This window comes from Chlorocebus sabaeus, chromosome 11 (assembly GCF_047675955.1).
Source record: "Chlorocebus sabaeus isolate Y175 chromosome 11, mChlSab1.0.hap1, whole genome shotgun sequence".
NCBI classification, from domain to species: domain Eukaryota; kingdom Metazoa; phylum Chordata; class Mammalia; order Primates; family Cercopithecidae; genus Chlorocebus; species Chlorocebus sabaeus.
This window is the reverse complement of record NC_132914.1, coordinates 49,892,813-49,962,500: the sequence shown is the minus strand read 5'-3', so window position 1 is coordinate 49,962,500 and position 69,688 is coordinate 49,892,813. Positions and strand designations below refer to the sequence as shown.

General features: G+C 49.8%; 3 protein-coding genes and 1 pseudogene across 3 annotated transcripts; 2 read left to right on the top strand and 2 right to left on the bottom strand.

Moving 5' to 3' along the window:
• The first annotated feature begins 10,277 nt into the window (after positions 1 to 10,277).
• Positions 10,278 to 15,877, top strand: KRT81 (keratin 81). The gene is made up of 9 exons (XM_073020764.1): positions 10,278 to 10,716; positions 11,523 to 11,731; positions 12,525 to 12,585; positions 13,345 to 13,440; positions 13,653 to 13,817; positions 14,080 to 14,205; positions 14,479 to 14,699; positions 14,981 to 15,012; positions 15,312 to 15,877. The coding sequence occupies exons 1-9, from the start codon at positions 10,348 to 10,350 to the stop codon at positions 15,548 to 15,550; spliced, it is 1,518 nt and encodes a 505-aa protein (XP_072876865.1). The 5' UTR covers positions 10,278 to 10,347; the 3' UTR covers positions 15,551 to 15,877.
• A 17,908-nt stretch (positions 15,878 to 33,785) lies between these two features.
• On the bottom strand, positions 33,786 to 35,874 carry LOC140712817 (keratin, type II cuticular Hb1-like; annotated as a pseudogene).
• An 8,362-nt stretch (positions 35,875 to 44,236) lies between these two features.
• Positions 44,237 to 53,959, top strand: LOC103238342 (keratin, type II cuticular Hb1-like). The gene is made up of 9 exons (XM_008003326.3): positions 44,237 to 45,018; positions 46,941 to 47,149; positions 47,791 to 47,851; positions 48,824 to 48,919; positions 49,422 to 49,586; positions 49,814 to 49,939; positions 50,684 to 50,904; positions 51,107 to 51,138; positions 52,547 to 53,959. The coding sequence occupies exons 1-9, from the start codon at positions 44,635 to 44,637 to the stop codon at positions 52,720 to 52,722; spliced, it is 1,470 nt and encodes a 489-aa protein (XP_008001517.2). The 5' UTR covers positions 44,237 to 44,634; the 3' UTR covers positions 52,723 to 53,959.
• A 281-nt stretch (positions 53,960 to 54,240) lies between these two features.
• On the bottom strand, positions 54,241 to 69,389 carry KRT7 (keratin 7). Its single transcript, XM_008003325.3, has 9 exons — positions 68,601 to 69,389; positions 66,877 to 67,088; positions 64,675 to 64,735; positions 63,463 to 63,558; positions 61,458 to 61,622; positions 59,940 to 60,065; positions 57,544 to 57,764; positions 54,937 to 54,971; positions 54,241 to 54,556 (listed from the first exon to the last, which is right to left on the bottom strand). The coding sequence occupies exons 1-9, from the start codon at positions 68,922 to 68,924 to the stop codon at positions 54,387 to 54,389; spliced, it is 1,410 nt and encodes a 469-aa protein (XP_008001516.3). The 5' UTR covers positions 68,925 to 69,389; the 3' UTR covers positions 54,241 to 54,386.
• Positions 69,390 to 69,688: the final 299 nt, after the last annotated feature.

Genomic DNA, 69,688 nt, shown 5'->3' with positions numbered 1-69,688 from the left:
CAGGCGTTCACTCCTTGCACCTCTGTAGGCCTTTTATATAAGTGGGGAAACTGTGACCACGTGGGTCGGAGCAATTAGAAGGCTTTATGGGCTTGGGTTGTGTAGCTGCTGTCGCTCCCCACTTAATGTGCTTAATTGGTGCCCAGAAGCAGCCAGATGTTTATGATACTTTGCCCTAAACTGCAGTTTTCCTCTTCAAAGGACCAACTCACGTCCCCCACACCCACCTCAACCTCCCAATACACAGTTGAGGAAACTGACGTTGGACGAAGGAGTGAGCAGTGACTCAGGTTGGAATGGAAGGGAAGGGGTGGGGCTGCTGCTCTTTCTGTCCTGCCGGGTTTGATATTATCGATGCGCTGTCCGTGGTGCTGATAGGACTAGCCAGGAAAGTTGGGAGGGGGAATCCCATGATGTGGAACTTGGGGGGCGTTTGGTGGTTTCTCCGAACCAGATGGCCTGCTTCTGCACCCCAAAAGCCCCACGTTTACAAAATCTCTAACTTAGTCACCTTCTTAGGAACCCAATTCCTCCACACGTACTCCCAAATCCCTTATCTATACCTATCAACATGTTTTTCTCTCTCTCTCCCACTCTCTGGTGCACACACACACACACACACACACACACTCACACACAATGCACTCACATGTTGGCCTTCCTACTCACAACTCCCTTCTCTCTTTCACACACACACTCACACACACAATGCTTTCACATGCTGGCCTTTCTACCCACCATCTCACACACACACACTCACAGGTTCTCACCTGCACATTCAACTAGCATGTATACTAGTCCTCAGACCACCTTATTAGGCCATATTGGCCAGCTTGGCTGAGCGGAGCCATTCCCTCCCTCAGAGTGTCCCATGTGGCCTCAGGGGCACACACTAGCTCACTGGTCCCAGGAAAGCGCAATTACTTCCCACAAGGCCCTAGACAAGGATTGAATGTCTGGATGTCCTCTCAGGCCTCTGTGTAACCTCCAGGGCCTAGAAGGTCTAGGGTGAGCACCACTGTTATGAATCTGTATAGTGTCTGGCTCAGATTATGAGATCATGTAGAGCCACATGAGGAGAGCGTCCAGCCCCTGCCATCATCCCCTGAGTCTCTGCTGCTTTCCACACTATACTCCTTGAAACTCCTGCATGGAAGTTTGTCAGTACCCTTGGCAGGTGCCAGAGAACAGATCTATATTTGCGTGTGCCATCCATCCAGTATAAGTAGTGTGGGTCTTGAACTCACGAGGGCTGGGTAGGAACCAAGGCTCTGCCCTGAGTATCCCAGTGTAATCTGGGGGAAGGCACTTGACTCTTCTGGGAAATAGGTTAAGGCTTTCCCTCCTACTACTGCCTTAGAGTTACAGAGATGTGTACAAGCTCAGCAGACTCCAGAGCACAGAGCAGAAGGGCTTCATTACAATCATTAGGAGGCGGTGGGCTCAGGGGCAGTGTTTATTCAGAATTCATGTTCTGACCCGCTAATTGAACCAACCAGAATTTTATTTTAATGAAATGGATTATGAGAAAATCAAATAGAGCAGAGTAGACCAGAAAATAGTAAATTGCACCATATGTCACGAGAATAACTTGTTACATGTCCTTTTTATTTCAGTTGTATGGCATATATATATGTATGTGCATACCCAGTCACTATGTAAAATTGTTTCTTACTATAGTTGCAGCTGAAAAGTTGAAATATCCATTTCTCATTGTATACAAAAACCAAATTAAAATGGATTAAAGACTTAAATGTAAGACCTGAGACTATGAAACTACTAGAAGAAAACATTGAGGAAATGCTTAAGACATTGACCTGGACAAAGATTTCTCGATTGAGACCTCAAAAGCAAAGGCAACCAAAGCAAAAAATGAACAAATGGTATCACATAGAGCTAAAAGAACTTCTGCATACCAAAGGAAACAATCGACAAGGTGAAGAAATGACCTACAGAATGGAAGAAATACTTGCAAACTATTCAACTGACAAGGAATTAGTAGCTGCAACATATAAGGAACTCAAACAACTCAATAGCAAGTAAACCAAATAATCTGATTTTAAAATGGGCAAAAGATCTGAATAGACATTTCTCAAAAGAAGACATATACATGGCCAACAGGTATATTAAAAATGCTCAAAATATCATCGAAGAAATACAAATCAATACCACAATAAGATTATCATCTTAACCCAGTTAAAATGGCTTTTATCAAAAAAAAAAAATGGATGCTGGCAAGGATGTGGAGAAAGGGGAACACTTGTACGCTGCTGGTGGGATGAAATTACCACAGTCACTATGGAAAACAGTATGGATGGTCCTCCAAAAGCTAAAAATAGAACCACCAGATGCTCCAGCAATCCCACTACTAGGTATACTTCCAAAAGAAAGAAAATTCATATATCAAAGAGATATCTGCACTCCCATGTTTATTGCAGTGCTATTCATTAAGGCCAAGATTTGGAATCAAGCTCAGTGTCCATCAATGGATGAATAAAGAAAATATGTTACAGATACACTATGGAATATTATTCAACCATAAAAAGGAATGAAATCCTGCCATGTGCAACAACATGGATGGAACTGGAGGAAATTATGTTAGGGAAAATAATTCAGGCACAGAAAGACAAATATCAGATGTTCTTACACATATGTGAGAGCTAAAAAAATTGATCTCATGAGAGAGAGAGTAGAATGATGGTTACCAGAGGCCAGGGGGGGTAATTGGGAGGGGAAGATAAAGAGGTGTTAGTAAATGAATACAAAAATAAGTTAGATAACAGAAATGAGATTTAGTGTTCAGTAGCACAATAGAATGACTATAATCATTTATTGTGTATTTCAAAATAACTAAAGGAGTAGGTTTGGAACGTTCCCAACACAAAGAAATAATAAATGTTTGAGGTGATGGATATTCCAAGTACTCTGATTTGATCAGTACACATTTTATGCTTATCTCAAAATATCTTATGTTGCCCATATATATGTATAACTATTATGTACCCATAAAAAGAAAACATAAAAATAAATAAATAAAAAGTTTGGATACATGGCATATTAGTTAAGCACACAGACTCAGATTCTAAACTGCCTCGTTTCGAATTCTAGCTCTGCCACTCTCTAGCTGTGTAAACTCAGGCAATTACTAAACCTCCATGTACCTCATTTCACGGTTTCTAAAATGAAGAAAATAATAGTGCCCACCTCATAAAGTTGTTGTAAAGATTAAAAGAGTTAATCCATGTAAATCACTTAGAACTAAGCCTGGCACACTCTAAGTGTGTAATCATATTAGTTGTTGTTGTTGCTGCTGCTGCTGACATATCCACAGCATTGATGGGATATACTCACCCACATGCCTAAGCCATCTGTGTCCAGTTTCCATTAACTCTGCCTATCTTAAAGAACTTGTAGAAGGAGTAAGTGAAATAATGCATGGACAATGTTTAACAGCACATAGAAAATGCTCAATAAATGTTATCTACTGTATTCTACAATGGGAGCCAGTCCAAGGGGCAGAGGATCTTAGACCTTTGGCCATGGTTACTCCATTTGTCCTCGAAAAGAACACCAAAACAAATGCCCCTCCTTCCGTCTCTGCTCCAGCCTGATTGCCTCAGAAAAGGTCCAATGAGAATCTCTTCTCTTTGCAAAGGAACACATCACCAATCCTTGGGCAACCATACTACTGGATGAGAAGAGCTTGGATAATCTGAAAATTCTGAATCTGTGAATAATTCATAAGTGTGTATTTATTATTTGGACTTAACAGACCATCAGAAATCCTCAGTCATAAATCAAATGATGGCACACTCACTCATCTTTATTTTTGCCTGATCCTAAAACCTCCTGATTGGTCAGTAGCCAGAGGATTTCATGGGGTTGAGGATGGGAGATATGGCCTTGATAATTCATCCAAGTACAATGGTGCTCCAATGAGAACCAGAGAAGGCAAGCTTTCTTTGCAGATGGACAAATGGAAGTTGGAGTTGAGGAAGAACTTCCCAGAAGGAGACAAGTAATCATTATTTTCTAAAGGAGCTTGCATTATCTCTTCCATTTAGGGAGGCTTTATGTAAAAGAAAGACACTTCTTATTCTGCAGTGGCCACCATTTTTGTGGAGATAAGGTGAACAAAAGACCTTCAGATCTGGAGATCAGAGTCTCTTCTTTTAGCCCAAGTGGACCTTTATTTCAAGGGGCACCTGTAAAGAATGGGCAAATTAGGTGGTTTTAACATTAGGAAGTACTTGTTCAGTGTTCCCTTCAGTTCATTCTGCTCCCTGGAGGGTATTATAAGGCAGACTCCTCAAGATAGTTGATCGCTTAGAGTAGATAAAATTTTCCAGCTGGGGGACTCAGGGATTTTGTGACTGATATTTCCTAGCTCTATGCTCAATCCTGTCTTAATTTTGGAGTGAAGGAGGCACTAAGAGGAGGAAGGAGACATGGGTTCTGGAGCTCCCAGTCTGGTAGAGCATATTCAAATTCATGAGAAAGGCCAGAAGTCTAAAGAGGGTTATTTTTCAGACATACCATCAGATACTGAGGAATGCAATGACTGCTGACAGTGTCCTTTCTAGGACAATGTGCAATTGCAGCTAATCTTATGGGAAAGGCAAGAAAGGCTCCCTGGAAAGGGTGAGGACAAGCTTTAGGCAAAGGCGGGCAGGACAGTGTTGATGAGAAGATGTGCATGGAGGCATTTCAGACAGTGAGAGACAATGAGACAGGGCTAGTGGGTGGACAACAGGTGATCCTGTGGGCCCTTGCAGGAGTGGAGAGGATCTTGAGATGCTGTGACAGTGGAGACAGAGGGAGAAAGCAAGTTGAGGCACAGCCCTCATAAGCAGGGACAGTGTCATCCCTGAGACTCTGCTACACAGCTGTGGGCTGGAAGGCAGCCTTTGAACTCTACATCTAGAGCATCTGCATGCCGGGTTTACAGGTGTCCAGAGGGCCATGCCCTTACTAACATTGTAGCTGGCTCATGCTTTCTACTCATAGAAAGCAGATGCAGGCCAGGGTCCAGTGAAAGAAGTTGAGGGGTAGTGGGGAGACTGCTTACACAACACCTGGGCTGTTGAGATGTTGATAATGGAGTTGACCCAGGTCAGTTGGGTGGGTGATTGGGGAGAGGCCCAAGTCAGAGCCCTGCCTTCTCAGCCAAGAGAGCCCAGGACACTGGCCAATTATACATCAGAACTCACCAGAGAGGAGCCCCACTGGAAAAGGGCCAGAAGGCCCCTGTGGGATGCCTGGGTGGGGCTGGAGCCTGACTCAAAAGCTCCATCCTGGTGACGTTCATCCCACTAACCAGCTGAGTACCTGCACCTCCCTCGCCCCATGTCCCTGCCCTGTGAGGGTTCATTACTATAAATCTGGAGCTATGGTGCCCACCTCTTCCAGTGGGTCTACACACACTTCCCCTTGGTGCTGTGCTGCTTCCCCCATCCACCTCCTCCTCTGCTCTTTCATCCCTGGAGTGACCCCTCCACCATACTCCCCAGATCTTCTCCCACTTTTCCTCCACTGTCCTCCAGTTTCCTCCTCTTCCTGACTATCTCCCAAGATCTCGCCCTCATTTTCTTCTCCACCCATGCAGCACTCTCCTTCTCTTCTTCTAAGTTGCCCTTGAGAATAATAGTCTAAGACCAAGTATTTATTTCTGCCTCTTTTCCTAGAAATCTCCTCTCATTCGCTTTTCTCTTTCCTTCTCCAATCTGGCCCCTGGTCTCTAGTCTGCCCCAAGGCCTTCAAGATCCTTGCTCTCATTGACTGACTTTCCCTACCACCCCCTTATAACCCAAGCCAAGGACTTTGCTTGGGTTAAGGACACATCTCACTCACTTCATTCTTCCTTCAGGCCCCAGGAAGGAAGGTCACCTCTCTCCACCCCCACCCCCCAGGAATGACCACATCATCTGCTTCTTGTGTCCCCATCCTATCCTACCACATAGCTTTACACAATAAACCACCAAGCTTTGATGGCTCCATTACTTAGCACTTAATATGCAGCTGGTATTCTTTTCATTCATTCAACAAATATTTATTGAGCACCTACTATGTGCCAAGCCCTTGGAATATATCCACAAAGAAAACTTTTGTACATATTGATGTGTTGCAGGGTTTGCATTTTTGTTCATGATCTGGGTGTGTGTCCAGCTTTTCTCTTAATACTGGAAGCTCGCCAAGAACAAGGGTGAGCTCTCCTATACCCTCTGGCCCTGAACCCTGAGAGCAACCTCCATGGCCCTGCAGAGGGCATGGGGCAAGATGAGTATTTGTGTTTGTATGTTATGTACAAACACCAGCTACTGTGTGATACTTATTACTGATGGTTGATGGAGTACAGAAGGGAGCGCAATGGGACAAACGCATCCCTTCCTTTGGGATCAGACACACAGGCTCTGGGTGCAAGCTCTTCTACTAATACACAACCTGAGCCTTAACCTCCCTAGACCTCAGTGTCCTCATCTATAAAATGAGAATAATAACAGCAACCTCAAAGGGTAACTGTAAAAATTAAATGAGTTAATGCATGTTGGACTCTTAAAATAGTATCTAGCATGGTGTAAGATGAACATCAAAAGATGTTATTATTAAGTTTGGAAGAATAGTCATAAAATAGTTTTCTACATGAAACACCCACTACTTACATAACTTTAAAAAAAAATAGCCACATACCCCAGAAAAACTCTTGCACAAATATACCAGAAGACATGGGAAAGGATGTTCATAGCAGCTCTGCTCGATCTACAGAACTCTGAAAACAACCGTGCGGTTATTGAGGTAGAAAGGCAAATAAACTGCGGTATAGCCATGCAATGAGTGAAATCCACAGTGAAAATGATCGCAGGACAGCTACAGGAAGCAGCATTTAATGAAAGAAACCAGGTGCACAAGGATCCATGCAACATGAGTCCATTTATGTGAAGTTCAAAAGCTGGAAGAAGAAACAATATGTCATTGCAAGATGGGTACATTGGTTCTAAAACTGTAAGAAAAGCAAGGGAATAATTAAACACAGAATGCAGGAGAAGAGTCACCCTAGGCCAGGAAGAAGTAGGGTACAATCAGAACGAGGTACATAGGAAGCTCCTGAAATACACACATGTTCTATTTTTTCCTGTAAGTGGTAGGTATTGGTACAGATCTAACCACCTATACATTCTTTTGTGTTGAAATATTTCACAATAAAAATAATTGTTACCTCCATAAAGTTAAAATCTTTCCTCTTTACCTTGCCAGAGCCAAGACCATAGAGTGGAGATTCTGCCATCTTCCCTCCCCTCCTCTCTGCCATCTTCCCTCCCCTCCTCCCTTCCCCATGACAAGGTTTTTTTTCTCTGAAGAAAACAAGTTGAATGTCTTTTTAGGTCTTCAAAAATTAGCAGCAATTAATTCCTGAAGTTCAATGAAATGGTGTCAACGTTTGAATTTTTCATACCTTGTTTTAAATTGCTTCTTACATCTTTAAAATTGCTTAGTAAGGACCAGCCATTAGTAATTAGCTTGTGTTTATACATGCTGTTTTTATAAGGAGTTATACTGGTAGAAAAGGTGAAGTGTGGATGAGATGTACTTTGACTCATAGTGCTCCTCAGGACATCCAACCGCTGGTTTGCTGGGGACATCACTGCGCAATTGTGGGCAGTGCCCAGAATTGCAGATGAGGGTACAAAGAGCTTCAGAAGTGCTGGCCCAGCTGTCCTGAACTCACAAAGGGATAGCAGTGCCATACTCTTCTCTAGGGTGGCCAGATAGCTCAACACCGTCTGTGACCTCCCACATTTGTCCTGTCACAAGGCCACACTCTGAATGTTTTGCACAAATACCCTGAGCCCTACTCTTTTCTATTTTTTTCTTCTCCTCTCTTTTTTCATCAATACTACCTGTTCTCATTCCCTAAGGCTACTCTTTCTGCCTTTGCCCTTGAAGCACAGCAGCTCCAGGGGGCTACAAGCCAGGTCATTTCACTTCCCTTTTCTTCTCTTCAATTTAATGCAAACCTCTGTACTTTATGAGCTAATTTTTCTAGGACCTGTTCTATTGGAGTGGGGGTGGTTCATTGGGTAAGTAGAACATAGTACAATCTATCAAAGTATTGTCATATACCAGAGGTATGCAAATAACTAAAACTGATGTTTTCCATCCCGTCCTTCAATTCTTAGCCACGGAGTGCTGCACATCTAACTCATACTCCTTCCCAGCCCCCAAATAGCCTCACATTGCCATGTGCCACATGTCCCTAAAGGGCCCCTCATGGTTCTAACCATCCCAACCCACTCTGACTCTGCCTGTCTTCCTTAGATAGACTCTCCCACACCCTAAATTCACAGATATTCCCCTGTAAACAACTTTCACTACCCTCTTGAACTTATCCAAGGATCAGGAAGTCAAGGGGTTGTCACAGCTTATAGGTAAGAAGGCATTGCAACTCCTGGCTCCATCACTTACCAGCTGGGAGACTTTGGGCAAGTTATTTAACCGCCCTGACCCTTGGTTTCCTCATCTGTAAAATGGGGATAATGGTACATACTTCATATGATTGATGTGAGAATTAGAGATCATTTACGATATATAATGATGATCACATAGTAGGTGATCAATTGAAAAGAAACATATTCTTATCAAACCAGGATCTATGTTTCTCTACACAGTTCTTTCTAATTCTAATTCTCTACGCAGTTTTTCCAAATATAGGGGGAAATGTACTCAAGTGATCCAACCTCCATCTCCCGGGTTCAAGAGATTCTCCTGCCTCAGCCTCCCGAGTAGCTGGGAATACAAGCACATGCCACCATACTGGGTTAATTTTTGTATTTGTAGTAGAGACGGGGTTTCACCATCTCTGGTCTTAAACTCCTCCACTGTGGCTGGTCTTGAACTCCTGACCTCAGGTGATCCAACCGCCTTGCCTCCCAAAGTGCTGGGATTACAGGTGTGAGCCACCGCGTCCAGCTGTGATTCAATTTAGCATCACCAATCTGATATTTCGTGCTTCCTAGGGTGACATAATAAGAGTTATACAGCATCTTTTATGAGATATTCTACCCAATAATGTTTAATTTAAACCTAATCGAGCCTCTAGCCCAGTGCTGTCCAACAGAATTTTATGTGAAAATAAACAATAAATCAAATAAAAATAAATAATAAAGAAGTGTTCTTTATTTGCACTGTCTAATAAGGTAGGCACCACTTACAGGTAGCTGCTGAGGTCTCAAAATGTGGATTGTGCAACTGAATAGCTAGATTTTTAACTTATTTAATTTTTACTAACAAAGTAGCCACATCTGCCTGTTGTCTACCAAATTGGACATCCCAGCTCAAGATTTAATTTCCAGTTTATAGAAAATACAAGGGCAAGAGCCACAAATTAAATTATGTAAAATCTAGTTTTAAAATTCTTAGGACAGTTAGGAAAATTAAATCTGAGATGAATAGTAAGTGGTGCTTTGGAATTATTGTTAGTTTTCCTGCATAAGAAAATAGTACTCACCTTATTCTTAAGAAATTCCTACTAATGCATTTAAGGGTTACATGCCATGCTTTCTGCCACTCAGATAATTGGGCAACTGCGAAAGCAAATATGGTATAATGTTAACTGTTGAATCGGGGTAACCAGGTGGAGCATCAATACATGCATGTTGTATTATTCCAATTTTTCTCAATGTTTCAAAGTTCTCATCATAAGAAAGATAAAAGACAAATATTTCATAATCTGCTGATTGTTCCCATGGTAGGAAAGTGAGATGGTTTTCAGCAGCCAACTGAAAAATCTGGAGACGGGGAAATCCAGATTTGTGTTTCAGGAGCACTTGAGCCACAGCTGGGATGGAAATGAGGGAAGGTATTTATGAATGCCTCAGCCTTTCCTGAAACCCCTCTCCCCACATCACACTTAACACACAGGTCTCCTCCTCCCAGTTTCTCCCAGCACCTGGCCTCCCTTCTCCTCCCCTCCCCAGGCCCTGCTCCTCCTTCTCATCCTCTCCTCTGCCTTCCCCTTCCCTCCACAATACCTACAGATGAAGGAGTGCCCTGCTGGCAAGACACTTTGAAGATGAAACATGCTGACTCCCCCTAGAGCCCAAGGCTGACATCCTTTACAAAGAGGAGGGTGCAGGCCACTACACCATTAAAGCACAGTCTAGAGAGGCGTTGGACCTGGCTAACCACCCAAGCCCATAAAGCACAAATTGCCCCAACACCATCTTCACAGCCAAGCCCCTTCAGAATCTGCGCATAAATAGGGCTGCGGTGCCCTGAGGAGCACATTGGAGTTTCCATCAGGACTCCAGGTACCCTATCCTGTCCTCTGCAACCCAAACGTCCAGGAGCACCATGACCTGCGGATCAGGATTTGGTGGCCGCGCCTTCAGCTGCATCTCGGCCTGCGGGCCCCGGCCTGGCCGCTGCTGCATCACCGCCGCCCCCTACCGTGGCATCTCCTGCTACCGCGGCCTCACTGGGGGCTTTGGCAGCCACAGCGTGTGCGGAGGCTATAGAGCCGGCTCCTGTGGACGCAGTTTCGGCTACCGCTCTGGGGGCGTGTGCGGGCCCAGCCCCCCATGCATCACCACCGTGTCGGTCAACGAGAGCCTCCTCACGCCCCTCAACCTGGAGATCGACCCCAACGCGCAGTGTGTGAAGCAGGAGGAGAAGGAGCAGATTAAGTGCCTCAACAGTAGGTTCGCGGCCTTCATCGATAAGGTGAGTGTCCCGGATCACACCTTTCTTGAACTCCCACCACCTACACAGTCAGGGATGGGCACTGAGGATGGAGTCAGAGACAGAAAGACCTCTGCCTGCCTGAGATCCCAGTCTGATGGGAGAGGCACACAGACACACAGACAGACACACACACACAGAGAGACACACACAGGCACTCAAGATGTAGACTCAGCTGACAGTTCAGATAGGGGGAGCTTGTGGAGGAAAAGTGTGGCCAGGCTGCTCTGGGGCACAAGCTAGACATCAGGGATTTGGGGATGGGGGACATGTGACTGCTGCTGCTGACCTCAGAGGGATTTGGGGGGCCCCAGGGTGAGAAAGTAGGGTGCACTGACTTCCAGATGACATAGGGGAAGAGCTGGGACAACTGAGCTCCCTTCCAGATGGTGATTCAATTTAGACACCCTCTTCTTGGCACCATCCCCAGAAATCCCATCTGTGATCCGAACCTGGGTACTCTGCCTGTGAGGGATGCTGCCTCACCTGGCTTCAGAGTGAGGAGCTGAGCCTCCACTGTGTTCATCTGCTTGGGGTCACTCAGCTCCCCAGAGAGCAGGCACTGACACCACCCAGCCCTTGCTCCATTCCTGAGTGGGAAATCTAGGCACAGATCATGACCAGGAAATCCAGAAATTGTCTGTCTCCCACTGCCCACCTCTACTCAATCTCAGATAAGCTCCAGATTTGGGGATTTCCTTTAAAGTATCCCTCCTCCACCAGGTCCCCAGAGCTGTCTTTGGGGGCACCAGAAACCATCTGCCCCTCCTTCCCACCCTGAATGGCAGGTGCGCTTCCTGGAGCAGCAGAACAAGCTGCTGGAGACAAAGCTGCAGTTCTTCCAGAACCGCGAGTGTTGCCAGAGCAACCTGGAGCCCCTGTTCGAGGGCTACATCGAGACTCTGCGGCGGGAGGCCGAGTGCGTGGAGGCCGACAGTGGGAGGCTGGCCTCAGAGCTCAACCACGTGCAGGAGGTGCTGGAGGGATACAAGAAGAAGTGAGTGACGGCAGGAGGGATGCTGGGCACAGGAATGGGTTTTAGGTTAAATACACTGGATTAGACAATAAGAACTCCCAGGAAGGGTGAGTGGCCATGACCACTAGGTTGACCGAGGGTGGCGGGGTCTTTTCATTTGTGGAATCTTTGCCCAGACACCTGTGTAAGAGGAGGGCTATGACTCCCACTACCTGTCTCTATCCCACTTCAGCCTTCTCTTCCCTGAGCCACATCCCCCAGCAGCTCTCCCCTGCGCTCGGTGGGGAGGAAGCCTCTGCAGGGTTCTGCTTCTCTCCTGACCCTCAGCCCCGATATCTGTAGCACCTGTCAGATGTGAGCCCAGGGTCCCTCACGAGTGACAAGTCTGGAGCTCTGGCTGTTCCCACTGCCTTGGGTTCTAAGCTCCGAGGGTCTGCAGGTCCAGCACCTGAGCTGGGATTCACACCAGTGAAGGGAAGTTGGGGCTACAGGCCCCGGGAGGATATGCTGTTTACTCCCAGGATGGGGTTGGGGGCTGAGTCCTATTTGCCTCCTGGGGGACCTCAGAGACCCTTTGGGAACAGGACTGGGAGGTACCAGGTGAGCCCTCTTCCTCTCCAGTTCAAAGTGGAGAGAGAATCCCAGACACATCCCACATCCAACTGGAAAGCACTCAGCTAGTCTGCCAGGCCCGGGCTGTGTGGGGGTGTTTCTAGTACTGTCCCCATGGCTGTGATGAAGTGTGATGTGATGGGGGCTCTGCAGAGACCTGCCTTGCTCTGACCTCCCCTCTCTGCCCTCTGCTCTGCCTCAGGTATGAGGAGGAGGTTTCTCTGAGAGCAACAGCTGAGAACGAGTTTGTGGCTCTGAAGAAGGCAAGTGACACAGGATTGAGAAGCACAGATCTGTGGGATCTCAGAATGACAGGCTCTTCCTGGGGACACACAGGGGGTCTCAACCTCAGTGTGGAGCACAGTGACCTTTCCACAGCAGGATAGGACTGCCCAGGTGCAGGTCATCGGATGGAGCATCCAGGGTCTTGAAAAAGGGCAATGACCTGGGAACATCTACCAGCACCTGCCTTGGGCGAGGGGATGGCTGCACTGTCCTCTGTGTGTCCTGCTCTGCTCCAGAGGTTGTGGTCTGTTGCTGAGTCCCCTGGAGCCATAGCAGATACAGTGTCTCTGCTGAGAGACAGTGCAGTCTGTCTAGCATTTTGGGGAGTCTGACCTTGAGGCACAGACACAATCCCAGGGTCTAAGGGAGGACGGAGAAGAATCAGGAGCAGGAACTGGGCTCTTGGAGCACTACTGAAGGACAGGAAAGGGTCAAGGTGTGAGAGCAGGGGGGTCAGTCTGGGCAGGCTTCCTGGAGCAGGAGAGGGGAGAAGGGAGAGACAGGAGGGCAAGGAGGGGTGAAAGGCTGGTGAGTCGTGCCCAAAGCAAACAGGATTTGTCCTCAGAGGGGCAGAGGATGCCAGCTCATCCCAGGAAGGGCAGAAGGGAAGGAGAGGCATGGGAACGGGACACCGGGGACTGCTTTCCCTTGGCTGCATGGAATGGAGGGGCAGAGAGACAAGTCTGGGGGCTAGATTACCAGCGTCCTCTGAGCTCCAACACTCCCCACCTTTCCAGGATGTGGACTGCGCCTACCTCCGCAAGTCAGACCTAGAAGCCAACGTAGAGGCCCTGATCCAGGAGATCGACTTCCTGAGGCGGCTGTATGAGGAGGTGCGGGCCCAGGGGCCAGGCAGAGACCTGGCAGCCAGCAGAGAGGAGAGTTGGGGGTGGGAGTATTGGACAGGATGTGGGTAGAGGTTGCAGTCCCTGAGGCTGTGTGAGGGGGCAGGGCTGGGGACCAGAGAAAGCCTGAGAAGGTGGAGTCAGGACATGGTGGGTGGGGCTGTGTTCTCAACTAAAGTCACTGCCCCCACCTCCTGCAGGAGATCCGAGTTCTCCAGTCCCACATCTCAGACACCTCTGTGGTTGTCAAGCTGGACAACAGCCGGGACCTGAACATGGACTGCATCGTCGCCGAGATCAAGGCACAGTACGACGACATTGTCACCCGCAGCCGGGCCGAGGCCGAGTCCTGGTACCGCAGCAAGGTGAGTGGCACAGGACACCTGCCTGCTAGACATGGCAGTGGGAGGGATGTGAGGTATCTACTAAATAGGCTTCCTTTTCTGGGGATGCTGGTCCCTGGGGATGAGAAGAGATGGCTGCCACTCTGAGGTTAGGGTGGCAGGGCAGGACTGCCATGTGTGGTTGCACAGGCTGAGCACTGTACAACCTGCATAATCATCCGTGGTGCCCTGAATGGATGGGAAGTCCCACCCTGAGCCTCATGAGCATCTCTACTTCCCCCAGTGTGAGGAGATGAAGGCCACGGTAATTAGGCATGGGGAGACCCTGCGCCGCACCAAGGAGGAGATCAACGAGCTGAACCGCATGATCCAGAGGCTGACGGCCGAGGTGGAGAACGCCAAGTGCCAGGTATGGGTCATCTGTGCCCAAGGTCCGAGAGACCGAGGGCCTAACCATTGTCACACAGCCTATGTGTGCCCCATCTGGATCTCAGCATTCATTCTCCAGCCCCTTTGTCCATGTAGAGTCCCTGGTTGTGGTCTCTCAGTGAGTCCCAGGTGATGAAGGTGAGAGGCTCTGCTCTGGGGTGCTCCCAGGTTGGTGGGGAGCATGGTCTCATCCAGGTAAGCATCAGAGAGACCCAGAGATTCTGATCTACCTTGTTCTCTCTGTTGTCTTCAGAACTCCAAGCTGGAGGCCGCGGTGGCCCAGTCTGAGCAGCAGGGTGAGGCGGCCCTCAGTGACGCCCGCTGCAAGCTGGCCGAGTTGGAGGGCGCCCTGCAGAAGGCCAAGCAGGACATGGCCTGCCTGATCAGGGAGTACCAGGAGGTGATGAACTCCAAGCTGGGCCTGGACATTGAGATCGCCACCTACAGGCGCCTGCTGGAGGGCGAGGAGCAGAGGTGGGTCCAACCAAGCCTGGCCCAGAGCCCCGCTTCCTCATCCCTGGCACAAGCCTACCCTTGGCCTTGGCTGAACAAGGGCCAGGGCTCTGGGGAAAAAAAAAAAATTATTATTATTCACTTCCGGTGTGGGGAGGGCTGGTGTGTGTTTGTCTGAGACAAGGTTTTCCCTCAGACTCTGTTCTTAATCGACCAATTATGGACACTACCCTATGACTTGGGGAGCTTTTTCAGCCACTCTGGGGCAGTTACTAATGTTGCTTTTTCTCTTTTGCCCTCAGGCTATGTGAAGGCGTTGGGGCTGTGAATGTCTGTGAGTATTTGGGGTCCGGTGTGGACAGATTTACTACCTCCCTGTGATGGAGGGCAGAGTTTGGAAAAAAGGAGTGTCACTGAGATTAAATGTAAAAGAGTGGGCTGGCATCACAACAGGAGGGATTTGGGGTCAGACACCCGAAAGACCTAATCTCTTGGACTAGATGGACCTACAATTGTGCACTAAAGATGCTTCTGACTTTTCATACCAGAGCTCAGGTCTTAGGCAGGGGCGGTGGTCAGGGAGGCAGGATGGCTCGCCCTCCAGAATTTTGATTCAGCCTTCGGGGTTCACAGGTGTCAGCAGCTCCCGGGGTGGGGTCGTGTGCGGGGACCTCTGCGTGTCAGGCTCCCGGCCAGTGACTGGCAGTGTCTGCAGCGCTCCATGCAACGGGAACGTGGCGGTGAGCACCGGCTTGTGTGCGCCCTGTGGCCAGTTGAACACCACCTGCGGAGTGGGTTCCTGCGGCGTGGGCTCCTGTGGTATCAGTTCCTTGGGTGTGGGGTCTTGCGGCAGCAGCTACCGGAAATGTTAGGCACCCCAACTCAAGTCCCAGGCCCCAGGCATCTTTCCTGCCCTGCCTTGCTCGGCCCATCCAGTCCAGGCACCTGGAGCAAGTGCTCAGCTACTTCTCCTGCACTTTGAAAGACCCCTCCCACTCCTGGCTTCACATTTCTCTGTGTGATCCCCTACTTCTGGGCTCTGCCACCCCACAATGGGAAAGGCTACCCTGGCAGCCACAGGAAGGGGCCTCAGGAGCAGGAAGGGCCAGGACCAGAACCTTGCCCATGGCCACTGCCTTCCTGCCTCTCCCCTTCTTCCTCTGCCCTTGATCTGTGTTTCAATAAATTAATGTAGCTAACCTGGGTCTTGTCTGCATCTCTATTACCCTCCTCAGGGGTCGGGGTTAGGGAGGATCCCCAAAGTCACATGGAGCAGCAAAAGGCCCAGGCCAAGGGTCTCCAGTACAGTTCTCTATCACTCGCCTCACAGAAGGTTCAGATTTAGCCAGGAGTTGTGTTAGGCCCCTATTTGATGTAACTTTATCCACACAACCCTAATGATACACCTTGCAGATGAAGAAGCCAGAGTTCAGAGGCACTCAGTGTTTGGGGCAGGGTCCCCCACTTAGTTGAGTGGTTCATCTGGGGTTTAAGTCCTGTGTGTGTCGCTAGGGCTCATTTCACTAAACTGCAGCTGTCTCCCAGAAAACACCTCGTGCATATCTGGAAACTGGTGGATCATGAAAATCAGATTCACCAATCACTCAAAGCTTGAAGCAACATCACCCATTGCTTTGACAGGGAAGACTCATGCCTGAGTAATTTATTGGAATTCTTTAAGGGGTGAACACATGAATATGATTTAAAGTTTCCAAAAGCCTTTGATGTTGGCTTTCTTTTTTTTTTGAACGGAGTCACTCTGGGGTTTTGGAGATCTGCCACAGCTGATACATTTCCTCAAAGACAGAAAACAGCACACAGCAAGATGATGTGGCATAGAGTGGGGACACAGACTCCAGCCAGACTGCCTGGGCCCTGAGCTGGGCCCTGGTCCTTCCTAGTTGAGTGGGGCTGGGCAATGTATGTACCCTCCCTGTGCCTGCTTCCACACCTCTAAAATGAGGAGGATAGAAAGGCAACCACCTCATAATTTGATGAGTGGATTAAGGGATTTCATATATGTAAAAGGCTTACATAGTGCATGCCACAAAATTATCACTCTATTTTTTATCATTAGTGCTATTCTTTTGCAGAATGTAAAGTAGAAGTCCCTCTAGGGATCAGGGCCTCTTGTGGCTAACCTCTTATTATACTTATATCTGTAATCAGAGATTGCAAGTACAGAGAGAAATCTCCGTGGTTACCAGGGCCATTCAGCTCCTTCATGCATGGAAGTATTCCCTGGACACTGATGAGGTAGGGGAAGGGGAAGATGACAGCTCAGCTCCACTATGGGCCAAGGTGACTCCCTGAACATATATCTTTAGGCCAGGGTGAATCTCTACACTTCCAGTTCCAGGCCCAGAAAATGCAGCAGAAATGGGAGTCCCCCACCCCTACCCTTCTGCGCACTAGAAATGATTAAGAATATTAACAGACCAGAATTGAGTGGACTGAAAAAAAGCAAAGTCTCTTGTAAAAGCTAGAATCAAACCAAGGGCTCTCAGTCACCCCTGATGGAATTCTGAGCAGGAGAGAATCCTGGAAAGTTCCAGAATTTGTGATCAATCATTCCAACTAGCCCTCTATGCTGTGACATCACACAGCTCAGAAGCTGGCCCTAGGCCAGGTGCAGTGGCTCACACCTATAATCCCAACACTTTAGGAGGCCAAGGTGAAAAGGTTGCTTGAGCCCCAGAGTTAGAGATTAGCCCGGACAATATAGTGAGACTTTGTCTCTGTAAAATATAAAAACATTAGCTGGGTAAGGTGGTGTGCACCTATAGTCCCAGCTACCTAAGAGGCTGAAGCAGGACAGCTTGAGCCCAGGAGGTTGAGGCTGCACAGTGAGCCATGTTTGAGCCACTGCCTCCAGCGTGGGCGACAGAGCAAGATCCTGTTTCAAAAAAATAAAAAAACAAGAAGCAGCAGCAGCAGCCCCTGTGAGAAGTCCAGACCTGAGACTCAAGCACCAGCTCCATCCCTCCCTAGTTCAGAAGCCAACTGCAACTCCAGTCCTGATAGACTTCTCACCTCTCCCAACTTCAGCCCAACTGGGCCTTAGTGCCCTGCTGTATTTCACTCCCTCACCCTACCTCTAGCTCTGACCCTCCCTTCCTACTCCAGCCCTACCACCGTCACCTCCCTCTAGGTTCCCATTCCTGCACAGGCTCAGGCAGAGGAGCAAGGCAGGAAGGAATCAAACACATAATTCCCCGGGTGCAGAATGATGAAGAAAATGGAACATCTCACTGTGTGACCTTTAGCAAGTCAACTCCCCTCTCTGGGCCTTAGTGTATCTGCTAGTGAAATAAAATGTTTGGGGCTGGGGGCAGTGGCTGATGCCTGTAATCCCAGCACTTTGGGAGGCCGAGGCAGGTGGATCACTTGAGGTCAGGAGTTCGAGACCGGCCTGACCAACAGGAAGAAACCCCATCTCTACTGAAAATACAAAAAATTAGCCAGGCGTGGTGGTGCATGCCTGTAATTCCAGCTACTTGGGAGGCTGAGACAGGAGAATCGCTTGAACCTGGGAGACAGAGGTTGCAGTGAGCCAAGATGGCACTATTGCACTCCAGCCTGGGCAACAAAAGCGAGACTATCTCAAAAAAAAAAAAAGAAAGAAAAGAAAATGCTTGGATTAGGTGGCTGCTAACATCCCTTACCAATTTAAAGCTCTATTATTCTTTTTTTCTTTCTTTTTTCTTTTTTTTTTTTTTTTTTTTTTTTTTTGTGTGAGACAGAGTCTCACCCTGTCACCCAGGCTGGAGTGCAGTGGTGTGGGCTCAGCTCACTGCAACCTCCACCTCCCAAGTTCAAGCGATTCTCCTGCCTCAGCCTCCCAAGTAGCTGGGACTACAGGTGCCCACCACCACACCTGGCTAATTTTTGTATTTTTAGTAGTGACGGTGTTTCACCTTATTGGCCAGGCTGGTCTCAAACTCCTGACCTTGTGATCTGCCTACCTCAGCCTCCCAAAGTGCTGGGATTACAAGCGTGAGCCACCGCGCTCAGCCAACTGTGTTATTCTTTGGGAGAGGTGGGACAAGATTAGGAGCTAGAGGGAAATGGGGATTCCAGGTTTCATGCAACTGTGCAGTGTATGCGCATGTTGTTTGTGTATTCACTCTGCGTTGCTCAACGCCTAGAGATAACTGTGAGTGGAGCAATATGATTGCATTCAGGTACATGCACATTCCAGTTACCTGTGTGGAAACGCGTGTGTGAGAGAGATGGTGAGGGTTTTTAAATATGTGATTATACATGTGAACATGTGTGCATCTATGTGCTGAAAAGGGGAGATTTGTGGGTACATGTGGATGTGAGTGCATGTGGGTACATGGGTAGACCCATGTGTGCTGGTGAGGTAGGGGTCACCAATGGGGAATGGGGATAAAGTGGGAGTAGTGATGGGCGATGCTGCTGGGAGTCAAACTAGGGAGGTCCCCCCTGGCTAAGGATCCCTTGCTCTAACCCCTAGGCTTGCCTACTTATTCCTCCTGCCCTACCACCACTCTCACTCCAGGTCAGGCAGAGGGAGGTCAGCCACCATTAGATTTTGTAGAGCTTTCTTTAAAGGGGCTCAAAACTTGGCCGGGTAAGGTGGCTCACGCCTGTAATCCAGCACTTTGGGAGGCCGAGGTGGGCGGATCATAAGGTCAGGAGATCGAGACCTGGCTAACACGGGGAAACCTCGTCTCTACTAAAAATACAAAAACAAAATTAGCCAGGCTTGGTGGCAGGTGCCTATAGTCCCACCTATTTGGGAGGCTGAGGCGGGAGAATGGTGTGAACCCGGGAGGCGGAACTTGCAGTGAGCCGAGATAGCACCACCGCACTCCAGCCTGGACAACAAAGCGAAATTCCGTCTCAAAAAAAAAAAACCAGGGGGCGGGAGGCTCAAAAATCTTCTAAAGAATTCCAGTAAGTGAAATAATAGTTACACTTATATAACTTCCTATGCTTTAAGCACTTTACATGCAGCAGTATCTTTTCTCAAACAACCCTCTGATAGTTACTATTCCATTTTGCAGCTAACCTTTGGCTTAGAGGAACTAAGTAGGGAAGAAAATAAGGAAAAATAAAGCCAAGCACAGTGGCTCACACCTGTAATCCCAACACTTTGGGAGGCTGAGGCAGGAGGATTACTTGAGGCCAAGAGTTTGAGACCAGCCTGGGCAACAAGGTGAGACCCCATCTCTACAGAAATTTTTTTTTAATTAGCAGAGTGTGGAGGCATACGACTGTAGTCCCAGCTACTGAGAATCACTTGAGTCCAGGAGGTCGAGGCTGCAGTGAGCTATAATCGTGCCACCGCACTCTAGCCTGGGTGATAGAGCAAGACTTCATATCTACAAAAATAAATTTAAAATTAAATAAGAAGGAAAAAAATGAATCTTCACAATTTAGATCTAGAGGAGGGCAGGACTGAGGCCCAAAAACAGGTGAAGAGTTTGGTCAAGGTAAGAACAAGACTGGGAACAGGATCCAGGCCCTTCCTTCCTTATTCCAGGTTGGTCTGGTTGATCTCTTGCAGCTGAAATCACAGCAGGAAGGACTGCATTTAGACTCCACAAGAGACTTCCAAGGGGTTATGCAGAATGCAACATGCTGATGGTCAAAAACAGGGCCCAATACATCTCAGGACAGGACACACCAACCAGGACCATGCAGCCTCAACCTCATCACATCTACTCTGTGGCAGACCCTGGGGATGGATGAGACCTTCACTGCCCTCCAGGGGCTCAGATAGAGACATGAACACAGCTAAGTTAGCATCTGGCATGTTTGAGTACAACGGAGTGTGAGGCAGGCATGGAGAGCCAACAGAGGACTCACGCCTTATGGTGCCCTTCTGCTGAGAAGCAATGACTGAACCGAGGACAGCCCTCCTCCCTTCAAAAGCCACCCCAACTCACAAAGCTTATAAATGGGCTGGAGAATGACTCTCCATAAATGCACTAGGCAGTTTCCTCCCACCCCAGGCTGGAATGTGGCCCATGGCCAGGGGAGCCTCTCAGGGAATTAGTCTCCAAACCACAAACACTGCTTGTGACCCACATGGCCCTGGCCCAGGAAGAAACTCAAACCTGACCCCAAAGCCCTGGGGATCTTCTGGATTGACATCAGGCAAGTCCAGATTCGGTATTTGAAAAGGGAAAATGTGAGCAACCAGTCCTGAATGACGCAGGTTGCAGAATGTACATCCTAGATCCTGCCTACAATTCCCATGAAGTTCCCTTGTTGACATGATCATCACAGCAGGAGCTGGAGAAAATTGGCCTTGAATCGCACAGAATCTCATGATTCCCTAGCAAAATGCAAGGAGCACAGAGCTGGACTAAAGAATCTTGAAAGAATCTTCAGGCAGCTTGTTTGCATTTGCGAGTGTTGGCAGGTCAGTATTTATCAACCAGGGCTGATGTGTGAGCCCAGTGGGGCCATGCCTCCTACCCCTCAGGAGGGTGGCAGCCTGCCAGCCAAGTTTCAGTCCCATTCCTCTTGCGTGAGACTTTTCTGTTTACACAAGAAGAGGGCTTTTTGGATACCTGTCCTCCGGGCAGGCACCCAGAAAACACAGCAGACACTCTGGCACTAGAGTGCCTTAAAAGGTAAAGCCCAGGCCTCTGGCCAATGACGCACTTTAGCCCCACCCAGGGACATAGAAAGCAGAAACTATTGTTGTATTGATGATGTAACTTCATGCAATAGAAAGGAATGTGGGCTCACTGTATAGAAGCTTCTCTTGGGCCTGTGTGGCAGGTAAAGAACCCAGAAACCCAGCCTTTATCTAGCCACCCCACTCCCCAGACTGGTCTATCTTCCAACCGCCGAAGTTCAATGCCTTGTAAAAACTTGGACCAACTTACACCCTAGATCTGAAGTAGAGACACAGTCGGAGCCTCCATCTGATTTCACAGCCCACATTTTCCTCCACCCCAGTGTGTTGTTCCCCTGCCTGCCACCAGATGATATTAACAGAACTGGGTGGCCCAGTTGTGTGTTAAACCAGAACCCAGGCTTGGGCCACCCAACTATGTTCATATCTCTCTAGCCCCCATCTGCAAGGGCCACCTGTCCTCAAGTGCCTCATCAGGGAGCTAGAAGGCACGGACCCAATCCCCATCCCACCCTTTTCTGTTTCTGCTCGGTTTCCTCATCTATGGCCCACCTCCCTACCCAGAACCTCATCTCCAGGAATCCTAGAGTGTTTTCCTCACCATCCTGTCCCCTGCACCAAGCACTATAAGACCATTCAGTAAGTACGTGTAGAGTGAATGGACGGATGGAGAATGGAATTCTCAGCTCTGCTGACCAGAAGCTATGGGCCCCCGCTAGACCGTTCTGCATGAATGAACCCTTTCTCTCGCTTTCCCCACGGACTCCAGGCTCCCCATCCTAAAGACCCTGGTTCTATAATATCGAATCACCATAGGCTTAAGTCACATAGACCCGCACACCAGGAGGGGAGGAGGTTGCTTCCTGGTATTGTTCTTGCCCTGACCCCTCCACCACAGCCAGGTTTGTCTGCGCTCTGGGAATGGCCTGGAGAATCCAGGTTTAAACGCCTGGCAGCTCAGATCACTGCACAACTGTTTATTGAAGAAAAGTCCCTGGAAAGAAGGGGAGGGGGCAGTTCAGAGGGGCAGGGTTCTTGGTCCAGGTAAGCTGGCCAACCACCTCTACCCAGCGGCACCAGCGTCCAGGCCATCTGCACTGGGGATGGTCATAGTCCCGTAAACTGTGCTCCAACGCCTCACGCCCCGGTGTTGGGGGCAAAAAGAAAAGATGATGTGGGGTCAGCTGTATGGGAGGGGGCATCTGAGACAAGAGGGCTAAGTCTTTAGGGCAGAAGCTGAGGGTTCCTTGTCTTCTCCGGAGCGAGGCGGGAAGGGTTCAACATCTGCGGGAGGCCCAGCAGCTGAAGCCCCCGACACAGCCACAGCCGGGGGAGCCTCAGAGCGCGTAGCCGCCGCCAGGGGCGCTGGTCTCCAGGGCGCCGGAGCCAGCTCCGGCTGGAGCCCGGGGCGGGGACCTGCGAAACGCAGGACCACTGTCCGAGGGAGGAAAGTCCTTGCGTACCCCAACCCCAAGCCCCAGAAGACAGAGTTGCAGACATCTCCTCCAGCGGATAGATACACAGACCCTCCTCCCCACCAGGAGACAGATGTATAAACTCCTCCAAAGGAAGAGGTACACAGACCGCTCCCCAAAGAACAAACCACAGGAACCCGTTCCCCACACACGCAAACACAGAGTCACCCCCGAGAGAAGAAATAGCCCCCGACAAAAGAAAAGGCACAGAGGGAGCTGTCACAGACACAGGAACAGAAACACAGCCCTTCTGCCTTCTTAAGAGGAGGCATGCCAAGGTGTGGACGGGGAAGGAGGGAATAAGGAGAATAAGATAATAAGATCCAACCACGCCAGCCTACTGTTTACTTACTGATGCTCCCTGCCCCAAATCCCAGACCAAGCCTGCGGGAAGGAGGAGGAAGCAGGTGAGTCCATCCGTCTCCTAAGTTTCGTATTCGCATTCCCCAGGACACACACTCTTGACCCTCCCAGACAGCAGTCCTTCCACCCTGCAAGCTCCCTGGCGCGCTCTGATCACTCCTGCCTTAAATTCATATAACTCACTTTTGTTGATGACTCTTTGGAGGAAAGATAAGACCAAAAAAAAAAACTACCCTTTCTTTGGCCTGACTCGATCTTTGATCTTGGAAGGTGAGACCGTGATGGGGACATTTGAAACCTCTAAATGAGACCCCAGAGCAGGTAGCTCCATCGTCTGAAGACTAGTGTTCAGGCCTCACTGAATCACTCTACCTGTGTGTCCCTAAAGCTGTCACTTAACCTCTCTGAAATGTACTGTCCTCATCTGTAAAATGGGGATAATAGGACCTCCCCGCCAGGGTTTTGTGAGGTGTAAAGGAGGTGATCAATGCAATATGCCTGTGGCATGGGGGATCAGTTCCCCCTCCCTCCCCTCAGCCTGGTGACAGCACTTTTCTACCACTGTTGTCTACTGAGTTGAAAGCCAAGCCCCACCTGGTCATGTAACCCCACCTTCCCCAGGCCTGGGGAGAGGGGCAGAGTTGAGAAGAAGGCACTTCACACAGGGACCTTATTCCCACTGGCAAGGCCGTGGTCCCTGCAGCTGTCTCCATGAACAAAGAGGCCCCTGGTCTCTGATACTGGGGCGGATGACTATGGGTCACCCCGTCCCAGGTGCCAAAAGTACACATCAGCTAGGACTTTTTGTTCAAAGGGCTGTACGATGGTGAGGAAAAACTAGCTCTAGAGGAACAAGTCTCTGGATACCCAGGTCATCTCTCTCCACCCTTCCCTGGCTGATGAGGGTGGTGGCTGCCCTGTGCCCCTGCACTCCTCACCACAGCCACGTCTGAAGCACTTCCCAGCTGACCTGTCACCTGCTCTCCTCACCCTCCAGCAGCTTGTGGTAGGAGGCAATCTCAAATCCAGGCCCCGCTTGAGAATCATCAGCTCCCGGTACTCACACAGCTGGTGCGTCACATCCTGCTTAGCTCGCTGCAGTGCAGCCTCCAACCAGGCCAGCTTGCCCTTGGCACTGCCAGAGCCACCCTCCTCCTGCAGAGCTGGTGGGTCCTTGGCTTCCTCTAGTTCACAGGGCCTGGGGGGTGAAGGGCAGACTAAGGACAGAAGGACATTCTTGGCCCTCACTCCTTTCCCCTTAAGGATCCAGACCTTTCTGTGAGGCTGCAGAGCCAATGAGGGATTGGAGATTGTCCAAGGTCTTAAGGAGTGAGCACACCTGTTCCAAAACTTGTGTTTGTGTGTCTGTATGACAAGATACAAAGAACCTGCCCACCTGTCTACTTTCAGGGTGAAGATTTGAAACCAGACATCTAGGATGGCTGAGAGAGAGCCTTTTCCATCTAGTATGGAGAAACTTCTAATATGAGCTAGGATCCAGGAAGCATCCAATGCTCTTTGGCATGTAATGCTGTGGTTATTGTTTCCTAAGGAAAACTAGCGAGAAGAATATCCATTCCTCACAGGAACCTAGAGTTTATAGTCTCCAGGAGGCAAAATATTAAGACCTTGGTGAAGTGTATTTGCTGCTCGGGAAACCAGAACAGCTGTGGCTGGTGGGAGCCTGAACCATGATGGCCTACCCACTCACTCTGCTCCCTCGGAACCTCAGCAGCTTATCCATTCCTGCACAAGGGAGATCTCTCTCCATGAATACCCTTCCAAGCCTGAGACACTTGCATCTGCAGAAAACAAGAAAAGATCAGACACAGAAGCCCTTCCCTCCATGGAGCAAGACCTGAGTCAGGGGGTTGTGAGAGGGCTAGGGGAGGGGTGAGGTAAGAGAGGAGGCTAAGAGAGAATGGGAGAAAGCAAGCATCCTGGGGGACCAGCTCCTTTCTAAGGCTCACAAATACAAATGCCTGCAGAGGCCTGGCTGGAAGCATCAAAAGGTGAAGGCTAAGTATATATCAGGAGTACCCAGTTCCACAAAGACATCCACCCTCCCCCATTTCCTGAAATCACCAGGACCTCTTTTACATTTTCAGACTTGCATTTCTCTACGTTAGCAACATTGACCTAGCACCTTTTCTCTTCTGCAAGGACAATAACATGCAGCCAGGGTGGAGATAAATGGCAAGGGACCCTCTGCCTCACACCCAAAGGATGGGATTGGGAGTGATGGGGACTGCGGCACACCAGGAAGCCTATACCGCATGTGAAGGAGAGAGATGATAGAGGCCTTTCTCCTCTAGCCAAATGTTACCATTTGAGAATCATAATTTAACATTGCCAGATCTTCACATTTTGAAAGAGAACATGGAAAACTGGGTTTCTAGATAATATCTTGCAATTTCTGAAAATGGGTTCAAATTTAATACTAAGTGAGGAAAACAAAATACAGACATAAAAATGAACATACACAAGTAAAAAGATAATAATGTACAAACAAGCATATGTCTTCATACAGATTTACCTACATGTTCATTAGTTACATAAAATGCACAGGGTCCTAGACAAAGGTAAGCATGATATATGCATGCAGCTGCACTGCTGCTTGCTTAGACATTCACTAAGAGAAAGTGTAGCCATTAATCCAAAGGGTAGGTGGCGAGGGGCAGTTGTCATAAATAATGGTCACCATCCCGCCACGGCCACTCTGTTGCCCCCTACTCCCACCTCTCAGCTGACTCTCAGCGCTGCCCATCTCCACAGTCAGCCGCTGGATGGCTTGATTAAGCCTGTTCAGATCCTCCCTGCTGGGCTTCAGGCTCTGCGTGTGTTTCTGCACAGTTGCCTTTAATTCCTCACACTGTAGAGCAGGCGGCAGAGGGGAGCTGTGGTCAGGAGGTGAGGAGGGCAGACAGGGCTGCCCATCCACCTGCTGTCACCAGTGGTCACCTGGCCTCTCTGGGCATCCCTTTCTCCATCTGTGAAACGGGAGTGATCATTTTTCCTATCCCCAAAGGTTGTTGAAAGAACACAATGAGCTTGCCTGGTGCCCATGGGGCCAGAAGATGCCAAAGGAAGCCTGAGCTCAGGCAGGAAGGGTAGCAACGCAGGACAGCGATCTGTTGAGGGGAGCTTTGGGACAGAGATCACATAGGGTTTATCCCAGGAAAGGGAGAGCTAAACTCTAGGAAACTGATTATTGTAGTTTACCACATCTAACCATTTAAATCAGTACAAAAAAAATTTAATGAAATTCAATATTTCCTAATTTAAAAAACACATTTTAAAATCTAGGATTAGGAAGAAATGTCCTTAACTTGAATGCCATTAATCAGAAACCAGGGACAGTGATCTAGATTCCAGCTTTTTCTCCAAACCCAAGGCTGCTAAGGGAAGTGCTGTCTATGAAGTCAGGGGACCCCTTCCCTTCTTGCACCTTGCCCCCATGTGCATTCAATACACGAACAGCCAGGGAACAGTAACTCACACTTGCACAGTGTCTGATGCTTTTCACCAGCTTTTACTCCACCATCTCACTGGGGCCTCACAACCACCCATGAAGTTGGCCAGATGGATGTGACTTTTCCCATTGTCTTTCCTCAGGCAAACTGGGGCACATTCCATCCACCACGTGCAAGAGGGGAGTGAGTGACCCTGCCAGCCAACAGCTGAGTCAGACTGCATTTTGAGCCCGTGCTCTTTGTCTCCACCAAGGTCATACACACCCCCTCAACCCAGAGAGCAAGAACTGTTCACACCAGCCCATTGCAAACTTTCTTCTAGGGCAGATCGAGGGTGGGGGGACAGACCTCAAAACATCATCTCAATCTCTTCTGTGTTCCCACTGCCCCCTTTTTATGCTCCTTTTCCCAAAAGCTGTATGCCCAACAGATCTGGGTGGAGTCCAAGACACCTCATCCCTGTGTGACCAGGGAGCCATGTGTATGAGTCTCACCATAGAGAAAGAACTGTGGTCTCCTCCAAGCCTCTCTTGAGCACCAAAGCCCAGCTCCAACCCAAGAGCTACCAGAATCCTTGCCACTGAGGACTAGGGCCTCTTCTTCCTGGGGGCTCTGTGACCTCACCTCATTACAATCACAGAATTCTGCCCAGGAGGCCTCAGGGGCATAGGGGAAAGGGGACCATACTGTGACCCCAGATGGGAAAATGAAAGTTTCTGGGCTGAAGTGGAACTTAAAGGAAAGTGGAGGAGGGGAAGGCTACCTCAGATGGAGGAAATGTGTGGAGCTGAAGAGCTTAAGCTTACGGATGGGCACTGGGGAGCCACAGAGAGTGTTTGAGCAGAAGAGTGGCCTGACATGAGATGTGATTGTCTAGAAGCAGTGTAGAAGATTGACAGGAGGGCAAGAAATTGAGACTGGGGATGCCAGTCCCAAGACTTAATAGGAAATCTTGGGTAAGGCAATGACTCTAACCTGTAGGAGTGAGTAGGGGCTAGAGAGCACAAGCTACTGTCAGCATTTTCCTTTTGTTTTATAAATTTCTCATACATGCAAAAGAGTATGCAAAACCTACATTTATTGATTTCAGTAGCAACAATAATAAAACAAATCCTTGTGTACCCACCAGTACCTTCAAACCCCCCTGCGGGATTTTTGCTGATCCATCTCTATCCATCTCTAATCCCATCTGATCCCCAAAGTAACCACTGTCCTGAGTTTTTATGTTGGTCATTCTCTTGCTTTTCTTTATTACTATGTAATATGTGTGTATCCCTAAACTAGTGCTGAGTGTTCCTACCTTGGTTTTATATAAACAGAATTACACCTTGTACATTTCTATGACTTGCTTTTTCCTCCTCAACATTCTAGTTTTGGGATTCATCTTTTTGATGCATGTAGTTTTATTTCTCAGTGCTGTATAGTATTCCAAAGTATGAATATATATATATAGATATAGATAGATATACACATATATATATGCATTTTCCTATAGGCAGCACATGTGTTTTTTGTTTTTGTTATAACAAACAATGCTGCCATGAACTTGCTTGTACATATCTGCTGGTGGACCTCAGCAAAAGGTTCTTTGGGGTACTAGTTGTCAAACTGTTTTTTAACCTCAACTTTAAATAAGAAATATATGTTGTATCATGAATCACTATCTACATACAAATATACACACATCTACTGAAATAAGTTTCATGGAAAAATCATTTACTTCTACTATGTGTAAGGCAATCTGATCTAACCAATCACCTTAACACATTCTTTTACTTTCAACTTATGTCCTCATGTTTTAAGTTTATTTCTTATAACTAGCATATTACTTTATTATTTAATAATAGAATGAAAATGAAATACTCATGAACCCACCTACTGATCCCAAAACTAAAACCTTACTATTAATTTACATTTAGTTCCATGCTCCTTCCCTACCCTGTCCTCTACTAACCACCCCGGAGGTAACCACTTCCCTAAAGTTGATAAAATTCCTTTGTTTTTTCTTAGTTTTATCATATACATGTATATGCCTAAATATATATTTGTTTCAGTTTTTTGTTCTTTTTTTATAAAAAGGGTGTCACACAAGGTCTTTTTTTTATTCAACATCATGTAGCTAGTATTCCTCCGTTTATCGTATTAGTATTCCATTCTTAGAGTATTATTGTGTGACTATACCACACTTTAGGTAATTCTATAATTGTTTTGTTTTGTTTCTTTCTCTTACAAAGTTGGTGCTATGAAGATTTTTCTACACGTCCTCTGATGCACATATGTGAGGATTTGTATACAACTACAAACAGAACTTCTGACTCATAAGATGGTCACAATCTTATAAAGGTGTTAACTTTATAAGATAATATAAAATTATTTTCCAAAGTTGTTATAACAATTCACATTTTGCTCAGCAATGTGAAAAAGATTCATATTCTCTTTAATGTGTCTTAATTTCCAACAATTAAATAATTCAATCTCATTTTTGGTGTTACTTTATATTTTCATGATTACTGTTAAAGTTTAATATCTCTTTAAATATCTACTACGTATGTATTTCTTTTTCTTTTGCCTTTATTTTTCTATTGGGTTTTTGCCTTATTCTAAATGACTATATGTGTTCTTTATATTTCTGAGTATTACTATTATATCACTTATATATATCACAAATATTATCAAGTTTACAGCTTATCTTTTCACTTTGTCACCTATTTTGAAAAATAAAGTTGATAGTTTTAATGTAATCTAATTTATCAGTCTTTTATGTTGAGCATTTTATGTGCCTTGTTTAAAAATCCTTCTCTACACCAAGGTCAGAAAAATATTCTCCAATATTTTCTTCTGAAACTCTTAAAGTTTTGCTTTTGATATTTGTAATTTAAATTAATTTGAAACTGATTTTGTGTATAAGAGAGAACGGGGACCTAATTTTATTTTTTACATGTGGTTAACCAATGCATAGTCCTTTTCACTACTGATCTGCCATACCACTTCTATTGTACAACAAAATCATTGATTTATTTACAAATAAATTTAGGGCTATTTTGTTCCATTGGCCAGTTTGTCTATTCTTGTGTGGGTACTATACTTTCTCAATTACTATAACTCTATAATACATTATAATCCCTGAAATAGAGAGTACCTATTTCTTCCTTTTCATCATTCCTTAGCTATTCTTGACCTTCGTTCTTCCCCATAAATTTTAGAATCAACTTGTCAAGAATTGTGTAAATCTTTGTTTGGAATTTGAGTGTAATTGCATTAACTCTGTAGATCAGTTTAAGGATAATTAACATATTTATGATAGTAAAGCTTCCTATCTAAGAACATGGTATATCTCTTCATTTAATTATGTCTTCTTTATCTTTTGTTTCCTATAACATTTTGTATAATGTTTATATTTCTCTAGGTGTAAGTCTTTTGCATATGTGTTAGATTTATTTCTAAATATCTTATGCATTTTAAATCATTGTTTTATCAACTTAATTGAGATATAATTTGCATACAATTGTATCTCAATAAAGCGCACACATTCTAAAAGTACAGTTCAACAAATTTTGACAGATGTATGCTCCAATCTAATCACCACTGAATGAATCTAGTTCATTATTTTTTGTTGCTGAATAATATTTTATTGTATGACTGTATCTCAATTTGTTTATCCATTCATCTACTAGTACACATTTGGATTGTTTCCAATTTGGGGCTATTATAAATAAAGCTTCTATAAAATTCATGTACAAGTCTCTGTATAGATCTGCTTTTCTTTCTTTTGAGGAAATACCCAGGAGTGGAATTGCTGCATCATTTGATAAGTGCATGTTTAACTCCATAAGAAATTGCCAAACTGTTTTCCAAAGCAGCTAAATCATTTTACACTCCATGAAAGTTTCAGCTGATTCACACTTGGTATTGTCAGTCTATTAAAGTCTATTAAATTTTAGCCTTCTAAAGCTAGCAAGAAACAAGGAGGAAAAGAAGACTGGAGAAGGGAAGGGAAGAGCAAGACAGCAAGGGAAGGGGAAGGTTGGAAGATGGCTGGTGAGAGGCTATTCTCTTCGTGGGTTCAGTCGGGCCAGAATCCTCAAACAGGACACGCCCATGGGCTACGTGCCACTCCTCTCAACAGCCTTTCTCAGCTTGGGGGCAGCAGGGGCCAAGGAAGAGGGATTCCCACACAACAAGAAGTAAGAAATGGGAAGCAGAGAACATGGATCAGGGTGGGTCAAGCAGTGGCGCCCCACCACCAGGCTGCACAAGGTCAAGTAGGGCCAGCTGGGACCCTTGCAAGTGTGAGAGGCTGCGCTGGGTGCATCCTCAAGCTCTGCCAACTTAACACTTCCTGCAGCTGCTGACACAGGCCCCATCCCACAGGAGCTGATGCCACAGGTGCAGTTGGCCAAGAGGCCTCCACATGCAACCACACCAAGGAGCTGCTCACATCTACACAGGGACAGCAACGAGAAGTTAAACCCTTTGGTAGGGATGGGAGCTGGTCCCAAAAAGCCCCACCTCCAATCAGCACTGGCTTCCTACCAGCTGGGAGCAGCCAGGAGGATGGCTTCTGCTTACCTCCATCTCCAGGGGTGAAGATGGCATTGCTTCCCTGTAGTCTGGGCCAGGGACTGACACCCTGACTAGGAGTGAGTCCATCTTGGGGTTTAATCTCAATCCCTTCTTCCTTTCCTTTTTTTTTTTTTTTTTTTTTTTTTTTTTTTTTTTTTTGGTATGTGTGTGTGTGTGTGTGTGAGAGAGAGAGAGAGAGATGGAGTCTCACTCTGTCAACCAGGCTGGAGTGCAGTGGCACGATCTCGGCTCACTGCAACCTCCACCTCCCAGGTTCAAGCAATTCTTATGCCCCAGCCTCCCAAGTAGCTGGGATTACAGGCAAGCACCATCATGCCTGGCTAATTTTTTGTATTTTTAGTAGAGACAGGGTTTCACCATGTTGGCCAGGCTGGTCTCAAACTCCTGACCTCAAGTGACCCACCTGCCTCAGCCTCCCAAAGTACTGGGATTACAGGTGTGAACCACCGCACGCAGCCTCAATCCCTTCTTTCCATAAATGTGAGCTCTTACTATATTGCCCAGGCTGGTCTCAAACTCCTAGGCTCAAGCAATCCACCTGCCTCGGCCTCCCAAAGTTCTGGGATTACAAGGGTGAGCCACCATACTCGGCTGAGACCCTGTCTCAAAAGAAAAGAAAAAAAAATCAGGACAACCTCAGGATCTACGACATGTGGATTTGATGACAGCTCATTCAATCCACATGTATTTAAAGAAGATTAAATGAATGTTTTAATCCAGTAAAGTGACTGACATCTTGAACATGGACCAGTATGTTTGGACAGGGAGAGAATAAGAGCTTCCTACCGAAGGGGAGAAATTATAATTTTTTTCAACACACATAAATTTGTATTTGAGACAGACTCCTGCAACAACAGACAGATTAACAAGAGAAAAACAAGCAAGTTTACCAACATGAGCAGCGCACGTCATGGGAGGAGAAAAGTAACAACCAGGGACTCTACACGGACAAAGGGACTGGAGAATGAATGCTGAGATCCAGGTAGGGCACACACAGGCTGTGTGGTTTATGTAATCATTCGTCAGTACTCATGAGGGACTGGTTCCAGGACGCCTGCAAATATCAAAATCTGAAGATGTTCATGTCCCTTATATAAAATGGCATAGTGTTTGCATTTAACCTATACACATCATCCCATACACCTTAAATCACCTCTAGATTACTTATAATATCCAATACAATGTAAATGCTATATGAATAGTTGTTATATTGTATTGTTCAGAGAGTCATGAAAAGAAAAAAAGTCTGTGCATGTTCAGTATAGTTTTTTTCCAAATATTTTCAACCTGCAGTTGGTTGAATCCACAGATTCAGAGGGCCAACTGTATATTCATCTTCAACAAGGAATAATCAATTTTAGAGAAATGACAAGACAAAGAAAAGCAGTTTAAGGCTTCCAAAGATGAGAAAAGGTGGGAAGGTAAATTTATGGGTAAACTAATAGAGTAAAGTCCACCCAGATTCCTCTGGCGCCACCTCTAAGCTCATAATGGTTGTAAGGAGAATTTACATCTTGGCTTTAGGCAGAAAAGCGGAGAGGACAGAAAGACCTTTGTCTTTGTAATTCTCTGTTCTGCTTTTAGGCAAACACAGGGAAAGCAGAGAGCTCCCCTGCATCTTCTTAATTGCTTTTAGCTTGATAAAATATTTATGTCAGGCCAGGCACGGTGGCTCACACCTGTAATCTCAACACTTTCGAAGGCCAAGACAGGTGGATCACTTGAGCTCAGGAGTTCAAGACCAGACTGGGCAACATGGCAAAACCCCATCTGATATGGTTTTGTTGTGTCCCCAACCAAATCTCATCTTGAATTGTAGTTCTATAATCTCTATGTGTCATGGGAGGGACCTGGTGAGAAGTGATTGGATCACTGGAGCAGTATCCCACACGTGGTTCTCATGAAGATGAGTGAGTTCTCATGAGATCTGATGGTTTTATAAGCATCTGGCATCTCCCCTCCTGGCATTTCTACTTCCTGCTGCCTTGTGAAGAAGGTGCCTTGCTTCCCCTTCACCTTCTGCCATGATTGTAAGTTTCCTGAGGCCTCCCCAGGCATGATGAGCTATAAGTTGATTAAACCTCTTTCCTTTATAAATTACCTACTCTCAGGTATGTCTTTAGAGCAGCAAGAGAACGGACTAATACACTACCTCTACGAAAAAGAAAAAGAAAAAAATTAGCCAGGTGTGGTGGTACACACCTATAGATCCAGCTACTCAGGAGGCTGAGGTGGGAGGACGGCTTGAGCCCAGGAGGTCAAGGCTGCAGTGAGCCATGATCACACCACTGCACTCTAGCCTGGATGACACAGTGAGACTTTGTCTCAAAAAAAAAAAGATAAATATTTATGTTAAAGATACATATTTTGAGGTGATGCATTCTGGTTCCTCCACTATGGTGAGGATAATAAGACTGCCACTCTGACAAGTCTGGCATAAGGAATGATTCCACTCAAGACTTGTCGTTTGGCTCCCTCTTTATAACTGTGTAGCTTTAAACGAATGGAACCACTTCTCCCTTGGTATCTCCACCCTCAGAGCTAAAAAATTCTTCCCACTGGCAAACCTCAGAGTCTCCCTTCAGGGCCAGAATTACTCACAGATATTCACAGCATGGATGCCATAACACAGCCTGGTGCAGGAGAGAAAATGTCAGCATTAGCACTGGGCATTAATTCCTGACAATGACACCAGAGGCCATGTGGTCATCAGCTCTGAACTCAGTCAAGCAAGGGGTCACCCAAGCCTCTCCCAGAAGGTGAGTGGAGGGAAGACCTGGGTCTAGCACCCTCAAAGTCCCAGCATCGTCCCAACCCTGTTCCAAAAGAACACAAGTGCCAGGCTCTCCCAGATCCCCCCGGGAAGGGGAGCCTGTGAAAATGCAGCAGGACACACAAGAACTCTCCAACTGTCCCAATAACTCCATACCAGGCAGACTCCCTGACCCCCCCAGTCTCCCTAAGCCTCAGGTTTTTCATCTAATAGAAGAGACAAATATCTTCCTATTTGTCTTTCAGTGTGAGGCACCATTCCATCCTGGCCCCAACCAGTGGTTTCTTGAACCAGTTCCCACCAGCTCACAAGAGCCTATTGTGTACATTTCTAGCCAATTCTACATGAAGTCAGAGCAACAGCCTGAAATCAGCCATGACAGAAGTATATACAACTCTGAAATCAGTAAGTGTTATAAATTAGGGTGTTGTTCATCTCAGAGAACAAGTTCTTGAACATTTACAGACAAACCATTGTCCCTAATAGATCATGCAAGGAGCCTATTGGAAATCGGCCTGTGGACCTCAACTAAGATACCACTCCTTGGACTGCGCTCAATACTGGTAGAGGTCCTAAAAGTGTTCCAAAATGAAAACAGAAGTAGTAGTGAGGGCTGGGTCAGTGATGGTGCTAAAAAGTGGGGTGGGTTTATGCAGATGAGCTCTGGGCCCAGCTGTGCAGGTTGCACCCACCTTTGCTCCTCACCATCTAGAAGTTGGCAAGAAGAGGCAGCCTTCACATCGGGGCCCAGCTTGGAGTTCATCACCTCCTGGTACTCCCTGATCAGGTAGGCCATGTCCTGCTTGACCTTCTACAGGGCGCCCTCCAGCTCGGCCAGCTTGCAGCAGTCGTCACTAAGGGCCACCTCACCCTGCCACTCAGGCTGGGTCACCGCCGCCTCCAGCTTGGAGTTCTGGGGGACCAGAAGAGAACAAGATAGGTTATGGTCTCTCTGTCCATTGCCTGGATATGCCTAGTCTGCCATTCAGCTGGGAGCACCTCAGAAACTGGGCCTCTTGCCTTCATCACCTGGGACTCCCTGACTGACCACAACCAGGGACTCTGCATGGACAAAGGGACTGGAGAATGAATGCTGAGATCCAGGTAGGGCACACATAGGCTGGGTGACAAAGGTTAGGCCATCAGTCTCTCTGGCCTTGGGCACAGATGCCCCATACCTGGCACTTGGCATTCTCCACCTCGGCCGTCAGCCTCTGGATCATGCGGTTCAGCTCCTTGATCTCCGCCTTGCTGTGGCCCATAGTCTCCCCGTGCCTGATCACTGTGGCCTTCACCTCCCCGAACTGGGGGAAGCAGAGATGCTCATGAGGCTCTTTGTGGGATATCCCATCCTTTAGGGATGATTGTGCAGGCTGTGCCGGTGCAGTTGCAGGCTCAGCCTGTGCAACCACACATGGCAGTCCTGCCCCGGCACCCCAACCTGAGAGCTATTGGCCTACTATCCATAGGGATCAGAATCCCCAGACAAAATAAGTCTATCTAATAGGTATCTCACATCCTGCCCTCCCAACTGCCACATCTAGCAGGCAGGTGCCACATCTGGCAGGCAACTGTGGTACCAAGACTCGGCCTCAGCCCAGCTGCAGGTGACAATGTTGTCATACTGTGCCTTGATCTCAGCAATGATGCAGTCCATGTTCAGGTCCTGGCTGTTGTCCAGCTTGACAATCACAGAAGTGTCTGAGATGTGGGATTGGAGAATGGAGATCCCCTACAGCAGGTGGGGGCAGTGACTTAAATTGAGAACATAGCTGTAATTTGAACAAACAGTTGCATTAGGGATGTTGCTGAAGTTGGCCAATAGGTGGACTTTGTAGGTCATGTAAAGATTTGAATTCAACATGACAGATACAACACTCCATCAAGTTACTCTCAGAAGGTTGGGCATGGTGGCCTGCTCCTATAATCTTAGCACTTTGGGAGGCTGAGGCAGGCAGATCATCTGAAGTGAGGAGTTTGTGACCAGCATGGCCAACATGGTGAAATCCCGTCTCTACCAAAAAAATACAAAAATTAGCCAGTGTGGTGGCGCATGCCAGTAATCCCAGCTACTTGGGGGGCTGAGGCATGAGAATTGCTTGAACCCGGGAGACAGAGGTTGCAGTGAGCCAAGATCACACCACTGCACTCCAGCCTGGACAATAGAGACTCTGTCTCAAAAAAAAAAAAAAAAAAAAAAAGTTACTCTCAGAAGCTACTGATTGTGAAATTCTAATTACAACATTATCCTGCCAAGTGAATGAGGAAGGTATAAGCAAGGAAAAATTTAAGGAAGGTAAGAGTTGCATGGCGACTGAGAAGTCTTGATCCATGGTCTTGGGAAAGCTGTCCACATCTAGAATACTGTCTGCTTCTGGGAAGAAATTTCTCCTGTTGGCTTTATCTTAAGGTCTCCAATGGATGTGCAGTTCTAAGAGTCTGAATGGGCCCTTTTGAGTTGTGAGATGTAAACCCAAAGTTCAAGGCCCTGACGTTTTGCTGAAGAGTGGGTGATAAGAAGAACTTGGTATGGTCCCCTCCAATGGGGCTCCATGGCAGTCTTTCTCAGATATAGTCTCCAGATAACCTGATCTCTGAGTTCTAGGTTATGAAGGGTTTGATTGTCCTCAGTGGATAGATCTTGAAAAGCTTCCTTTACCTGGTGAAAATATACTTTGGCGTAATGCATTAAAACCTCGTAGCATTTAGTTATGTCAGAGTTTAGGAGAGTAGAAAATAAATGAGGTTCTATTATTAGGTCATAGGCCTTCCAGTAACTATTTCATAAGGGATCAATCTATGATGTATTACAGCAGTGGTCCCTATTATGGAATTAGACTTCCAGACTCATTTGTTCTCACAACCTGTTTTACTTTAACCCAGTCATGTGATTCAAGAACCAGGACTAATGAGTATATTACAAGACAAGTTTGCACCAAAAGCACAAACAGATTTTCTTGCAAATTGACTTATGCGCCAGGGTACTACAGCACTTTTTTTTTCCTAAGATGGAGTCTTGCTCTGTCGCCCAGGCTGGAGTGCAGTGGCGCAACCTCAGCTCACTGCAACCTCTGCCTCCCAGATTCCAGCGATTCTCCTGCCTCAGCCTCCTGAGTAGCTGGGATTACAGGTGCGTGCCACCACACCCAGGTAATTTTTGTATTTTCAGTAGAGACAGGGTTTTACCATGTTGGTCAGGCTGGTCTCAAACTCCTGACCTCGTGATCCACCCGCCTCAGCCTCCCAAAGTGCTGAGATTACAGGCATGAGCCACCGTGCCCGGCCAGCACTCTTTTAACCTATAATAACTCTACCTCAGATCCTTGGCCAGAAACTGCTAATTCCAACATTCCTAGTTGGAATCAGGAATACATTCGTAGTAATGTATTCATGAACAATAGAACTGAAAAAAGGGTCTTGTGTGCACTTATGGGGTATACTTTTCTTTGTGGAGTTGTAGCCAACCTTACGCTTGGGCAACTCTCATACCTTGAAGGATGGAAAATGATGGACCAATGTAGGTTAGGAATTATAATGGTACCTTTGTTGCTCCATAATCAGTCAGAAACAGAACACTGGTCTGCTCTTCCTAAACTACATGATAGGTTAAAGAGAACATCGTCAGGAGACTTTAACCCTTCCGGATGAGCATGATTTGTTAGATCCCTTTTTCCATAGCTTGGTGTAAACATGAATGAGGCAATGATTTAAAATGTACTTCTCACAGTAGGCTCTATAGCAGATTCCACTGCAAAGGCTATGATTGCACAATAGACTTCAAATATTCTCGCTAAAGTTGTAGATAATAGAATTGCTCTAGATTACCTACAGGCTGAACAGGGAGAAGTCTGTGCAATTGCCAACACTTCTGGTTACATAGAACTATATATATTATTTTAGAAAATTGAGAGACTGACCAAAAGTAGGGGAATTGCTAAACTAGATTTGACCTGAAGAAGTCTCCCTTTGAGTTTTTACATGATGACCCGCAATCCGACTTAGTAGGCAAACAAACTGAAACCTTGTTAGGGTCCACCCAACTGGACTGTTTCTCCCTCCCACAGACCTAAGCCCCAAAGGCCAAAAGTAAAACCCCCCACCCCAAACCCACCTGTAACTGTCTGACCAGAGCCAGCTGTTCCAGGATGTGGTCAAGACGTCTACCTTACACAACAGAACTGGCAAGAAAAACATCTACAAGAAGCAGTCAGACACCTGGCACAAAGGACCCCCCGCTCTGTTTTCTTTTTCCTTCACCCTAACCCAGCTCTACGCCCTATAAAACCTTGCAATAGCCTATAAGTGGGACTGCCTCCTCTGCTCTTGTCAGGAGGTAGCCTGGCAGGACTGACAATAAATCAACTTGCCTGAACTTGGTTCTATTGGCCTCATTCCTTTCTCGGCTGTCCTTCCAATTATCCCTTACAAACCTAACTTCAGAGTTATCCTTTGTAACAAATAACTGAGTCTCAGTCAATCACGGTAACCGAGCTTGAGTCAATCACAGGCAGCCAAATGTTCACAAACACCAGCTGTAAACAATCCAGCTGTTTCTGTACCTCACTTCTGTTTTCCATGTGTCACTTTCTGTTTTCTGTCCGTAAGTATTGTGGGACCACAGTGCAGCCAGAGTTCCTCTGATCAGTTCTAAGGGCTGCCCAATTCTAAAATTGCATATAAAATCCAACTAAGATATTTAAACTAAATTTGTTGAAGTTTTGAAATTTGGCATCTTTCTTCCACAAGCTCTCTGTATCTGAACTGTCAGAGACTTTCTGGGCCTGGGGTTCCTGTGTCTGTCTGTCTGTCTGTCTGTCTGTCTGTCTGTCTGTGTGCCTCTCCCATCAGACTGGGACCTCAGGCAGGCAGAGACTTGCCTGGCCCTGATTCTTTCCTCAGTGCCCAGTCCCGGCTGTGCACATGGTGGGGGTTCAGGAAGGGTTTGATCCAGGACACCCACCTTGTGGAGGAAGGCAACAAACCTGCTGTTGAGGCACTTGATCTTCTCCTTCTCCTCCTGCTTTATGCACTATGCAATTTCCATGTCGAGGGGCATGAGGAGGCTCTCATTGACCAACACAATGGTGATGCAGGCAGTGCTGGACCCACATGTGCTGCCAGAGTGGTAGCTGAATCTGTGTCCACAGGAACCAGTGCCAAAGCCCCCCGTGAGGCCACGGTAGCAGGCGCTGGCCGTGATGCAGCAGCAAACAGACCACGGCCCCCAGGGCAAGATGCAGCTGAGAGCTGGGTCATAACCATATCTCTGAGTGGTTGCACAGGACCTGGATTTGCAGACTCTGCTCGGGAGCCTAGGCAAGACAATCTACAAGTCATGGTGACTCTCTGCTGGTGGACAAGAAGCCAGAGGAAGAAGAAAAGGACTCTGACCTCTCCCTCACTGCTAGCACCTTTTACAAACCTGGGCACCTGGGTCTGTCTGCCTCCCCACGTGGAGAGGCCATATTGTCACCTTTATGAGCCTGGGAAATTTCACAGTCATTTCTCCTCCCTCCTGGGGTAACATCATCAATATGGGACTTTGGAAAATCCTACACTCAGGCAATTCTGAAACGTTGGCAGCATTTCTTCCACAGCTGAGGGCTGACAGTGCCCAGGAGTCAAGGTCAACCAACACCTGTGAACTCCACAGTTTGTGAGGTAATCGTGGAGCCGGGGGGAAGCCAGGTTGGGACACTTCCTTTCAGGTGGTTAGCTGAGCTCACAACCTCACAGTTTTTCAGTTTGGGCCATCAGGTGAGCTGTAACCAGGGACAAAGGACAGGCCATCCTCACTCCGGGTGGTGAGTCCTGGCTCCTTCAAGTGGAAGAGCCTTCCAGGTTCTCCCCAGGCAGGGCCCCAGGGTTGAGTCCTAAAGGCAGCCTGTGACACCTGCCTCCTAGCATGGCCAGTAGGAGATTGTGCCTACCTCTACCAAAACATGGAAGAGTTAACCACACAACCAAAAAAGTTTTGTCCAGCTCTTCTTGCCACAGGAGCCACGAAGTGGGTATGTGGGGGTTCAGTCAGGCTGATGGGAAAAATTTTAGTTATAATAGCCACAAAGCCTCTTGGAAGGCCTGAGAGTTGGCATAACTTCAGTAATCGATCTGGCTGAAGGCAGTCTAGTCCCTTTACCTTAAGTTAAATAGATTAAAAGTAAATACAAAGGAATGTGGGGGAGTTTATCTAACTGGCTTGTTTACTCATGTGGTCCTAAGACTAACCTTTGATCTACAAGGGTGCTTAATGGCTTTCTACTTGGGAGGTCCACAATGTCAATTACCTCTAGTGGTGTTGACTCAAGCCTTTGTCAATTAATCTGTACTGAATAAATGCAAGTCTCGCTGGCTAGTCTAGGCCATGGTCGCAACTGTTTACAGCACTCTCCAGGGAGTCTGTAAGCGACCCGGACTCTCAGCCAACCAACAAGCATAATATCTGCGTCAGTGCACGTTATTCATCCATCATTGGGTCAGGGTCTGTGGGACAGACCCCAGCATGGGTGGATGTGTGTAAGCATCTGGTTTAAGGGTTCTGAGTATCTGGATCCCTCTGCCTGCCCACCCACCTCCCTTCCTTCCCATGTGCCTTTAAGATTTCTCACTCCCACCCGACAGCGTCTCCCTCAACTCCACCAGAAGCACAGGGCCACGCTCTCCAGTCTCTTGCAAAGGCTCCCTCTTTATCAGAGGTACTCCTCAAGAGAGCTTCTCCCATCAGCTTTCAGACAGGTCCAAGGAGCCTAACTGAGACATGGGAGTGGAGGTCTCCAGCCAGGAGAGCATCAGTGTGTAGGAAGCCACAGCCCCCAGACCTGAAAGAGCAGGGCAGGGGGCTGGGGGGCTCTGGATGGTGACCAGGGCAGTGAAATAACAATAGTACCCAACAGTAACTAGAATGTACAGACCACTTACTATACAGTAGGCAGCATGCTAGTGCTTTCCACATACCTCACCTGATCCTTGCCATGTCCCTGGCAAGTTCTATTACCTCAGTTCTAGATACAAAAGAAACAGAGGCTCAGAGAGGTTGTGTGCAAGTTTTCACTCACACTGTAAGTGGCAGAACCCAGGTGTGTCTGATTCCAGAGACACTTTTGATCACTATACCATAAAGAATGAAGAAATGTATTTCTGAAATGGACATATTGGTGTTCAAGATGTTTCATAACGAAGTTACCAGAAGAACACACATGCGCATGTGCACACACACACACTTTTACACATATACACTCTCTGTGTACTATCCCCATGTCCCATTCACTCACACACCTCTGAGCATGACCCTCTGCAGGTCAAGAACCTCCAGCACATCACTTGATATTCTAAGCCCACCCTGCCCATCCACCATATCCACCGTGTGGCCTCAGCCAGCCTCCTTCCCCCTGCCCTTGCCAACCCCTATTTTTCAGCCAAAGAAGACGATCCACTATTCCCTTCACATCCTCTGGCCTCCCTTGCTTTGTGTCTTTGCTTATACCATTCCCTCTGCCTGAATCCTCCCCTCTCTCATCTCAGCACTTCCAAGTCCTCACCTTCTTCAGGCCAAACCAAAATGTCATCTCCAAGGACCTTGCTCTGACCCCTGGTCCCAAGCTCCCATGGCACGGTGTTGCTCCACTATAGCCATACCCCCTGCGGCTTTGCACTAGGGTCCTCTGTATGCATGCTTGTGCTATCTGAGGACTCCAGTCTCTCCTTCATGCTCTGAGCCTGGTTTCTATGGGTATTCAGTAGATGTTTTCTTCCTGCCTTGAACTGGCCCCTGGGACCCACTGGGAGGTTAAAGAAAAGGCATGATAACCCAAACAGAACACTAGCTTTTCACTGATAGACTGGTATATTGGTGATAAAAGCGGCTGGGGGGGGTGTTTTCTAGAAGATCTGGCTGACAACGAAGAAGCCCTCCTCTTCCCTGGCACTTGTGACAACCAACCCTCTCTATGAAGAAGTATGTCCTTAATTGTTTCTGAAATTTCTCAGGCTTCAGCCCGTTTCTCTCCCCTGAGTTTCAAGAATAATAAAACACCACAAGGGATCATGTTTCCCTGAGGCTGGGCCAGGGATTAGCACTAACATTGTAGAAGACCACTGTGATCTAGATGTCAAACTTCTCCCTTCCAGCCCCTTCACATTTTTTGCTTAGCGGGAACAATGTAGCCTGCAGCTTTTCTGTTTCTCTGGATTTTAAAAGCACATAATTATCTGTGTGGACAAAGGCTGATTATTAGCATCCTCATTGATTGTAATAGCACAGAAAGTCCAGTCTATCCACCCACCAGAACCCAGAAAGGGATACAAGCAAGAATCATGTAAGTGCCTTCATAAGTCTAATTTAAATCCTCCATGCTTCAGGGTAAGTCCAAACCCTCTTGTATCCTCTCGTCCGGGAGACACCAGGGGAACACTCCTCCAATACTACTTATTCTCAAAAGAAAATTGGAATTGAAATGCATAATCCTGAAGCCAAGCATTAGTCATACAGCTGGTGACTGACACAGCAGGAGCACCGTCATCTTGGACAAACACCGCCACTTTAAGTTCCAGCTCCCTTTCTAACCTCATGTATTTCAAGGAAATCACTTCTAACTACAAGCAGACAGAAGGAGCAGGCACTAAAACACAGATAAGACAGCTCAGGCACAGAGGGAAGTAGGAGGAAAGTCTCGTGGGTAACCGCCAAACTTCACCCTCATACAATGGGCCCCAGTAAAATAGTGGGCCTTAATAAGCACATTCCTTTCCCTTCAGGTGCACTAAGATAGAGAAGCTAAAAGCAGACTAGGGGGATATGCCTGAAGCTGCAGAAAGATGTTTGGGAACAGACACACACCTCCCCCTCCCAGATAAGCACAACAAAGACACAGAAGCAGTCCAAGCCTCTTATAAACTCTCCCAGCCTGAATCCTTTAAAAACAAAAAAATATATATTAGTCTTAGAGAGTGTGCCTCTGACCTAACTTGGCCAGACACCCCTCTCAGGCTTGTTTTCTCTAAAATAAACCTGTCTTGACTGGCAAGCCACCTTTCATGTTTCTTTCCTCTTTCTTTAATTCTTACACTGACTCCCAGCTGAAGCTGGGGCAAGGGCACAAGCCTGCAGAGTTGGGATCCAACTTCTATAGAGGACTGAACTAAGGTTGGCCTTAAACTGCTGCAACACAGACCAAGCCTGGGCCAAAGGAATCCAAGCCCATGAGAGTGCAGAAAAGACAGGAAAAGGGGTAAGAGGAAATAAGATGCCAGGCAGCTTAAAGCCAGGACTGGCTGTGATGACCTCTGGAGTTCTGAGACTTAATTACTGCTTTCACAATAATAACTCATATTTAAAAGCAAAGGAAGCTGAGGGTGATTTGCATGCTTCTCTTTAAGGCTGGCTGCTGAGTGCACACTCCTGGTTTCCTCTGCCAATAATTGGACACATAATTAACCTCCTTTATAGTGGATTATGGCCTTCTAGAGTTGGTGGCCATGACCAAGCCTCAGTTGAGGGGAAGGCCTTGGATCAGAAAGATTTCTCCAAGGGCCCAAAGCCTAGCAGTCTGTGCTCCTGCCACAAACAAAAACTCAACCCTCACTCAGCCCCCAAAGATTCAGACCCTGGGTAAGACCAGGGTGGAGGAGGGCTTGGAGGAGGGGTCGCCTTTCAGATTCTGACTCTGCCCCTTCTATGGATCCTTCTATGTATGACCTTAAACAAGTCCCTGGACTACCCTGAGCTCACACCTTCCCAATCAGGTAAATGGGCACAATAATACCAACCTCAGAAGGACGCCCTGGGAGCTAGAGGAAATAATATAGCATAAAAAGGCCTCAGCACAGTACTAGGCACATTTCGGGCACTCCATGAATACAACTCCCTTCCCCTCGCCCAAGCAGAGTGGAGAGGGGTACAGGAAGGAGGAACGCTTACAAGAAGAGGAGGTATGAGCTGAGTCCTGAGATAGAAGAGAAGAGAAAGGTTTTGCCCAAAGGGACACAGGATGAAATGATAAATTAACAATAGAATACATAGAACAAATAATGAATAAATAAACTAACATTTACAGAGTTCTTATTAAGTGACAGGCAGGGCCCTAAATGCTTTCTGGTCATTATCTCATTAGATCCTGGCAACAACTGTCAGTGCTTACTATTATTATCACTGTTTTGCCTGTGAGAAATTGAAGCTTAGAAAGGTTATTCAGCTGCCCAAGGTCATGACATGAACCTGCGGGACTGACTTCAGAGGCCCCACCCTCTCGACACACTCATACACTCGCCCCGCACACCGTGCAGAGATGCCAGATAACCCCGCCGGCAGGGGACCAGGGCTATGGGACTGGGACCGAAGCTGGGGCCGCATCCAAGAACGCAACGCTCCGAGTCCCGGTGGAGGGGTGGACAGGCAGAGGGGTTCCACTCGCACTGCCCGCAGCGCATGGGCAGCGGAGCTGACCAGGCGCTTCCTGGCCCCATAAAGCTCGGGCGGGAGGTGAACGCCGTTTTATGGAGGCGGCCGGGCGGCCCGGCCCGCTTTGATTCCCGGCTCCGCGAGGCGCAAGGGCCGAGCCCTCCAAGCTCGTAAACGCCTTGGCCGCGAGCTCCCTCCCCGGGCCCGCGGGCCGCCATATAAGGCGCAGCGCGGGCTTGGGGTCCAGCCGCCCGCTCCTGCTGCCGCCGCACCATGTCCTGCCTCTCCTCCCGCCTCAGCACCCCCTGCGGGGTCCGCGCCTTCAGTTGCATCTCGGCCTGCGGGCCCCGGCCCAGCCGCTGTTGCATCACCGCCGCCCCCTACCGCGGCGTCTCCTGCTACCGCGGCCTCTCCGGGGGCTTCGGCAGCCGCAGTGTGTGCGGCGGCTTCCGCGCCGGCTCCTGCGGTCGCAGCTTTGGCTACCGCTCTGGGGGCGTGTGCGGACCCAGCCCCCCATGCATCACTACCGTGTCGGTCAACGAGAGCCTCCTCACGCCCCTCAACCTGGAGATCGACCCCAACGCGCAGTGCGTGAAGCAGGAGGAGAAGGAGCAGATCAAGTGCCTCAACAGCAGGTTCGCGGCCTTCATCGACAAGGTGGGTGTCCTGGATCACACCCTTCCTAAACCTGGAAGTCCTGGGAGGAGATGGAAATTCCCGGAGTGGTCTCCCTAGAAATGGGGAATGAGGACGGCTGATATTTTATATAATTTTAGGCGGTGCCGGCCCATCGTATTAAATAACATTGAAACATCTGGTAAGAAAATACATCTTCTTTAATGTCTGTTTCAATCCTTAAGATTATGTGGGAAAAAAATCTCATTGGATGCTAATGTCTTTAGCATCTCTCTAATACTTGCTTCCCTCCTGCTTCTGATAAAGAGAGCAAGCCCCGGCTTCAGAACTGTCTGGGACAACTGTTTGTGCTAGAATTTAATGTTCTATAATTTCCCTTTATGTATGCCTAGTGATGACGGTTTTACATCTCTAGTGGTAATATGAAGTTACTCTTTTAACCTGATACGTGTAAATGTTAATTGAATCAACTTATAGATAAATTAGGAGTAAAATAGTATATGGGATGGCAAAATCCTGAAGTCAGCCTTGAGTGTACACAGAAGAAAAAGGAGGCAGAGAGAGGTTGAAGGGCTGGTCCAAGGGCCCACAGAGAGTGGGTGCCCAAGCAGGGTTCCAAGCCCAGGCCCTCTCCAACTCTCCAGACCCTGGGCTAGAAGGTCCACAACTTGGGACCCCAGCTGCCCCACTCCCTCTAGAAGGGGCTGGTTCACCTCAACAGGCACTGCACCCTGGAGAGGTGACCAAGAAGTGGCTCATGGAATGAACACTGGCCCAGGAGCAGGCGACCTGGCCTCCGTGCTCAGTTCCTCTACTGATGCACTGTGTGGCACTGGGCAGAGGCTTCCCTTCTCCACTCCAGTGGCTTCCTCACCAGGGCTGTGTGTGGTGCAGCATGTGAGCTGGTCATGACTCTGAAAGAGAAGATAGGGCCCAAGGCAGCCATGAGACCCTATAGCCAAGATCACCTAAAATTATCCCATGTAATATCAGCAGTCCCTGCTCCCTATGTGTGCAAGTTGCAACCTGGGAATTCCCAGCTGCACTCATGGAGCTGGATGAAAAGGACCCCAGGGCTTAAAGGCAGGGAGACATCTCAGCTCCAGCTCAAATGTATGAGAAGTGGAAAACTAGAAGCCAAGGTCCCTAGTGTGTTTGCTGACATCCTTTCTAGCCAGCACAATGTATTGTTGCCATGTGTTCCTCCCGTTTCAGTGAAATCCAGGAAAAGCGTACAAGCCTCACTTCCCTAGGGTCCCCACCCTCCCTGTTTTCCAAAACTTCCCCCCATTCACATTACCTGTCTGGCCCCCAGAGACATATGACACAGTGTCCAACATAAGAGTTTAGGCCACCTAGGACCATGCCCTGCACTCCCCGATGCCTCTTCAGGCCCCAGGCATCCTGCTTGGTAGGAGCCTAGCCTCTTTGACCTCCCCAGCTAGGAAGCCCTTCCCACCTTGACCACCTGTTCAATCAAACGTCCACCAAGCCAAGGGCTGGCTATAAGGACATCAATAAATAAGCCACAGGCCCTGCCCTGAGGGAGCTTATAGTGAATGGCATTCTCCCTACTCTATCCCTCCCAACACTGCTCTGCATTCCTTTCCTCCAGGAAGTCTTCCCTAATTGTCACTACCCCCTACCCCCATCTGTCCCCCCCTAGCCTGACAGTAACCCAGCACAGCCCAGAGGCCCCTCAGTTTCTCACTCATCCCATCCAGGCCCACCTGCACAGACCCTCACTTAGGCCCGAATAAGCAATTATGAAACAAGGATTCTCCCGCTGCATCCTCAGGACAGGAGAGGCCAGCAGGGGCCATGTGGTCTACCCCTTGCCTCTGCACATCTCACTGCCAGTTCTGTCTTGCCTCTGGCTGTTCCCCAAGGAGAGCTGGGGATATTGACTCCTCCCACTGAATTTTCTCCCACTTCCACACCAGGTGCGCTTCCTGGAGCAGCAGAACAAACTGCTGGAGACAAAGCTGCAGTTCTTCCAGAACCGTGAGTGCTGTGAGAGCAACCTGGAGCCCCTGTTTGAGGGCTACATTACAACTCTGCGGCGGGAGGCCGAGTGCGTGGAGGCCGACAGTGGGAGGCTGGCCTCGGAGCTCAACCACGTGCAGGAGGTGCTGGAGGGTTACAAGAAGAAGTGAGTGCAGTGGGAGGAGGGTTTGGAGAAACTAAATGGGATTGAGTCAAAGTATGATAGATTTGGGTTAGACCACAAGAGGAACTTCCCAACAGGAAGAAAATAGTACAATAATCCTGTGGGGTGTGGAGAATTTCTTTCCTAGGCTGGGAGTTTAAACATTGGAGATTCTGAACTGCTCCAGCTACTTCATCATTATGTATTTATTTCATTAATTCATCAAACATTTTATTGATCATCTACTCAATGTTGTAGGTGCGATGTTGGGCCCTGAGTGGGAAAGGAGTAAAGAAGTAAGAAGGAGGAGAAAGGAGAGATTCCAGAACTGGACAGGGTTCCTGCCCCCCCACCCCCCGCAAGGAGTTACAGCCCAGAAACAGAGAGGAGGTCTTTGAAAATGTGCAGAACCCCCACCCTGACCCATATCAGGAATGAGAGTCTCTGAAATAGAAAGAGCTTTGAGTCACATGGGTTGGTTTGAATGCCCAGAAGAAAAGGATGGACAAGTTCCCTTTGGTCCAACACTTTTTTGATTCTTGCGACCACCTCCAAAAGATCCAGTTCCTGGAATGTGTTTTGCCTGTGCCTTCATTCCCATTTTTTTCCTCCCCAGATCTGAGCCTTGTGTGTTTTGTCCCCAGGTATGAAGAAGAGGTGGCACTAAGGGCCACTGCTGAGAATGAATTTGTGGCCCTGAAGAAGGTGAGTGACCCCAGAATCCTTGTCCCCTAACTCAGAACTGAGGCCAGAGACAGAAGGGTCCTAGACCCAAAGGTTTGAGCTAGGAGGCCTTGACTAAAATCAGGCTCTCTGTAGTTCAGAGAGGTGGAGGGACTCCCTTAGAATCACACAGCCCAGCTTCTTTCTATTCCTTTCCACAGTGCTCCAGTGCTCCCTGGGTGCCTCTGGCAACAGAATATACTGCCTGTTTCAGGCAGTGCAATATTCTCCCCCATCTGAGGTTGCTCCCATATAGCCCCCGGCTTTTCACCTCCTTCAGCCCTGCACCTGGCATAGAGTAGGCACCCTATAAATATTTGTGAGTGAAACAGCCTGTGAACTGTAGACAATGGCTGCATCCTCAAGCCAGCAACAACTCAGAACCACAGGCAGGGACAGTGACCGTCATTCCTTGCTTCTTAGACTTGACTCTGTACAAGTGCCTGGACTCTCATTAGGCCCTTCCAGCCACCTCCATATGAGGAAAGCAGGGGTTATTGTGAGAAAATGAGGCGCAGAGGTGAAGGGGACTGCTCAGAGTCACACTGACTCGGAAGGGACAGAGTTGAGCCCTGAGCCCTCTTCTGACCACAGACCTAGATTATCTTCCATGAGATTCCAGAGCGGAGAGGGGTGGGGCATCACTAGAATTTACCCATTGTACACTAGATCCTAAGTTTTGGTGATAGTGCATGGCGTGGATTCTAGAGGAATCATCCCAGTGGGTACCAGAGGAAGTGCCTGCAAACCTCAATATCCCCCTTCCTTACCTGAACCTGCTCTTGACCCCACTACTAACTGCATAAGGGGCTTTGCCACGGCCTGATACCAGGCACTGGGATGAGCAGGTACAGAGGGTTTCCAGGGAAGCTGCTCAGCCTGATGGTGTAGGAAAAAAACAAGGGTTCTGAATTGTCTCCCAGTGCAACTCCTGTGCCATCTTCTCCCCTTTAGGATGTGGACTGTGCCTACTTGCGCAAATCAGACCTGGAGGCCAATGTGGAGGCCCTGACCCAGGAGATCGACTTCCTGAGGCGGCTGTATGAGGAGGTGCGGGGTCACAGAGCAGCAGGGCAGCAAGGAGGATATGAGTTAGACACTGGAAAAGACTTGTCACAATTCAGCTTCTGATCCCATGGTGGGACAAGGGGAGAAACCCCAGGCAGGTTCACCGTGAGCAGGTGAAGAAGTGTGGCTTGACCTCCCACTGCTATGCCCCAGGCAAGCTGGTGTTCCTGGTTACTAAAGTGACAATTGCCACAAGGTGGTAAACTCTGGTTCTAGACTCAAAGGTTCAAGCTGGAAGGTCCTGATTAAAATCAGGCACTGGGCCTCAGACATGGACTCTCTACCTCCAAGTCCTCTAGGCCTCAGGACTCTGGGCTTGAGGAGTCTTGAGGGGGTCCCAGGGTTGAGGTGGAAGACTATAACTGGGAGAGTGGAGCTTCAGACAGTGAGGAAGCCAGGAAAGGGGACGGGATGATGATGAGGGTGGGCTACCAAGAGTAGGGCTCTGGTCTAAGAAGCTCTTGCCACTCGCCCTCTCCTGCAGGAGATCCGCATTCTCCAGTCGCATATCTCAGACACCTCAGTGGTCGTCAAGCTGGACAACAGCCGGGACCTGAACATGGACTGCGTCGTCGCTGAGATCAAGGCACAGTACGACGACATTGTCACCCGCAGCCGGGCCGAGGCCGAGTCCTGGTACCGCAGCAAGGTGAGTGGCACAGGACACCTGCCTGCTAGATGTGGCAGTGGGAGGGATGCAAGGTATCTATTAAATAGGCTTCCTTTTCTGGGGATTCTGGTCCCTACAGATGTTAGGGTGGCAGGGCAGGACTGCCATGTGTGGTTGCTCAGGCTGAGCACTGCATAATCATCCGTGGTGTCCTGAATGGACGGGAGGTCCCACCCTAAGCCTCATGAGCATCTCTACTTCACCAGTGCGAGGAAATGAAGGCCACGGTGATCAGACATGGGGAGACCCTGCGCCGCACCAAGGAGGAGATCAACGAGCTGAACCGCATGATCCAGAGGCTGACGGCCGAGGTGGAGAACGCCAAATGCCAGGTGTGGGAGCCCAGCCCACTCCTCAGTGTAGGAAGAGAGTGGGGTTAGCCCTCAGCAGAGGGATTTGGGTTAGACTCCTTGCCAATGTGTGGGGACAAGGGCAAACACCCAACATGAGGACGGACAGCCTCCTCCATGGAAATGTTCTCCATTCTCGCTGAATGGAGGCACTGGGGCAATATGGAGGGAATGAGGTGACAAGGGCTTTCCTGCTTCCAAGGGCAGGGTGGGGCAGAGGAAATAGCACCAGTCTAAGGGGCAGGAAATCTGGGCTCTCAAACCAGCTCTGCCACTAGTTTGCCATGAGACTTGAGAAAGGCATTTAACCCCTCTAGCCTGTTGCTCTAGATCAGTGATCGCACATTCAAACATCAGCGGGGTTGGTAAATGAGCAAAGCAAGCAAGCTGTTCCCAAGGCACTTGGGTATGATCGGGATTATGGCAAACTGGAAAGCACAAAGGGCAGGGCTAGGCAGCTCCAACTGAGGCAGGCCATGCAGAAATGCGGGTCCAGTATGGCCAGATCCTCTGATCTTTTGAAAGAAGCCAGGAATTTCAATTATTGTGTTAAATTTCCAAAATTGAAGACACCGTGCAAACACGCCTGGGAGCACTAATTTGCAACCCCTGGCCTGACAAATAGATAAGGCCTCTTCTTCCTCTGCTAGTCAGTGGTCAGTGGTTACCTGGTCTCTGACCCTGAAGCCAGAACAGAGATTCTTAATAACTCAACTTGCCTCCCAGAACTCCAAGCTGGAGTCCGCGGTGGCCCAGTCTGAGCAGCAGGGTGAGGCGGCCCTCAGTGACGCCCGCTGCAAGCTGGCCGAGTTGGAGGGCGCCCTGCAGAAGGCCAAGCAGGACATGGCCTGCCTGATCAGGGAGTACCAGGAGGTGATGAACTCCAAGCTGGGCCTGGACATCGAGATCGCCACCTACAGGCGCCTGCTGGAGGGCGAGGAGCAGAGGTGAGGACCACAGCTGTGGGGAGGGTGTCCCCTCAGTTTCCCCCAGGCAGTGCTGCAGTGCTTCAACACCCAGGAGCATGTCTGCATATTATTTACTTGGAATGTGCCTCAACGCTAATTGGAGGAGAGAATTTGCAGGTTAACAGATTTCACCAGTTTTGCTCCCCACAACTAATTTCTGTCTTTTTGCTTTCCCTATAAGGTTGTGTGAGGGCGTTGGTGCTGTAAATGTCTGTAAGTAATCCATTTTGTGGGTCCTGAAATAAGAGCCTGGGGTTCTGGGCAGGCAAACTTTTTCTTCAAGCTTCAGATGGTAAAAACTTTAGGCTCGTGGGCCATGCAGTCTCTGCCTCAACTGCTCCACTCCGTTGTTGTCATGTAAAGCAGCCACAGCCAAAGGCAATACTTAAAGGAAGGGGTATGACTGGGTTCCAAGTAAACTTGATTGACACACAGGAAGCCTGCATGTGACCATAGTCTGCAGACTCTAAAAGGAAAGACGGAGTTGGTCAGTGAGTGCTTATAGTAACTTAATCAGCTACAGTCATGCACCACCTAAGGACTTTCAGGTCAAGGATGGATGGAATATAGGACAGTAGTCCCATTAGATTATAATACCATATTTTTACTCTACTTTCCTATGTTCAGATACACAAATACCTACCATGGTGTTACCGTTGCCTTCAGTCTTCAGTACAGTCACATGCTGTACAGATTTGTAGCCCAGAAGCAATCGGCTATGCTATAGAGTAAACTTGTCAAACCTGCGACCAGAAGGCTGCATACAGCCCAGGACGGCTTTGAATGTGGCCCAGCACAAATTTGTAAACTTTCTTAAAACTTATGAGATTTTTGTGTGTGTGATTTTTTAAAGCTCATCAGCTACCATTAGTGTTAGTGTATTTTATGTGTGGCCCAAGACAATTCTTCTTCTTCCAATGTGGCCCAGGGAAGCCAAAAGACTGGACACCCTTGGGGCCTGGGTGTGGTGGCTTACGCCTGTAATCCCAGTACTTTGGGAGGCCAAGGCGAGTGGATCACTTGAGGTCAGGAGTTTGAGACCAGCCTAGCCAACATGGTGAAACCCCATCTCTGCTAAAAATTAAAAAATTAGCCTGGCGTGGTGATGAGCACCTGTAATCCCAGCTACTAGGGAGGCTGAGGCAGGAGAATCGCTTGAACCCGGGAGGCAGAGGTTGCAGTGAGCCGAGATCGTGCCACTGCACTCCAGTCTGGGCGATAGAGAGAGACTCCATCTCAAAAAAATGAAATGAAATGAAATGAAATGATAAAATAAAATAAAATAAAATAAGTATAGCCACTCTTGCCATAGAGCCCGGGTATGTAGTAGGCTACACCATCTAGGTTTGTGTCTGTGCACTCCATGATGTTCGCACAACGACAAAATCATTTAATGCTGTACTTCTCAGAACCTGTCTCTGTTGTGAGGCGAAGCATGGCTGTGTCTGCCTCTAGAGAGGACCTGGGCTAACAGTGTATCAAGGACGCTTGAGGCTAAGACTGCAGGAAGGAGTGCCCATGTGAGGGTGTTGAGGGGAGCGGATAGAAAGAGGGGAGAAGCTCTGAGCAGAAGGGGCCTCTGGCCGCCAGGAGACTGAGCCCTGTGCTCCCCCTCCGGCAGGTGTCAGCAGCTCCCGTGGCGGGGTCGTGTGCGGAGACCTGTGCGTGTCCGGCTCCCGGCCGGTGACTGGCAGCGTCTGCAGTGCCCCCTGCAGCGGGAACGTGGCGGTGAGCACCGGCCTGTGTGCGCCCTGCGGCCAGACCTGCGGCAGCAGCCGCTCCGTGCGCTTCGCCTGAGCGCCCTGCTTTGTACCGACGCCGCCACGCCAGCAGAAGTCCCAGCCTCCTGAGACAGGCCGGAGCTCCCAGGGTCCTCAGACGTGGGGAAGGAGGGCTTCGGGGCCCAGCTTCCCCACAGGCCCCCTCACCGCGCCTTCCCGTCTCGCATCCCCTCCCGCTAGTCCCTTCACTGCTTCCGGGAGCACAGGGCTCCTAGCCCGCAGCTCTCCCCACCTCCGCATCTGAAGGACTGTGTCCTCGCAGCCCTAGGCAAAGACCTGGGTCCAGCGGCCTGGATGCCTGTGGCTTCTGAGGGACAGATGGGCCTGGAGCCCCTTGGTGTGGACTTGCTGTGCCTTCTAATCCACTGTCTTCTAATACACGTGTGGGACAGGCCACCTCTCCCGCCTGGCTGCCTGGCTCCCTGCCTCTCCCCTGTGCTTGTCTCAGCATTTCCATTAAAGCTCCTAGTCATATGCAATGCGCCCTGAGAGTCTCTTTTTCTTCTTGCCCACTTCGTCTTCTTAGTCGGGCGAGAGGACCTGGATCTCCTGACACCCTGGGTGGGAACTTCATCACTGTGGCTGCTGGTCCACTTCTTTCACTCTCCACCCCAGCCCCCACCTCAGCATTTGAAAGTTCCCTGACCATAGGGTCAAATATACAGATTTCCTCTGAGAAGCCAACACATCCCAGATAGCTCCTCCACCCACACCACCACCATCACCCCCTGGGGTCCCAGACACAGAGACCTCCCTGCGGCTCCACAGTACCCATCATATGTGCTGCTGCCCATCATTCTCCATGCATAGGCCCTGCCACAGAACACCTGCCACACTGACATATAGAGGCCCCCATCAAGCCCTGACTTAACACAGATGTCCTTCCCCACTCCCATGGATCCAGAAACAAACCCATCCCTCCGTTAAGGTCCTAGGCACAGACCTGTTACGGGGGATCTAGACTCTAGGACCCTCCTCCCATGCACACACACACCTCCTCCCCCAGCCACCACCCCCACAGAATTCGAGATGCAAAGGACCTCTCCAGGGCCCCAGGGCCTGGCCGACCATGAGCCTGGCAGACCCAGCACCAGGAAGGGCTGAGGACGGCTGGCATGAAAGTTGGCTGGGCCACCCGAAACTGGGGCCTGGGGCAGCTGAACGTCTGTGACCTCCTCACAAAAAGAATGTGTTCTGGCAGCTCTGGGCATGGGGGGAGGGAGGCAAACAGCCTTTCTACCCCCTTAGCAGGACAGCACTCCAAGGCCCAAATGCTGGCAGAGCCTGCATTTCCCCATGGCTCTTCTGAGTTCCTCAGGAGAATCTTTGGATCAGCCCCAGCCCTGGAGGCCAAGGCTCGCACTAGGTAAGCATCCTGCTCCTTAGAGCAGCACTCCATCCCACCATGTGCCTTCTCAGTCTCCCGCACAAAAGGCTTCCTAGTCACCAGGGAAACCCTGCCTTCACTAGTCCCGTCTTTCCCCCTGCCCAGGCTCATGACGCCAGGATACCAGGCACATGGATCACTCAGGCCTCAGAATGAGGGTGCTTTATTGGAAGCTATTCTGACATCACTTTCCAGACTGTCTCATGGTCTTGGGACCAGGCATGGGAGGCAGGGATGGGAATCTTCTTGTGACTGTGGGCGGTGGCTGGAGGAATGGAGTGGTAGGAGGCAGCTCAGTTGCGGGCACTCCTGCGACTGGTGGATGTGGTCCGGATTGAGTAAGCCTTCAGGGGCCCAGGACCCGCACTGCTGGAGAAGCTCAGGGCATTGCTGCCCATGGTTCCCCCGAGGGTCAGCCCAATGCCACCACCATTGCTACTGCCACCAGTGGAATTCACCACAGCTGGGAGAGAAAAGAGGAGGGCTCTCTTCAGTGTGAGGCTCCCTACCAGGGACCCCATCCCTTCACTGCACCCCACCCTCCTGTCCGAGCTGCCCCTCTCCCTCACCCCTGCCCCACCCCCATGGGCCAACCCAGAAGGAGCGTCTAACAGGGGTAGGGTTGCTCCCCAAGTGCTCCCGGCCCCACCCTGCCCTCTTGTACTGCTTCCCAGGCCATTGAGCTGGGCGGTATGTGCTCCAGGGGACCTGCCAGACCCTGCAGAAAGGAATGAGGCTCCTGGCCCTTCCAGCAGGGCCCTGGGCCAGTCTGCCATTCTATAGACCCAGCCCTGTCTGACCAGCACAAGCGATGCTTCCCACCGGCTACAGCCAAGGACTTACAGATATTCACAGCTCCCACTCCATCTCCGGCCAACCTGGGGGCAGAGGACAGACAGTGAGGACAGCGCTTTCCTAGCATGGGAGGGAAGCGCTCTCAGCTCCCTATCCTTCCAGGCCCCAAGCAGGATCATTGATTTTTCCTTCTTGCCCCACACTTCCAGCCTGCCTTCAGCCTTGTAAAAGGAGCGAGGAGGCATGCAGGAAGGGAGTGTTCACCTTGGCCCTTCTGTCCACTGGCCACATGATCCCAGGCAATGTCTCAGTGCCTCCATTTCCCACCTATGCCTTGGGCCCAACTACAGGACCAAATTCATGGTCTTGTTTGTGAGGGTTAAATGACATAATCTGTCTAAAGCCCTGAGCACCTGGGATTCGGTGAATGGTAGCTGTGTGTATTATTTATGTAGATGGTTGCCTTTCCTTACCATAACATAAAATCCTAAAGGTGTCTGTGGCCTATGGATACTTTTATCCCCAGTATGAGGCCTAGAGAAGTCATTGCTTAATATATGTCAACATAATTAGTGAATCATTGACTGACTGAATGGGGCTCCAGCCAGGACTAAGGAAGGAGCAGGGAGTGGGGGTGGCTTTAAGCAGCCATTGGGGCTGAAACAGGTCTTGCAGTAGAAACTAAAAATCCATTCGAGACAGCTGGCTATGTTTGTTTTGTGACTCATAGCCCCATTGTCACCAAACCCTTGGCCTTGGGGATCAGTTTGCTCCGTGGGGGCAGGGAGGACCTCACTTTAGTAGAGGGAATAAAGGGAGCCTCGCTGGCCTCTGTGGCCCCAAGCCCAGGAAGCAGGCAGAGCAAAGCCTGAAGGAAAGAGACAGGTTTGCTGAAAGCTTCCAGGGGGCTTGCTTAAAAGGCCCCTGCTTGTGCTGGGAGTTGCTGGCACTTGTGGGTGGGGAGAGGGAGCCAGTTTGCAGTCAGGCAGCAACTCTAAGAATTTCTGGTACAATGCCTAAAGAATTCAGACGGAAGAGGCCTGAATGTCCAAGGCCCCAGTGACCTGTGTGACTTTTCTCATTCTAAATAAGTGGGTGTTTTTTTGGTAACTTTGTATTCTTAAAGTAGGCCTCCCAGTTTGAATGAGTTTCTGGACCACAACTCTGATAAGTTAAGGGATAAAAGCAAGGTATCTACCTCCATATCCCCCCAGGGATGGGGGAACCGTATCCTCTCAGAGTACCTGAATGGAAGCCTGGTTATAGCAGCTCAGACTGAGATTAAGCTTTCGGAAGAGGATGTCTCTGCATGCTGTGTGACCTTGGGCACACTACCGACCCATTTCTGAACTTCAGTCCCCTTTTCTTCCCATGGGAGGAAGCCAGATCAGGTACCACTCTAAGAGTTCCCCACCTCTGACTTCTATGATGACCGAAGGCCCAGGGTATGGGTTCTAAAGAATGTGGGGGCCCTGTGCCCCATGAGAGAGGTGGAAGCAGAGAGAGGCATCTTGGCTGGAGCTCCCTGTGCCCAGATCAGCTTCTGTGTTCCCAGAGGCCTTTGGTGTTCAATTCTTCTTCCCACAAAGAAGACTGGGTGCTAACCCAGGGAGAAGGCGGGTCAGTGGCAGGGGCAAAGCCCCTTCCTCCTCCTCTCCGCCCCCTACTCATACCCTGCAGCCCTGTGTCTCCTCTCCGCCTCCCAGCACCCAGGCCCTCGGCCCTAGCACCCCGGCCCTCGACCCCAGCACCCCTTCACTCCCCAGTCCCTTCCCCACTGCTCCATTCATCCTCCATCACGTCTCTCTCTGGCCCCTCAGGAATAATACTCAGAAAAGAAGAAGTTCTTGTATACACTAAGCATTTTACAAATGCAAGTTACTTGTCTCTGGGGGTTTCCTTTGTGGATGTTTTCTCTCCTCCACCCTCTGCACCTCCCTGAGGGCAGAAACATGTCCTACATATTCTCTGTCACCATGGTGTCTTACAACAAGCCAAGAATGAAGAGGTTGAGTTCTAACCCAACAATACATACATGAAGGCCCAGCTGCATGGACAGAGGTGTCATGTGGTTCATGAAGAATGTGCTATCAGACTCACCCATTGCAGCCTCCTCTCTGACTACAAGTGAGTCTGCAAATATCTCTGGGGACAAACGAAATTATCCCCCTCCACCACAGTCAGTTAACACCACATGATGTAGCACTTAGTTCTGTAGTGAGAAGCAGCTTGGCATCCTGGAAGATCTTTGGAGCAGGAATCAGCACACCCTGACTGCACACTGGCCCTGTTCCCTCAATTAATGAAACTCAACCACAGTTTTCCCCTCTGGAGACTAAGGAATCAATCATCTCTGACCTGACTACCTGAATGTGTGCTGAGGATCAAATATGATAACCCTAAGAAGCCACACACACAAAGGGACTGTTATCATTTCAACCTGCCCACTGAGCTTCACACATCATGGTCTTTCCTTCCAGAAGCTCATCTCATTGAAGGCAAAGAGGCAAGCATCAGCTCTGTGTCCCCTGCATCCCCACACCCAGTGCCCTGCAGAGGAGGGGCACACAGGAAATGCTTGTAAATGGATGAATGTCAAGCCCCAGACCCCACGGAGCCCTAGAAGGATCCCCTTTCCAGCTTCCTTGTCCTCACCGGCTCTCCTCGCCCTCCAGCAGCTTGCGGTAGGTGGCGATCTCGATGTCCAGGGCCAGCTTCACGCTCATGAGTTCCTGGTACTCACGCAGTTGCCGCACCATATCCTGCTTGGCCCGCTGCAGGGCAGCTTCCAGCTCCTCCTGCTTGGCACGAGCATCCTTGAGTGCCAGCTCCCCACGCTCCTCAGCCTCTGCAATGGCGGCCTCCAACTTGGCACGCTGTGGGCAGCAGTGCAGCTATAAGCCGGGGCTCACCAGTCTGCCTTCCTGCCTACCCATCCTGCAGTGAGCACCCGGGCAACTTGCTTAAGGCGGCTTCATTGGCACCACCTACTCCTCCAAGTACCAGAGAATCCCAAGGGTTAAACACATAGGTTTGGATATCCAATGCCTATGTTCCAGTTCTGGCTCTGCCACTTACTAGCTATGTGACCATGGATGAACCAACCCTGCTAAGCCAAAGTCCCCTCTTTTCTGAAAGTACAATAATCACAGTGTATGCCTCATCAGGAGATTTTGAGGATGAAATGAAATAGTATACAACATGTCCTTGGCACAATGTCTAGCACACAGCAAGTTCTTAATAAATGCTATTGTGATCATTTTTAATGAATGCTATTATGATTTTCAAACCCCCAGTCCCCCAGCCCCAGCCCCCAGCTGCAGGAGCTCTAAGACCATGGGATCTTAATTGAGTCCCCAGATGTCAGGCAGCTAAGAAAGACCAGAAACCACCTATAAAATAGGAACCAGTTGAAAGCAGGCCCAAAACAGGAGGGCCTGGAGCAGACAGACCTTCCTAGATGCCCCCAGATGCCATGAGATGCATGACTCACAGTCCCCGGGTTCGGTCAGGGATGCTCTGGTTCTAGACCTGTGCCTGCCTGGAGCAGCTGCCACTTCCTCCCTGGCCTTAGAGTGCCCTCTGCTTTGGGCTCAGCCGCCATGGCCAGGAGCCTGAATAGTCCCAGGCCTCATTTTGTTTAGCTCAGAGAGCCACCATCCCTGTCCCCTGGGCAAGGACTTCTCTCTCTTCTCACCGGCCATTCTCTGTCCTCAGATCCTCTTCCCTCAGCAGAGGCAGCCTGCCTCTCTGCCAGAGACCACATTCCCCAGGAGGCCCTCTGACGCTCTGCCCCTCAGCCGTGGCTCAGTGCCCTGCCTTGTCACACTGGTGCCCCCAGAGTTAAGGCCATCCCCACTGCCTCTGGAGACCCCTTGTAGCTCCCCCTGATGCTCCTCAGTGGTGGTAGACACCTGGCCCTAGGCCTGGATCTGCCCTATTGTGTGAGAGGAGAACCGGATGTGGTAGAGGCTGCAGTGTTTGGGAAACCACCATTTGTTATTCTGTGCTTCCCCTCCTGGCCTGGAAGCTGGCCCACTTCATGGGGTGACTAGTGGCCCTGCCTCTGTGCCACAAGGCAGCCTCCGCCCTCCTGTAAACAGGCCCGCAGGGCTCCAAGGGGAGGACATTTCTGGGTAAATCACTGCCATATTCCCCAGACCCACAGCTCATCTGGAAATCAGCTTTCCGAAGCTTCCACATGTGTCGCCTTCCCCTTCTCTCCACTGCAGACACCTGCACAGGCTGAGCTGCCCTGGCCACACCCTACTCAGCCAGGGCTGGGGGGCCTTCCCCCATCAACACCTCCAACCCCAGCTTCCAGCAAAGCTCATCCTCCCAGGCAGTCTCTCATCTGAGACCCGTGCCCCTGCCACGTGCCAGATGCTGGAAGAGAGGAGCAGTGAACCAGATAGACAGGCTGCCGATAGAGGGGCTGGGTGTTTGAGGCTGCTGTCTCTGAAAAGGGGTCTTTTCCTAAACCCCAGGGAGGAGAAAGGAACAGCCATGGACAGAGCTGGGAGAACCACAATCCAGGGGGAGGCAACGCCAAGTGCAAAGGCCCTGAAGCATGACCATGCTTGGCAAATGCAAGACACAGGAAGTAGGTTAGCATGGCCAGAGCAGAGTGAGGGGAGTCATGGAAAGTGAGGTTTGGGTGGGAAAGGGCCATGTGAGCCATTATAACGTCTTCTGCTGGCCTCTGTCCCTGCAATGAATGATGAGCTCCCAGGGGCAGCACCCTGCACCCAGAACCAGGTGCAATCAGAGTGCTCGGTATCAATGTGGAACCAGTGGTGGCTTTCCTCTGGCCAGTCAGCTGAGTCTCCCTCCACATGCTCTGTGCACATCCAGGACCCTTCTCCCATCAGCCCATGCCAGGACCTGGCCAAGAACGTTGTGTCCTGGAGATCTCACAAGGGGGTCTGAAACAGTGGCACCAACTTTGGCCGGGAGAGGGGAAACCTCCTGCTCCGCATCCTGAGTGTGGCCTCAGCTGGCCCCCCCTGCATGCCCCAAGGAGCAGGGGGAGCCAGGAGGGCTTGTCCCACCTGGTTCTTGATGTTGTCGATCTCAGCCTGCAGCCTCTGGATGGCCCGGTTCATCTCCGAAATCTCGTTCCGGGTATTCCGGAGGTCGTCCCCATGCTTCCCAGCTTGGGCCTGGAGGGTCTCAAACTGGAAGGGCCATACAGAGAGTTATGGTAGGGAGGTGGGCAGAGAGTACAAGTAACTCATCCCTCTCTCCACCCAAGGAAGGCCCCTGCCAACTTATATTTTCAGGGAAGGACCGTCTGACTCCCATCAACCTTTGCCTGATGCCAGGAGACCAGACAGCAGCGTGAGGAAGGGATTCATTCTCCTCCCAGCCAGCCAGGGAGGGCAGACAAGGCTCCGTAGGCCCATCCCCACGGACCCCGGGGCTCCTCCACTCCCACCATGCCCTTCTGCTGGAGAATCACTGAGAGTTTGAGATTCTCACCTGTTCAACACCCAGAACACCCATTTCATAGGTGAGGAGAGTGAGTCTCGGAGAAGAGAAAGCACCACCCAGGGATCACACAGCCTATCAGTGGTGGAATGAGGGCCTGAACCCAGGTCTCCTTGTTGGCATACTTGTGTTCTCGCCCATGCACCATGAATGACTCCCTATCTCTGCAGGGGCAGACCTCTCAATCCTTGCCCCAGGATCCCTTCTTCAGGAACACTGGTTCACCCCAGCACCCACTCCTGCTACCTCAGCCCCTGCACCATCAACTGTCCTGCCACCATGGAGTGGATGTGATGATTAAGCCTCCCAGGTCTAGAGCCCTCGTGTTCAGGATCTAGTCCCTGCTCTTCCATCTACTAGCTGCATGCAGTTGCAAATTACTAAACTTCTCTGTGCCTCAATTTCCTCATCTTTAAATGGGGGTAATAGGCCGGGTGCGGTGGCTCACACATGTAATCCCCCAGCACTTTGGGAGGCCGAGGCAGGTGGATCACCTGAAGTCAGGAGTTTGAGACCAGCCTGGCCAACATGGTGAAACCTCCTCTCTACTAAAAATACAAAAAAAAATTACCCAGGCATGATGGCGCACACCTGTAATCCCAGCTACTCAGGAGGCTGAAACACGAGGATCACTTGAACCAGGGAGGCAGAGGCTGCAGTGACCCGAGATCACACCACTGCACTCCAGCCTGGATGACAGAGCAAGACTCCATCTCAAAAAATAAAAATAAAATACATAAAATAAAATAAAACAAAATGGGGGTAATAATGATGCCTATCTAATAGGGCTGTTCTGTGGATTACATGAGTCAATAGCGGCAAAACATTTGAAAATTGCCTAGTACTGTGTAAATACTTGCCATATTTTAGCTATTATAATGATTAATCCATATCTGTTTCCTCTGCCCTGTCCTCCCATCTTGGGATTTCCTCCAGGGCAGAGCACCACAGATTTAAACCACTGGTGCCTGCTAGAACAGTGGGACCCAGGCCCTGAAGACTTGAGACAAGTTGAGGAGTAAGGGAAGCTGCCACCAAGGACCCTGGCAGGAGGAAGTATGCCCCCGGTGGCCTCACACCTTGGTCTGGTACCAGGCCTCAGCCTCAGCCCGGCTGCATTTGGCCATCTCCTCATACTGCGCCTTGACCTCAGCAATGATGCTGTCCAGGTCCAGAGAGCGACTGTTGTCCATGGACAGCACCACAGATGTGTCGGAGATCTGGGACTGCAGCTCTGTCAACTCCTGTAGGGACCAGACAGGACATCAGGACTTAGGGCAGGATCCTATGCCCACACCCACCCTGGGATTCCCCACTCACAAAAGAAAGAAAAGAGAGAATAGCCTGGAGTGGGCTGAGTCACCAGGCAGCAAGGGGGCCCAGACCCAGCACACATTAAGTTATTTCATTCTGCCCACCCTTGGCTCCCTGAGAGCCCATTAGCAGTGTCTCAAACGAAAATCTGGCAGGGTTAAAGGGGATAAGGAAAGGCACAGTGTCGTGCGCTGTGCCGACTTCTCACTGTGAGGTTCTGTAGGCACACAAGCTCTATTATGAGGGAGGCCATGGGGAATGGATGAAATTATCATATTCCACCCTGCTACAGGATACTCTGCAGTCTGTACACTGATACACACACACACACACACACACACACAGGTGTGTTTACACATAAATAAACTAAACTTTCACCACATTACATGTGTGTTTACATATAAATAAACCATGTGATAGACACAAGAAGACCTGAGATTAGAAATGCCTGAAGCAAGCCTCAAAGAAACTTCCCCTGAAATTAACAAATGTATGGACATTTGCTCTGAGGGGCTGATGGAGACTGGACGTTCAGGCAAAGACTAGACTGAAGAACTGGTCTGTAATTAACCTCACAAGCTAATTATGCCCAGGCTAGCCTCTGCCAAGTGACTGGCTGCCCTACCTTCTGCCTAAAGCCAGAGACTCACACTGATGAGAGTGGAGAGGTTTTTAAATCCCCTTGAAGAAAAACAGCTGGAGAGCTCGGAGGACAAGGGTGAGAGGGAGAGAATGAGAAGGGAATGGAGGACATTAGAGTGGTGAGTTGGCAGGCAGCTACCACCCAGCCCCTCTGGGAGTAAATGCTCAGGCACTCCAGTCTCTCCTGACTTAGGCTCCCCTGCTGGCCCCACCTAGCCCACCTTTGAACCCTATCACAGCCTGGAGTACCCTGACCTCCTCCTGGTTCCTTTCAGTCCCACCCAATCCCCCTTCCTTGGAAATGCTGCAATCATCCCATGTCTCTCCAAGGTCAATCCTGATTGACTCACCCCCACCTCCTCCTGAACCCTTAGCCCATCCTGAATTCCTGAGTCCAGAAAGGATAAAGGGCAGGATAAATCCTCTCAACCCCTGATGAAGGAAATAATGTATATAATGGTCCATTTCCAAGACAAAGTGCCTTAAATTGACTTAGGTCAGCAAACTACAGAAGAAATAGGATATACTAGCCCTCTACTTGAATAGCCAATGCCTGCTTGTTAGCCCCTCAGCTTCTCTTGCCCTCACCTGAACCAAAGAAGTTTAGTCTAAGATGAAGGTTTGATAGCCTGCAAAATGACTCACTTTGTCTGTTCTTATCAGCCTGCCCAGCTACTTAGGTCATAAGTCAAATACTTAAAGAGTCCTTGAGCTGACTAGGATTGCAATGCATTGTAGGCTGCAACAAAATGCAGGAAGTCAACCCTAAAAAAAACACCTAAAGCCCCAACCCAACAACCAATAGGCGACGTCCAGGAAGATTCTAACCCCATAGTACTCAGCCTGTGAGGAACTGAGGGAGGGACCTGTGCACTAGGGGATAAATTGCTTGTTGTGGCTGTGCTGGGCGTACCTGCCCATCAGACACCCATCTTGCAAGACTGTCATTAAAAGTCTCACTTTCGCTGTTCTCCAGGTCTCTGAGTCCATTCTTTGGGTTTGGACGGTTGAGTTTGTTTCTCACACTGACACATACCTGGACTGGCCCAGAGGCAGGGGGCTGGACCAAATGTCTCCCTGGTTAGAATGGGTAGGATAAGACATGTCACCCAGCCCCATGGTCCTCACCATCTCATTGAGGGTCCTGAGGAAGTTGATCTCATCATTCAGGGCATCCACCTTGGCCTCCAGCTCCACCTTGCTCATGTAGGCAGCATCCACATCCTGGGGGTTGGGGCAAGATGGGGCAGAGGGACACCATGTCCTCAGTACAGGGAACATTTAGTAGGGGTGGGAGTAGTTCTGCTCTACCCAACCCACAGGCCAAACACTACCACCCTACCCAGAAACAGAGTTTCTCCAGCTGCCTGACACGGTCACAGCAGGAAGCTTGCCCTGCTACCCCTCCAGACTGCATGGCGGGCATCAGCACAGGTATCCCAGAGCAGCTGAAGCCCCAAGCTAGCACTTGACCAGTTCCTAAAGACCCAGATGGTTTCAACAACCCCCTAACTCCACCTACTAACCGTGTAACCTGGAAAAAATCACTTCAACTCTGGGAATTCAACTTTTCATCAGTCAGTAGCAGAACACAAAGTCATTCAGATTCCCAGCCCCTCTCCCAGAGATGGAAAATCTCCAGGCTATGTGTTTAATTTGCAGCATGGTAACTATGATGTAGGTGGGCCTCAACTAACACCCCAGGTGAAGATGGTGTCTGGGCCTCTTCCAGCTGCACTTTCCCGAGGTTAAACTCCTATGGACAGGCCTCACTTTTACTCATCCCTGAATCTCCAAGGGCCCAGCTCCCAGGGGCAAGTTGCACTTCTGTGGTTTGGCCTGGAACACCAACTGCTCAGTGTTTTGAAGAGAATCTTAAAGGGCATATAGACAAGACCCCTAAGATACTTCTAAGGCCTTCCAACATTGCACATCTTCAGGAACAGAGAACCCATGCTGGCTCGAGGCAGCTCATTGCATTCATTTAGCAAACATTTCAGGCCAGCCAAGCACCACCGTTGTGATGAAAATGTTCTGGCTTGAATAGAGCACTTCCTTATTCAGCATTGAAATCTCCCTCTATAACCTCCATCCTTTGCTCTTAGTTCTAACCCCTAGAGGCCTAGAAATGAGTCACCACACACACACACACACACACACACACACACACGCACGCGCGCGCACATGCACCCACAGGACAGACTGTGCAGACTTCCTCTTGGACAGCTCAGGCAGGTCTTGGCCAGAGGTCCCCATGGGCTGGTCAGGTGAGAGGACCCTGTGGTCCTTTGTCCCACATGTTTTCAGAAAACCTGCCTCCAGCCTGTCTTCCCCACTCACCTTCTTCAGCACCACAAACTCATTCTCAGCAGCTGCGCGGCGGTTAATTTCATCTTCATACCTGCAGTAGAGGAGGGCCTGGTGTTGGTACAGCTTTGCCTCCATGCTCCGCCAGCCATATGCAGCTGTGAAATCGGCCCTGCCTCCCTTCCCCTACTCTTTAAAGACACACCTGAAAAAACAGGTGTCAGCTACAAAACCAAATTTCCCTGACTTCCACGTGGCCATTCCTAGGGCTTTGAGTCTTGGCACTGGGGACTGTTGGTGGGGCACATAGGAAACATGTGAGTGACAGCACAGAAGCTGCATGTCCTGGGAGAAAGAAAGCAAATAATAATAGTCATATGCATGGACTATGTTCTATGGGTTGTACACATATTATGCGCTTCCTGTGCATGAGCTCATTTCATCCTCACAGCAAACCTATAACGATGGTACTCTGGTTATCAGAGAAGGGAACAGAGACACAGAGAGGCAGCTAATCTGCCCAGGTCACTAAGCTGCTAAGTGGCACAGCCCAGACTTGAACCTGGCAGCTGACTCCAGCCATGCCCTAATCACTACTTAATCCCACCCCTCAGGGGCAAAGAAGGAGTCTGAAGGGGAGGAACCTTGTAGAATCAGGATGAGGGATACACAAAGTCATGAAAGAATCAGGTCCCACCTAGATGATCCAGTCCCCATCCTTCCTCCCACAGCTCCTGTCACTCTTCCTCCCAAGGAGCCACTCCTGGCCCTTAGGAGGACCTGAGCAAACAAGGCACAGAGGAAGAGACCACACTGGCCTAATCTAATGCTTATGTTGAGACTCAAAAAAGGGTGTTGGAAACAAGAGTTCCAAGAACTGCTGGGAGCAGTAGGGGCAACCTGGGGTGGAGAGCAGGACATCCAGGTAGGCCAAGCCCCTTCAGGAGCCCAGACTCAGGGTGGGAGGTGCCCATACTCTCAAAGTTGCACTCCCTCAAGTCCTATAGAAGCTGTAGAAATATCTGCAAGGCTTCCTGTCCACCCCTGCCTCGGCGGTGCACAGCCAGGTCCAGAGGGTGCACAGATCAGAACTCCCTGAGCAGCTGCACACAGGGACCCTCCCTGGACCCCTTCCCTGGACCCCCTTCCAGTTCCTGTTTCAGTCCCAGCCTGGATCTCAGGCTGGCTCCACAGGAAGGTGCTCTGAGGGTTTGGGGTGGGGGGAGTATTGGGGGCGCAGCAGGTGTGCACACATGCATACACACACGTGTTAGTCCTGACAACACAGGCTGAATGGTGGCCCCAGGCCTTCCCTACTCTGCACCTGTCTGGTTCCACCTGCTATGGGACTAATCCTGTTGACTTTTGCCTAGGGAAGTGGGGATGTGGGGGGGCACTCCACAAAGACCTTGTTTGCTCTCCTCCAGTCACAGCCAATGTACCTGCGCCTGCTTAGTCACACAGCCACAGGCAGGGGACAGAACTCACTCACTGCCCCGCTGCCCCTCAGGTGTGCCAGGGTGGGGCCGGCCTGAGCTTCAGGCTTTTGTTTCTATTCAATGAGAAAAGAGCACAGCGAGCACCTCAAAGGCCTGTCCTCAAAAGCCCCAGTCCCAGCCTTCCTGGGCCTCCTTCTGGCTCCTACCATGACCAGACCCACCCTCAGCCTCTGCAGCCCTCCCATGGCTCACGATAACCATTTTCCCTCCCTGCTTCTTTCCTTCCCAAGTTGGCTCCGTGTCCCCTCCTAGGAGTCAGGGACCTAAAATTCAAGTCCCAGCTCTCCCAGTGACCTTTGCTGTGTGAGCTCAACCAAGTCCCAAAATTTCTCTGGTCTCTAATTCCTCACCTGAACAAAAGAGAGTTGTTCTAGAATAATCTGTGAAGGTCATGCCAGTTCTGAAGCACCCCTGTCAGAAGACACTTTCTGCCCTACTCTCTCTCGGGGCCGTGGTCAGGCACCCACAGGAGACAGTGCAGGTCAGGGCTGGGCTGAGACATTTCACTGGGACTGAGTCAGGGGAAAAGACCAGAATGATTTGGAAACAGTCTCCAGGGACAAAGAGGAGAGAGGAAAAGTGGGAAATGCATTGGTCAAGACTGGCCCCTCAGGGAGTTATTGGACTGAGCAGTTGCATGCTGACTCCTGAAGCAGGGGGACTTGCACAGGGTCAGCTGATGAGGGTCACATTGGTCCAGGGCAGGGGTTTCAACACGCAGCACTGGGGGCATTACTTATTCTTGAAGTCCTCCACCACATCCTGCATGCTCCGCAGCTCCGCCTCCAGGCGGCCCCCATCCACCTGCAGCGCCTCGAGCTGCCCCCGAAGGCCAGCGATCTGGGCCTCAAAGATGTCTGGGAGGCGGCTGCTCTTGGCCGACTTCTGCTCCTGCAGCAGCGTCCACTTGGTCTCTAGCAGCTTGTTCTGCTGCTCCAGAAACCGCACCTAGAAAGGGCGAGAAGGAGGAAGCTCAAGAGGAGCCGGAGTGTGTCACCTACAGCGGGACTGAGGAGTATTGTCTCTAGCCACTTAGCAGAGCCATGCTCTCCCTGGCTGTTTCCCTGCCTGGGGCCTCCAGCCCTCTCCCTTTGGACTCCAAATCAAGTGTCCTACAGAGTGATCCAGGAAGCAGGTCTGCCTGGTGCACGGATGTGCCCCGTGGTTGACTCTCGACGAATGTGCTCTGGGGCCTCACCTCCACTTCACTGCCCATCGCGTTACAGGTGGTGTTCTCCACCTCCCTCTCTGAAGGGCCACCTCTTCCTGTCAGTGGATCATGAGGATGACCAGGCCCAGCCCTCCCTTCAGTCTGGGACCTCTTCTCTTCCTTCCTCAGTATCCTTTCTCTCCTTCCCCTTTCTCCAGCAAGGCCTCAGGACAGTCAATCCATTGGTAAAATGACCTCAGCCTGGAGTCCACAAAGGCTCTTAAGGAGTAGCTGGTATGACTAGGGGTGGGAGGCAATAGAAGCCTCTGCAAAACCAGCATCTCAGGGCCCCAGGCCCTGTGGACCACAGAGAGTAAGACAGTGCGGCTCAACACGTGGGGGAACCTGGGCCTGGAGCAGCTTGGGGAGGCCCCTACAAAATCTAAAAAACAGGTCTGGGTGAATGGTGAAGGAAAGGAGGACATGAGGGATGGGGGTGGTGTGGGAGTAAACTTGGTGGAAGCCTGAGGAAGCCAGAACAGCCCAGCAGGGCCAGCCCTGAGTTCCTGGCTTTGGCCGCACTCCTCCCAAACCCACCAGTCAAGTCTGCCCCTCGACCCCTCCAGAGGCCCGTTGTGTGGCGGAGTCCAACAGCCAGGAAAAATATCTCCAAAATGGCCCCTTTTCGAGGCCCCTCTCTGCCACTCCCTGCCCCCAACTGGGCCGTCTTCAAGGGTAGGGGTAACCTCTCCTCCTGCCACCTAAGGGAGGCTGGAGGACCAAGCAGGTGGGGGCGGGGCGAGGCGGGAGCCTCCCTCACTGTAGCCCTAATCTCCAGCATCCGCATCCGCATCAGCATCCGAACGAGACTGGGTCTCCCTGGCTGGGAAGGGCGTGCCACCCAAGTCCATTCCTGACTCCACACGGTCCCCTCTCAGGGAAAGGGTCCCAGAGAGAGAACTCCTGGCCTAGGCCTCTGGAACTCCTAGGCACGAGGCAAAACTCGTCCAGGGGACCCACAGGCAGCCAGCGAGGGCAGCCCTGCAGCACTCAGGCCCGCACTCCCGGAGGAAAGGGAGGGGCAGCTGGGCAGCTTGCTGGAAGGGAGGGCTTGGAAACCGAGGGGATAAAATAGCTACGGGGTTCATGCGGAGGAGGAAGGACCCCCAGATCGTGTCCGCAACACTGGCGGAAAGAGAGAAGGGCGGCAGTGCTCCCAGCTCCTCGCCCGCGCGCAGGCAGGGCTAGTTGGGGCGGCTGCTGTGGTCTGGAGCGCGGCTCGAGGCGAGACGAGGTCCAGTCCTGCTCACCTTGTCGATGAAGGAGGCAAACTTGTTGTTGAGGGTCTTGATCTGCTCACGCTCCTCCTGGCGCACCCGCTGGAGGGAGGGGTCGGCTTCCAGCCGCAGCGGGGCCAGCAGGCTCTGGTTGATGGTGACCTCGCGGATGCCGGCGCCCACCGGGCCCCCATAGGCGGAGCGCACAGCCACGCGCGGCCGCGAGGCGCCCAAGCCGTAGAGGCTGCTGCTGCCAAGGCCGCCGGGGCGCGCGGAGCTCAGGCGCGCCTGGGCGCCGCGGCCCGAAAAGGCGGCTGAGCGCGAGGTGAATACCGGGGAGCTGAAGTGAATGGACATGGTGGCTGGGCCGGGATGGACCTAGCGGCGGGCTAGGAGGAGCGCGCACTCGCTGACCTCAGGGACACTCTGCGCCTTTTATCCGCCGGCGCAGGAGCCTGGGCTTCCACAGGTAGGGGCGGGGCTGGCCGCGGGCCACCCTTCTCTGCTGCCAGGCCCCTCCTGGGGCCGCCCTCCGCCATCTGCCCGCCCGCTCCGCCGAAGCCCAGACTTTCAAACCAAGCAGGAATGGTCCGGAGTGGGCAGGAGCGCCATCCCTAGACGGCCGCAGAGAACAGCGGGGGACCACAGTTCCGGCCCATCAGAAAAGGGCTCAGTGAAGGAAGGCTTCCCGGAGGAGGATGCTTGGAGACGGGGTGAAGAACAGAGATCCCTGATGCCCGAGCAGAAAGACCCAGTGGCAAGAGACTGGGGGAAGGGGTGGGCAGAAAAGTTCCAACCCAGGAGTCAACGCCCAGACGACCGTCCAGGCTGCTGAAGCCAGAAAGGCATTCCTTACCGCTCTCCCTCACACCGATCCAGCTCCTCCTTGAGAGATCAGCTCACTTGTTAGGGAGTGGGACCCCTCCTGGCCCAGCTAGTTTCCCTGGCTGCGTTCCCTCCTACTTCATTTCCCAAAGAAACTAGGCTGAGAGGGCCGCGACCGCACTTCTGGCTCCTCCCCTCCCCACTCCAGTAGGCATCGGAAACCCAGGGGCCTTGGGAATGATTACCCCGGACCCCCACCCCCCGGACCCTCCACTCATATTCCTGCTCATCTATTT

What these genes read in the sequence shown, in the direction of transcription:
- KRT81 (XM_073020764.1), top strand. Translation starts at nt 10,348, where the DNA reads ATGACCTGCGGATCAGGATTTGGTGGCCGCGCCTTCAGCTGCATCTCG. An exon ending in TGGAGAACGCCAAGTGCCAG is followed by an intron (nt 14,206 to 14,478) that starts GTATGGGTCATC and finishes TGTTGTCTTCAG; the next exon opens with AACTCCAAGCTGGAGGCCGC. An exon ending in CTGGAGGGCGAGGAGCAGAG is followed by an intron (nt 14,700 to 14,980) that starts GTGGGTCCAACC and finishes TTTTGCCCTCAG; the next exon opens with GCTATGTGAAGGCGTTGGGG.
- LOC103238342 (XM_008003326.3), top strand. Translation starts at nt 44,635, where the DNA reads ATGTCCTGCCTCTCCTCCCGCCTCAGCACCCCCTGCGGGGTCCGCGCC. An exon ending in TCGCGGCCTTCATCGACAAG is followed by an intron (nt 45,019 to 46,940) that starts GTGGGTGTCCTG and finishes CTTCCACACCAG; the next exon opens with GTGCGCTTCCTGGAGCAGCA. An exon ending in AATTTGTGGCCCTGAAGAAG is followed by an intron (nt 47,852 to 48,823) that starts GTGAGTGACCCC and finishes TCTCCCCTTTAG; the next exon opens with GATGTGGACTGTGCCTACTT.
- KRT7 (XM_008003325.3), bottom strand. Translation starts at nt 68,924, where the DNA reads ATGTCCATTCACTTCAGCTCCCCGGTATTCACCTCGCGCTCAGCCGCC. An exon ending in GTGGAGGACTTCAAGAATAA is followed by an intron (nt 64,736 to 66,876) that starts GTAATGCCCCCA and finishes CCTCTACTGCAG; the next exon opens with GTATGAAGATGAAATTAACC. An exon ending in AGGCCTGGTACCAGACCAAG is followed by an intron (nt 60,066 to 61,457) that starts GTGTGAGGCCAC and finishes TGGCCCTTCCAG; the next exon opens with TTTGAGACCCTCCAGGCCCA.